The sequence below is a fragment of the Patiria miniata genome, unplaced genomic scaffold (genome assembly GCF_015706575.1).
Source record: "Patiria miniata isolate m_02_andy unplaced genomic scaffold, ASM1570657v1 HiC_scaffold_25, whole genome shotgun sequence".
Classification (NCBI taxonomy): Eukaryota; Metazoa; Echinodermata; class Asteroidea; order Valvatida; family Asterinidae; genus Patiria; species Patiria miniata.
Genome location: NW_024037064.1, coordinates 220,267 through 292,355, shown reverse-complemented (window position 1 = coordinate 292,355; position 72,089 = coordinate 220,267). Strand labels below are relative to the sequence as shown.

Here is a 72,089-nt window from a genome sequence, read left to right as displayed (position 1 = left end):
GTCAAGACGTGGTCCGTTGTGCATGGCACGATAGTCCAGTGTCTTCTTTTCCTTCAGATTCATAACCTGTTATTAAAAACAAGCAAGAATAATTAACATAAGGCCTAAACTTGTTATATAAAGTTAAAAGTTAGAAAAGTTTCAACAAGTTGTAGGTCTACATGTGTACTTTGCAATATAGTTTTGTTATTGCTGTAGCATATTACATGTTAAAGGTAAAATGAATGATTGATAATGACATACTTCCAATGTACTTTGGGCATTTGGAAACTGGGAAAAAAAGTCGGTCTGTCTTTCATGTCTTTACTTAGTTGTAACTCATACAAATTCAATCTTAACTTCAATAACTAGTATCAAACTGTCAATAAAATCATAAATACTTATCTAAGTGTGAACAATTATTTGTTACTTTCTCATCAAGCATCTCTAGATTTTCTATATCATATCCGGTCATGCCGTACACGTGTGCATATATCCAAGCGTCTCCTCTTTGTAAAATGGTATGACCCAAATGGAGAAAGAGCGCACAGCTCACAACGTGGCAAATTTTCTTCAAACAGATGAACAATGTTTCAGTCAAATTTTACATTATTTTGAAGTTAATTTGAGGGCAAAAAAACACACATTTAGTTCTTTGATTATCAAATGGCATATCTGTAGTTTTTTAAAAGCTTACCGTCTGCATAGATGTAGAAAACTGGTCTTACAAAACGAGCGACGGAAGACGTTGGTGATCACAAAACGCGTGTTGAGAAGCGGAATGACGCGATGAATGGAATATTGATCGATAGCTGTCATTGGTTCCTTTTTTCATCTAAGAATATACGGTGGTTTTTCTTGACCAATCAGGACGTATGTTACATCACTGGAAAAAGAATTATCTAAGCTATTCGATTGTTTTTGCCCCGGTGGAATTCGATTCTCCAGTAAGGAAATACGTTCAAAGAACGATAGCGGGCACTGCGAAAAATGTGCGCATCCACAGTAAATCCACGAAAACCGAACAATTTCAAAGCCAATTTTACAGTGGATTTTTTCTAAATTAAAGCAAATGAACACTCTTATAAATTTAAGACTAAAACAAACTTTATAAAACTGTTTTCCCCCGTGAAATTGGCTTCACGGTTATGAAAATACGAATTAAAACGTACAAAAAAGCGCCGTTTTTCAACGAGATGTTGTCAGGAAACGGGACTGCACAGCTGAACGAGCTTAAGTGAACATGACAAATTCATATGTGTACTTCGAGTTGAACTTGCTATACGTAAAAAAATGTCTGGACGCTCAGTAGTGGTGAGCGACCGTTACAACTTTTACCATTTTAGATAACACGGTGTCTGAACATATTGTTACCAACTGCAGACAATACTTTAACTGGTCAACAGCCACCAGACAGCCATTGAACAGCCACAGCTGTTGACAACACCAGCCACTTCCAGTCAATACTTATTAACAATCAACAGCCACACAGTAGCCACAGCTGTTGACAACACCAGCCACTTCCAGTCAATACTTTATCAGGTCAATACAACAATCAACAGCCACACAGTAGCCACAGCTGTTGACAACACCAGCCACTTCCAGTCAATACTTTATAAGGTCAATACAACAATCAACAGACACACAGTAGCCACAGCTGTTTGACAACACCAGCCACATGCAGACAATACTTTATCAGATCAATACAACAATCAACAGCCACACAGTAGCCACAGCTGTTTGACAATGTCTACCACTTGCAGACAATACTTTATCAAGTCAATACAACAATCAACAGCCACACAGTAGCCATAGCTGTTTGACAATACCAGCCACTTGTAGACGATACTTTATCAGGTCAATACAACAATCAACAGCCATTCAGTAGCCACAGCTGTTTGACAATGCCAGCCACTTGCATACAATACTTTATGAGGTTAATACAACAATCAACAGCCACACAGTAGTACAGCCGTTTGACAATACAAGCCACTTGCAGACAATACTTTATCAGGTCAATACAACAATCAACAGCCACACAGTATCCACAGCTGTTTGACAATACCAGCCACTTGCAGGCAATACTTTATCAGGTCAATACAACAATCAACAGCCACACAGTAGCCACAGCTGTTTGACAATGCCTGCCACTTGCAGACAATACTTTATCAGGTCAATACAACAATCAACAGCCACACAGTAGCCACAGCTGTTTGACAATGCCTGCCACTTGCAGACAATACTTTATCAGGTCAATACAACAATCAACAGCCACACAGTAGCCACAGCTGTTTGACAATACCAGCCACTCACCAACTGCTGACAATACTTTTGGCCCCCCCCCAAAAAAATTTCTGCTTCTAATAAGCCTTTTCGGAGTTCCAACTGCGCATTCGTAACCTGTTACAACGCACATTGTTTGTCTCAAATGGCCTTTGACAGTACCCACAATGCACAAACAGCCTTTATGTAAAGTCAGTGGCGCGATGTCAAAGGCCATTTGAGACAAACAATGCACGTTGTCACAGGTTACGAATGCGCAGTTGGAACTCCAAAAAGGCTTATTACACAGCATTTGAAAATAGGGTGGGCAGGGATTTTTTTTTTTGGGGGGGGGGTATTTTGACAGGGATCCTTGTCAAGTCAAAAACAGTCAACAGCAATTCAGCACCGACAGCTATTTAGACAGGGATCATGTTTTAAACAGTCAATACCAGCAACTTACTGACTATGACAGTACTTTAACGAGTCAATAACAGTCAGCAAATATTCATTATTAACAACTGTTCTACGGGTCACAGTTGGTCAAGTCATTCTCATGGCCAGCTACTTAAGCAGTCAAAACGGGTCAATAATGTAGTTCAATGCATAGAATGCCATCGGGTCAAAAACGGTCACTTGACTGATTTTGACCCGAGTAACAGCATGGCTGAGAATGCATGTTTGCATCGGAGGGTTCTAATGGGCCAATTACATAAGTTTATGGATGTTGCATATAAAGGTAAAAGATGAGCTAGTATTTTTTCTCTTTTTTTCACTGCTAGAAAAAGGGTGCTTAGGACAAATTCAGTTTCTAATAGGCTCTTCCAGTTACATTATTAAGGCATTTTACATTGTTGTCAAACGAGAATATCAGTTTTCAAAATGGCTTCAAATTTATGATGTGATTAGGGTAATGTATAAACAGGGAGAGACATTTTGTGACAAATGTCCAGTCTGTATGTACGTTTAAATCCTCCTTATAAAATATCAAATAATTCTTCACAATGACTCTGAGTTTTCTAGGTTTTGACTGATAGCATTCCTCCAGGGTACATCTTCACAATGACTCTGAGTTTTCTAGGTTTTGACTGATAGCATTCCTCCAGGGTACATCTTCACAATGACTCTGAGTTTTCTAGGTTTTAACTGGGTTATCATTATTAAGAAATATCTGAAAGGTAGAGCAAGAGGTGGGAGGGGGGAAGAAATGTTCGAATTAACCCCACAAAGCAGTGCCCCACTACCAGCACTCTTTATTTGTGGGAGAACATAGAAAAGCGCCAGATCACCCATTTTGATTACTTGTTTCGGCTTATTCTTTAGATACATGTAACTAAAAACTAACCTCAAGAATCAGTAATGGGTAGCCCAGCAAGCAGGTCATCCGTTCATCTGTCGGTCCTCCTCCCTGCTTCCGGTTCCTCGGGTTTCTGTTTGATGAGGCTGTCGGAGCCCTGACGATGTCTTGAGGCAGGCTCAACCTCATCTCAGTAGAGCAATTCCCTCATCAGTCAGTGGTCCTCACTTTGCTGAAAGGATTCAAATAAAGAAAGGAAACATTTGAATTATTGAGCTGTATTCGTGCCAGGGCTCAAAAGGGGAAAGAAAACATTGAATTAACTCCACAAAGCAAAGCCCTGCTACCAGAACTCATTTGTGCACGAACATAATAGCAGTGTCAGATCGTCCATTTAAATTTGTTCTTTGACTTGATTGTTCCTGTTAAGAGGAGGCCTATACACAGCCTAAAAGCAGAACAGGAAGGGGACAGACCTCATTTATCCCAGGACAAACCAATAACACCAGTAAATAAAGATGTGCTTCAAACCATGTTACAAGGCCGGCATTAAGTACAAATTCTTAATTCATGGTTTTACAATTGGTTTTTAGGTTTTACAGGCAATCAAAAATTTAGGACATCAACAAATTTAAAATCTGCTCTTCAAAATCCAAAAGTGGTTTCTGAAAAACTAGGGTTAGAACTTAGACAAGGTAGGCTCGCAGGGCCGTTTCAAGACTTCCACTTGATAATTTTTGCGTTAGCTCGATTGGTTTAGTTCCTAAAAGACAGCCTGGTTCATTTTGAATAATTCATCATTTGTCTCATCCTAAACATGGTTCCGTAAACGATGGAATACCAGATTGCAACACAACAGTCAAGTATGCGTCAACCGATGACGCAATACAAATTTTGAAGAAAGTGGGCCCAGGATGTGTGCCATCTAAACTAGATATAAAGTGTTAACCATTTATTCTGCAATAGTCCATATTCTGGATGATTTTCTAATCATTTCAACCAGTGTTGTAGTCGAGGCCACAACCTCCGAGGCCGAGGCCAAGGCCGAGGCCACAACCTCCGAGGCCAAGGCCGAGGCCGAGGCCACAACCGCAAGGCCAAGGCCGAGGCCGAGGCCACCACCTCCGAGGCCAAGGCCGAGGCCACAACCGCAAGGCCAAGGCCGAGGCCTCCACCTCCGAGGCCGAGGCCGAGGCCAGCTGTCAAAACATGTAATAAAATATAAATCACTAAAACAAGGCTAAGATTACGTTGGAGTTTTAACATCTTTTTAGTTGAATTCACTGAGTTTTGGAGTGCCTGGCTTACAAATTTACAGCTTGCAATGGGTTTCCTCTTGTAGGGAGTCCGGCAAATTTTATTTTTTAAAGAAAGAAATCTCAAGTTTTGTATCACTGAAAGCAAATTACACAACAAAATCAATGGCGTTTGAATCAGGCTCATAGGTGTTTGCCCTTTGGAGATACAACAATTTAAATCAAATTTTGAGTTTCTATTCTGTAAGATTTACATTATTTACTTTTAGCATGTTTTATAAATCTTATTTTCAAAACCTATCAAAAATGCTTAATATCATAGGAATCCCCATTAAATAAACAACAGCTTGATTTTTGCATCAGGTTTTTACCACTCATAACCAAAAAGTTACGACCCCCTCCCCCGACCTTCGCACTGTCCAGGCGCGCGCCGAGCAAACACCGCGATGCGACCAGACAATGCCAGACGGCCCGCTATTACGCACGGGCAAAGAATAGTTCCAATCCCGCTCCACTAAACGGGATAAGTGTCCACGCATTATCCCGCTCCAAACAACATGGCAAAACGGAACATGCGTGCATGATATCACTCAGTTCATCAAAATGACCATGAATTCTCGGATCATCCGATTTGAATCCAATGGCTTCGAAGAATTTTAAGATCATGGCAAGAGGTAGGGAGTCCAGAGGTTTTGGCCGTATATCTGTAACCACGCAAAATTAGTCAATTTCAAACCGTGCTTATACATGTAATAAGTATCAACGTGGCTCTAAAATTACAAAAAAAGTATCCTGGTACCACGAGGAATACTGACTCCTATTATTAAAACATTCATTCAGAACTTCGCATTCATTTGGATGGAAAAACGAATTCTGAAATCGCGCTTTCCATATCGACCATTTGCGCCAAACATTACCGTGTGAGCCGGAACTTTCATTTAAATCACCGTGTAAAAATAAAATCTACTTGATAAATCGTAACTGTTTTTATCATATCTTTATGAAAAAAATGGTACGGACTAGTACACTCGATCGTACCCAGAAAGTTCAGACTTTTACTGAAACAGTGGCCTATAAAAAGAAATGATTAAGCTTGCCGCACCTTGCCGCAAATCATTTTTAAAGGTCGGGGTACAGAGGTGAAACGAGAAAATTGTGTACAACACTGCAACCAGACCAGTCTACTACCACATGTTATTGTACGCAGATGGGATTGGTGCCAGACTTATGTAGTCTGGCACGCCGTAACAGTTATAACGCTTGCACGCGCGCACGTGGAAAGCTGAAGCGCAGGCTAGGCGAAGATGCTACGTACGTGAGTACGTTCAATGCAACCATTTCCAGTTCATTCGTGCGTACATTGTATATGCGTTCTTTTCACGGAACCCACTGCGGCAGAATCTCGAGGGTTTGATACGGTAAAAAATTAAAATTAATTAGAATAGAAAACACATCAAAATGGGCGGCCTCGAGCCGGCCTCGACCGATTCGCCGAGGCCGGAAGGCTCCGAGGCCGAGGCCAAGGCCGAGGCCTTGCACCTCCGAGGCCAAGGACGAGGCCAAGGCCATGAAAATCGGCCTAGAGGCCGAGCTCGAGACCTCCAACACTGATAATCACAATGCATTCCTTAATCCTAACAGTCCTGAATTCTCCAATTTCAATATGATTTTGACATTTCATGTATAGTCAGCGTGGTCAGGATTTGCTGGCATGCATCATGCAGGAACATGATGATGGAGGGATGGACATGATGGAGGTCATTCTTTGCAGGCAGGAGCCTGACATTGCTCATTTAATTAATGTTCTTGAAAACTTCTCAAGGAAACTGTGTACTGTATGTTCTAAATGCGTAAACAAAGGATTTGACATGTAGGCCCTACATGTAGGTTACATTGCCAGGGCCGTCATTAGGCTTTTCTTTTTCGCCCCCAGTCATATAATTTGTAGAGTATTTTTTCCATTAATTTCAAATTTGACCTGGGACTAAAATGACTTGAGACTTAGTTGACATTGGACCGACTTTATACATTTGTACCTTGGACCAAGTTGACCTGGAACTGAGTTGGCCATGCTGTCTCAGACGGTCAGACCCTGTCAGTTAGGGACCAAGTCGGTAACAGTCTTGTGGTTGTTGGGTACCGAGTTTACTCCAAACCCATGTAATGCATGCTCTTGTTCTTGTTGTGTAAAAACACAAAAGTCACGTAACTGTACAAGAACTTGAATGTGTACTTGAATTTGCCATCTAGACCTATTGGTTGTCTCTCGGACGCTGTGGAGGAGGTTGGCCTACATTTCTTCTTATGCGGAGTGTACGGCATTCCACCATGACACGCAGATGACGTACCCTGCCCTGACGAAGGATACCTTCAGAAAATTTGACAACTTTCACCGGTGAGCATCTTGATATTATTTTACTTAGAAATTGATCATGGCATGTATGTACATGCATGTACATACATCATGTACATGTACAAGTACATGTTTACATGTCTGTATGTCTGTGCCTATAGAAAAAGATAAAATATGAAACTTTCTTATCTTCTATAGTTTTTAACACTCATATTCAATGCAAGAAAAATCCCAGCAAAGTTGTTTAAGATAAGGCACAGACAAAAATCTTGAAAATAACCTGGCAATAATTTTCAACAGAGACTTTTGAGACGCTTCCTTTTACCTGTCCTTTTCCTTTTTTTTACGTCACATTTAACCTAATGTGCACATGTTCAAATTGACGTCAACACCAGAAAAGGACTGGTGTATTTGCTGCCACCATGCATCTCAAAGTATCCCATTAACTTTGTTCCATTTGTTATATTCTTGTTGTGCTTTCAGGTTTTGAAGAGTTTCTTCCTATTTCTGGATTGAAGATGGCAACGACATGCATGGCCGCGTATAATGGACGAGCTTTGCATTCCTCCGCATCTGATCTGTACTACCCACCCATTGCGATTGAACTCCGTATCAGTTCCTGACCATGCCATGACATGGCCATGTTCATTCAAACATCCCAACCCCCCCACTCTGAACCTTTCTAAATAGTCCATGGTGTGGAGTACATGTACATGTATTTTTAAAGTGATCTGAATTGGGAGTGGTAGGTGTAGTCTGTTCGCTGCCTCCCTGTCCCAGATGCTTGAATAACATAGTTGACGTAAACATTTCATATATAAATGAATATCTGACTGCGGGGGGGGGGGGGGGGGGGGGGGGGGGGGGGGGGGGGGGGGGGGGGGGGGGGGTTGAGAGAATTGAGATAGTTTGGGAATTTAGGAGATAACTGACATCCCCCACAGTGCAACACTTTTAGAGCGCACCCATGCATTTTCGGTTTCACGAACTGACACTGATCTTAATTTTACCAATTAAATCGCTTTTTAATGAAAAATTTGTACATGTATAATCGCACAAGTACACGGATAGATGTATTGCCGCATCATGCTTGGGTGTCAGTTCGTGAAAACAAAAATGTACGGGGTGCGCTCAAAAAGTGCCGCACTGTGGCGGGTGTCAGTTTGTAAAACCCAAAATATCCCGGTTCTGTAAACACGCGCGCGTACAGTGCACACACGGATGCGAGAGTGTCGTTCGTAGTGAAGGTGACAATCTGTACCTGATATCACGACACTTATTGTAACCTACGATGCATCGTTGTATCCCTAGGATGACGCATCCTGTGATTCATTTCACAAAATATGCTGTAAGTGCGACACGTTGTAGTGTATTCAAAGGAAAAAAGGTGACTACATGTACATGTATTCTCGTGTTTTGTATTTATTCAAAGAACAGTAAATAGTCGTCGAAAAGTCAACAAAGAGTCGTCGATTGTACTTGTGAAAACTTTTCTAAAATATTTAACAAAATTGACGATGTATGATGCATTCACACTGGAAAAGAACTTCACAGTGGACTGTGTTTGCATCAAATTGTGAAGTGATGTGCTTTGTAAATCTGGTGCAGGTCATCCAGGTACGTGTACACGTACGTCTGTGAAATTTTAATGCAGCGAAAATTTGAAACCTGAAATTGCCATCACCACCACTCATGAAATAGTGCAGTTGAACTGCAAGCTCCTTTCTCCAACAAAATATTAATAATAAATAAATATAAAAAAAAAGCCTTTACTGTCTTCAGGTGCAAGGGTATGCTTAAATCCATTTGCCCTTTCATAAAGTTGAATTTTTGAATCACTTTCTTGAATCACTTTCTTGAATTCAATAAAACATTACGTAATCATGTAGACGAGACGTGCAATTTTGGGCTCTTCAAAATTTGATATACGATCACAATTTCCAGCTTCTAAACCTGCTCTCAGCTACAAATCGCCGACGATCAGTGTCTGATATCACCTACTGCCTACTTGGATCAGATCGTCATCAGGGACAAAATGCCGAGAGAAAGGGGCAAAATCACCGGTCAGAAATCAAGAGATCTATGTTGGTAAGCCCGTGTCCGCTCCCCAGACTCCTAGCATGCCCATTCTGCAGCCAGCTGAGGAGCCAGTCTCTCCGGGCGTTTCGTCCCAGCGAACGACATCGACCCCCCGGAATGATGATACCGATGAATTCCAACGCTTTGTCAGAAAAGCGCTTACCGATCTCCACCGAGGTCAAGCTGACATCAACAAGCGCATCACCCTGATGGAGAGTAACATCAACGAGTCGATCCAATTCGAAAGCCGGCGATTTTCCGATCTTGAGAAGAAGGTGAAGGAGCTGGAGAAATTGTGCCAACATGTCAGTACAATAGATCAACAGCTGGCTGACCACAATGAAATGCTCAACAAACTCGAACGCAAACAGCAGACGTAACAATGTCAGAGTTATCGGCTTTCCACAAGAAAAAGATGAAGACTGCCTAAGCCTGACCAAGAATCTTCTTCGAGACAAGTTTGATCTGACTGACGCTAAGATCGAACGAGCCCATCATGATGGCCCCAAGATTCCTGGTAAGCCCCAACATCTTCTCTTCAAATTGAACTGCTACCAGGATAAGCTTGCAATCTTGCGGCACCAGCGACAGGCCCTATCAGACGAGACCTACTTCTGCGTAGAGGACCTGACTGGACAAGATCTGCAGGAGAAGCGTAAGTGGAAGGCTGAAGTGAGCAAGGCATACCGGGAAGGTAAAAAGTACCGTTTCTATGCTGGTAAATGGCGTGGTCACGGAGGTGCTCCAGCAGTCTTTTCCCGACAATAACTGCCCCTTCTCAGGCCATTGTATGATTAAACACAATGCAATTTTTTCACTGGTCTGCTTTTGAAGATATATACAATGTATGCATGTTACCGCTCCTGTCACACAATGCATGTTTGTATCTTTAATAACACATTTCGCACATAATTTGGTTATTTGTTTTCCTTGCAGAGTATAGTCGCTTACGTTTTCATTGATCTGTCTATATTTTCATCAGTCCCTTTCTTTTTTTAATTATGTCGTTTTTGCTTGTGACTCATCGGTAATTTGTTTTGGTGTTTGATTGTTGTTGTTTTTTTTTTACCTTGAGGCCTGTGCAGCTGCTTCACACTTACCTGTTCCATTTATCCTGTGGCCTTCGAGTTTACTTTTGTTTACCTTAAGGTTGATTTTAAATATGCTGTTTACTTTTGAGCTTATTGTTTTCGTTGTTTCGTTCATGGCTGGCTTAATTTGTTTCTTTTTCTTTTTGTTCACTTTTACTTAGTTTGGCGCATACTGAGTTTTTTTTTTCCAGCTTATGAGCTCGATTCATTTGCCCACGTTTCCTTATACTACAAAGTGCTTTTCTTTTGTGTTTTCTTGCTATTGCAATCCCTTGTACATTAATGTAATTGTTTCTGTTGTCTATGTGATTCGTTTGTGTATTTTGCTTGAATGTTTAACCAAAATAGTGCTGATGATTTGATTAATGTTAATGAAGATGGTATTTTGGCAGATAATGACAATTTCTCGTATTATGATACTCATGGTTTTAATCAGTTAAGCAACACACCGGGTGATTTTTCTATTTTCTACTTAAACACCAGAAGTCTCTGTAAACATTTTTTTGATGTCCAGCATTACCTTTGCTCCCTTACCTCTTCTTTCTCTGTATATGGCTTCACTGAAACATGGTTTAAAGAAACTCCTCCTGCCTATATTCACATGAACAACTTCCATCTTGTTCACTCATCACGGTGTAACCGAGTAGGGGGAGGAGTTGCCCTTTTTGTCAGTGACTGCCTGAACTTCATCAAAAGAGACGATCTCATGTCCTCTTGTGAGGACTTTGAATGTGTGTTTATTGAGATCCAGCGTGATGGTGCTTGCAATCTTGTCATTGGTAATGTTTACAGAGCTCCTGGCACATCCACAGACAATTTTTTCCATTCATTTGATATTTGCCTTAACAAGATCACGAATGAAAAGAAGCTGTGTTATATAATGGGTGACTTCAATCTTGACTTGACGAATTATTCCACTCATCAGCCTACAGAGGATTTTGTGAATTCTTTTTATGCCTACGGTCTTCGTCCATTGATAGATAAACCTACTCGTATCACACCCCACAGCTCCACTCTTATCGACAATATCCTTACTAATAATAACACCAATATTTCTGCCTCAGGTATACTTTATGCTGATATCTCTGATCACCTTCCCCTTTTCCAGATTACTTCTGACTGTTTCCAAGGTCATCATCCTTCCCCAAGTACTTACATCGCAAGGGACATCTGGAGCGCTACACTCTCAGCTTTTAAAGCTGACATTGAGCACACAGACTGGAGTGAAGTCTACGATTGCACCAATGCGGAGACCGCATATGACGCCTTTCTCAATAGATTTACTGTTCTATACAATCACCATTTCCCACTTGTAACAAAAGTTGTTGGTAAAAGCAAGAAGAATCAGCCATGGATGTCCCGGGGAATACTGAAGTCCTGTAAATTTAAACACAAGCTGTATAAACGCTTCTTGCGTAATCCTACAATGGCAAACGAACAGAGATACAAAAGGTTCCGTAATCGTCTCACTCAAGTTATTAGAATGGCAAAGAAAAACCACTACGCCAGCAGGTTCGCCAATGCAAAGAAGGATGTCGAAAGCACATGGCGTGAGATCAATAATATCTTGGGCAAGAAAAAGAAGGATGATCTTCCTGATAATTTCCTCAATGCTAATCAGTCTATTTCTAATCCTTCCACTATTGCTGACACCTTCAATTCTTACTTTTCTTGTATCGGATCAATGCTGGCTAGCAGGATTCCTTCCACCGATGCTCACTTCACAGATTATCTGCAGGATAGAAATACCTCTTCTTTATTTCTTTCTCCCACCGATCCTTCTGAAATCTCACAAGTTGTTCATGAACTTAAAAATGCCAGTTGTGGGTTTGATGATATCCATTCATCAGTAGTTAAATCCTGCATTCCCTTCATCTCTCATCCTCTTGCGCACATTTTCAACCTGTCTATCCTTACTGGTGTCGTTCCTTCTAATCTAAAGATAGCGAAGGTAACTCCTGTTTTTAAAACTGGTGACCGCCGTGACTTTTCCAATTATCGGCCTATCTCCGTCCTTCCATGCTTCTCAAAAATACTTGAAAAGCTGATCTATAAGCGACTTTCTAACTTTCTCTCCAAACACCAGCTTCTTTATGATCATCAATTCGGCTTTCGGAATAAGTATTCCACTGATATGGTGCTTATCCATCTTGTTGATTACCTCTCTAGCTCTCTCTATGATAAACTACACTCTGTTGGTTTATTCATTGATCTTTCTAAGGCTTTCGATACGATTGACCATTCCATTCTCCTATCAAAGCTTGAGTATTACGGAGTTAGAGGCGTCGCTCTTCAGTGGTTTGTTGATTACCTATCAAATAGGAGACAGTATACTACAGTAAAAAACTGCGATTCTTCTCCCATGACAATCCACTATGGTGTGCCGCAAGGCTCTATCCTTGGCCCTTTGCTGTTTCTTCTATACGTTAATGATCTTCACTGTAGTTCTCCTCTCTTGTCTTTTATCCTTTTTGCCGATGACACTACTATTCTCTTCTCACATTCAAACTTTGCTTCTCTGATCATCATCTTGAATTTCGAGCTTGTTAAAATTTCATCGTGGTTCCAAGCGAACACGCTCTCCCTTAATTCATCTAAGACTAAGTATATGATCTTCAGTAGGTCATCCAACTCCAGTCAACATGAAGCTGTGAGGATAAATGGTGCTGCCATCTGTAAAGTTCATTCCACGAAATTCCTTGGTGTCATTATCGATGATAAACTCTCCTGGTCTCACCACATAGCCTCCGTCTCTAATGTAATAAGCCGCAACACAGGTGTACTCTCCAAGCTCCGCTCATTTTTACCTTCCACCACTTTATTCACGCTATATAACACACTGATCCTTCCCTATCTGAACTACTGTAACATCGTTTGGGCACGCACATCAACAAATAAACTCCATTCTTTAATCAAAGTCCAGAAAAGAGCAATTCGCATATGCACCCTGTCTCTCCCCCGTGACCACACCGCACCTCTGTTCGCCAAATTACGCACACTAACACTCATTGATATTAATAAACTTCAAACAGGTATCCTAATGTATAAATTTACCAATAATCTCCTGCCCTTCACATTCTCATCGTACTTTACCTCTGTTAATAATATTCACCAATATCACACCAGATCTCACAAAAACCTGTATGTACCATTCACTCGCACTTCCTACTCGATGAGTACCCTACGCTTCTATGGACCACGTCTCTGGAATGGACTTGACCCACTTATCAAATCTCAATCCTCTGTAGGCAGATTTAAAAATCATTATAAGACGCATCTGCTCGCCCATTATATTACATAGCTTCTCCGCTTCTCTCAGTTTAATTTGCCTGCTTTTTACCTCTTGCTTTGCTTTTTATTTATCTTGTCATTTCTGCCGCTGCTCCTCTATTGTTCTATACGCTTCCGTTATTATTATTGCACTTTTGTAATGTTTATCACATTTGTTTGTCCTTTTCTCTGATTGTTTGCTTGTGCTTATTTTTTGATTCTAAACGTTCGTCTATCGTGTGAGTTGTTTATGTGTACAGGCATGTTATATGTTATAGGCTTCGGCTTTTTTTAGCATGCCTCCATCAGTATAATTTTTCATTATTTTGTATTATAATCAAATGTTGTGAAAAGATGAAAATAAATGTTCTTGAAATTGAAATTGAAATTGAACTGCAACTACCCTATTTAATTTTTCAGACTTTTCATAGTTTTATCACTTGCCAAACCTGATTTCACTGGTTGAGTTCATGCCTGCATTACATGTGCACTTTATTTACTTGTAAAATATGGCTGTTGTGAAGTTTCATTTTTTTAAATGATATGGATTGGTTGTGAAATAAAGAATGCGTTTATTGCCAAACAAAAACCAATTTGTTATTGTTTTGTTTAAGCTATAGAGCCAATTAATTGTCAGCAACTTCTCCCAGAATATTAAGAGGATAGAGTGTCTCATACTGATGGCAAATTCATGCTTGGTTTTGGATTGTGCTGCTTTAATATGCTGTACTACACTCACTCACTCACTCACTGTACAACACTAAACATTTGTGAATTTCGGATTGTGTGTTTATTTTGTCCAAAGTGAGTGTTTTCATCTAAAGACAGATGGTTCTTTATTTCTATGTAATCTGTTTTGCATTTTACGTATTTTTAAAATTTATTCAATGTCTTGCGATTGTCCGTAAAATGCGATGGTTTTACGTACACATATGTACATGTGTACACGTTGTACGGCGCTTTTGTGTTCACAACACACGCGGCGCTAGGCCAGTTGGTACCCGCGCGCCAGTTTGCATGTATTAGTGGGATACTAGATCATGAACCAGCGATGCAGCAGCCCGAATTCTCAGAGAAGCTTTGGAATTGTAGGCCGACTTTCAACGTCTATATTTTATTTTAAAATGTCGACCCGACCAAGAAAAAGTATGATTTGGCTATTTTCATAACTGAATAATGGTATCAACATAAAGATTTCTTCTGAAAAACTGCGTTTCGCTTTTCTTGAAGGGCTTTTAAAAGTCTTCGATACGCGAATAAATTCATCCCGCATTGCAAAAATGTTGGCGAAAATTCCCCTAAAACACACCTTGGTATATAAATTTATACCCCTTTCTCATTTATTTCCTAAAGAAAACATCATATCCCATCATTGCCTGTCATTTATGATAATAAAACGTATTTCTAAAGTGTCTAATTTTGACATTATTTGGGACGAAACATCCGACGTTTTTCTTCTGTATGTGGACAGCGCCATGTTGTGTGACGTCACCGGCATCATTGGAGTTCACAAATACAGAACTAACGCATTACAGAACCTTTGTGTGTGTGCGCGCTATGCATGTGGAACTGCCGTGGGGGCCAGATTCACAGAATTTTCCTTAATAACTCCTATGAACATCTATGGAAATTAACAGCATGCAAGGTTTGGACCCATTCATGGATTCCCAAATTGCAAACCAAGTACAAATTAGAAGCATGGGAGAGGAGCCAATTCACAGAAATTTTCAAAAATGTGTCGCTTGACACGCAAGAAGGTATGCGAGAAGGTTGTCATTCATTTGTGGCTTCCCAAATTGTAACAACGCATTGGGGGATTTACAAAAATTTCCAAAACTGTGTCACATGACAAATCTTTGGAAATGATCTTCTTTTGTTTTCTTCAAATTGAGAGCATGGCAGAAAGTTGTCAACCATTCGAGGATTCCCCAATTGCAAACTAAGTACCGGTACCAATTGGAACGCATTCGGAAGGTGGCAGATTCACAGAAATTTCCAAAAATGTGTCACTTGACACATCTTTGGAAAGGATCTTATTTTGTTTTCTGCAAATTGACAGCATGCCAGAAGGTTGTCAACCATTCGTGAATTAAGTACAAATTAGAACACATAGGGGAGTAGGAGTGTTCACAGAAATTTCCAAAAATGTGTCACTTGACACATGTTTGGAAACTGATAGCATGCGAGAAGGTTGTCACTCATTTGTAAATCCCCCGAATGCAAACCGAGTACAAATTAGAGCACACGGGGGGATTTAAAGAAATTTCCAAAAATGTGTCGCTCGACACATTTGGGGGGGGGGAAATAAGAACACATGTGTCGCTTGACACATCTTTGGGGGGGGGGGAAATTAGAACACATGGGGGGGGGGCAGATAAACAGAAATTTCCACAAATGTGCCTCTTGACACATGTTTGGAAATTGACATCATGCAAGGTTGTCACTCATTCGTGGATCCCCCAATTGCAAACCAATTACAAATTAGAATGCATGGGGGAAGGGTGGATTTACAGAAATTTCCAAAAATGTGTCACTTGACAAATGTTTGGAAATTGGCAGCATGCGAGAAGGTTGTCACCCATTTGTGCATTCCCCAATAGGGCTTGTAAAATGACGTCATTTCCTACAGACCAGCCGCATGCATCAACATACTGAGCATTCAATTGCATAACGGGCATCAGCCGCGTCGACATTCGAAAAACATTTCAAGCAATAAGCGCACATGTTTGGAACATTTTCAACACTGCGCAATGCATGATATATTGCGTAAAATACGCAGTTGCAGCTCTCCTACACATTTGGACGTCGTTGAGCAAGCCCTATTGCAAACCAAGTACAAATAGCAATGCATGGGGGGGGACCAATTCACAGACATTTCCAAAAATGTGTCACTTGACACATGTTTGGAAATAGTAATAATAATAATAATAATGAACATTTATAAGACGCCGATATCCACCAAGCAAGACGCTCATGGCGCACAATACATACAAAACAATTACAGTATAAATTAAGTTAAATTTGAATAACAGAAATTAGTGACAGGAGTAATAAACATCAACTCATTAAACACAAAAATGTGAGGTAAACATATGAGTTTTCACAGAAGATTTAAATACAGACAATGATGATGACTGGCAAATTTCAAGGGGTAGATTGTTCCAGAGTTTGGGAGCGGCGCTTGAGAAAGACCGGTCTCCCCAAGAGTGGTTGGTGCGGGGAACAGTAAGCTGTAGTGCTCCGGCCGAACGAAGTCTACTTGACGGCTGATATTTCGTGATAATGTCCGTTATGTAGTCCGGTGAAGTTCCTTGTAGTGACTTGAAAGTGAGGAGGATCTTGAAGGCAATGTGATCAGCGATGGGGAGCCAGTGAAGGGACTTAAGACGGGGTGATATGAGTGGTGCGTCTGGATAAGGTGATGAGGCGAGCAGTGGCATTTTGGAGGCATTGAAGTTATTTATCCGGTGGTGTGGCAGGTTATACATGAGTGAATTACAAACATCTAAGCGCGAAGTTATAAATGCATGGACTAGTTGCTCAGTGCCCGTACGATTTAGATACTTCCGAATGAAGACAAGATTACGGAGATGAAATCTGACTGATTTTGACACTGCTGATATCTGATCAATGTGGGACATGTGGGGGTCGAAAGTGACACCTAGGTTGCGACACTTGGTGGAAGGATTGATGTGGCAATCTGCAGTCCTAATGCTGGTGATATTGAACTTGGCGAGTTGTTATTTTGAGCCACACAGGATAAATTCAGACTTGTTGTCATTCAATTTGAGACTGTTTGTCATCATCCATGTCTTGATCTCATCAATGCAAGCCTCAAGATTCTCCAGGGCAGACACAGCATTGGGTTGAGATGGATTGAAGGATTGATACAGCTGTATGTCATCAGCATAGCAGTGATATAGGTTGTGTTTCTGGATGATCTGGTCGAGTGGTAAAATGTAGATGGTGAATAACATGGGACCGCCAACAGATCCTTGAGGAACACCACAGTCAAAGGAGGTAGGGGCAGATAATACTCCATTGAAGTTAACAGACTGTTGCCGGTCTGCAAGGTATGAGTCAAACCACTGCAAGGCTGCATCGTGCACTCCCAAAGAGTGCAAGCGACTGATCAGGATGGCGTGATCTATGGTGTCAAATGCTGATGACAGATCGAGAAGCACAAGCGCCATTACTTTGCCAACATCCATCTGTCGTAGGATGTGGTCGCAGACAGATGAACAAGTAATGTTTCTACACTATGGTTCTGACGATATGGTATAGGGTTCAAGTCACATGATTTGGCTGGGGATTTGAAGATGACAGTGCGAATCTCATCTTGAGAGGCGGAACGGAGACTGGTCATTGTAGTTTGTGTTGGTGGGGTGGGGGTAGAAGTATCTGTATCTGGCACAAGGGGAGGTAGTGCATCACGAATCAAAGAAATCTTGGACGTGAAAAAAACGCTGAAATGGTCAGCCATTACGGCGTGGGGTCCGGGGCCCGCTTAAAATTTTTGGATTTTAGATGCTCTGTGGTGCAATCTAAGCTTTTCTGGGCCATCATTTGAGCCAAAATATTTTGCCAATTTTGTTATTTCTTTTTTCACTTTTGTTGCATTTTGTTTCAGTTCATCACCACCATCATTGATTTGTCACTTATTTGTAATTATAAATACTCCATGGTGATTAATAATAACCATTGTAAAAGCATGAAGAAATAAATAAAACAAGATTATTCTACACAAATATTTGTTTTGCTTCATCCACAACTGAATGGAACATACCATCTTTGGAAGCACCAGACTAATCAGTCTCAATGATGATGTGCTTCTGGTGTTTCACATGGGATACGAGCAATTTCTTTCCACTCAACGTGTAGTTGATAGTGTCGTTGCAAACATTGCAAAAAACCTTGCCAGCGGTTGCTATTTTATCGAAACATTCTTGAAATTCATGCTGATGCCCATCAATAATAACGGAGTCCCGAAATCATTCCAACTGGAACTTTTTTTTCACTTCTTTATCAAGCACTTGCACTGATTTATCTCCGTGCGACAATATCGACTTGTTGGGCGCAGCCATGTTGGAAGCATCCGTACACGACGCGTACACAAACACTCGACGCACATGAAACAACGTGCATAATCCACACGATTGCCCTGTACTGTATGCCGTTGTGCACGCTGAGCAATATTAGTCTGTACACCTGACCAGCGCAACACGTGCATCTTGGGTACTGACACAGGAACTAGACCTAAATAATCACAAACTCGGACCCGAGCGAAAAATCACATGATCGCGCTAACGGCAACGCATGGGCTTCAACCTCGTTCTCGCATTGGTTATTCAATATGTGCGTGCGTATTGATTAACGAAGTAATGGCCGTAAGTAAATTCAGATATTTGGCAAGCAAAACTCATTATGAATAATTAATTAGCACATTCTACCCCCCTATTTTCTCAACAGATTCACACGATTCACGTTGGTGGACTTTTGAACCCCCAAAAACCGGATTTCCGGGAAAAAATGGAGAAATCACATCCCTGAGTACTCGGCAGTACTCGGTACTCAGAAAAAAGTACTCGATTACAACACTGGCAACACTGCATTGGGCTGACAGATGGTTGCCTTCAATCTCAGCGCACAAGAGATTCAAATCAATGCTGTGGAGGATGCGATGGATAACCATGTCTCACAGATACCAATGATATCAAGATGATTTTCAGAAACAAAATCAAGAAGTTCTGTTGTCTTGTTCCGAATTGACCGGGCATTAATCATGCAGAAGGTAGTGTCTAGCTTGAGTTTATGAGGGTTAAGATCTCACAGACAGGTCGCACTAAAAAGCGTCAACACAGCGTCAACACAGCGTCAACACATGACAGAAGCGTCAACACACTGTCAACACATCCAAAACACATTCTGAATTGACCAAAAAAGGTATACTGAATGGCAAAGCATAGAATAAAAGAGAATTTCCATTGGATTGAGTTTCCATTTAGTTGTTAAAAATATAGTATTTTCACGCGAAAAAATGACCTTTAACTTGAGCGGCCGTTGTCCGACATCTTGCTTTCGCACAAAGCTTGGACTACACCATTTCAAGTAGGGGTGTGTAGGTTATGACATTACAACAGAGGGCGCCTTGATGCAGAAGGATGCACTCTGATCTGTGAGAGACTGAGGGACTGAGGTTTATTGAACGATGCTATCACCCTTTAGCATAATGGAATGGTTCGTGCTGCCACTGAGGCAACATGGCAGCCGATCTCGTAGCGGCACGGAGAGCCAATTTTCTTGAACTGAAAATTGCAATTTTCGGACGTTTAACCTATTGATTTTAAGCCAAAATCTTGTTTCTGTCCATACTGTATGGGTTGTGTCAATTTTAATGCATTTTAGATGTGTTGACGCTGTATTGACGCTGTGTTGACGCTGTGTTGACGCTTTGGAGTGTGTTGACGCTGTGTTGACGCTTTTTAGTATGACCGTCACAGACTGATGTGGATAAACCAAGTTTTGTGTGCATTTACATACCGGGCTGGTGAATTTTGATTGAAATAATCAGGGTGATGGGGTCCGTCTTGACTTGATGTGCGATTTCCAATTACAATGGGCATGTCAAAGTTGAAGTAAGTCGCATTAAGTGGCATTGTTGCATTAAGTGGCATTGTTTAATTTAGTGGGAGACAACATTGGTTCATTAGCATATCAAGTGCTGCACTGGTGCTGGAGGAACATCCAATTGTTACCAGCAGAAGGTGTGATCTACTAGTCACAAAAGATACCTGACGTCTTGGCGCGCAGAAAAACTGCCAAAGCCCCAAATGCACAGGAAAGGAAGGAAAAACTCCCATATGAATTTGTTGTGTTCACTTCAGCTCAAACCTCTGTGCGGGCCCGTTTCCAGGCGAGAATCCCGGTAAAATGGCCCCTTTTTTCGATGTTTCGAGTCATAGTTTGATAACCATGCGGTCTTTTTCAATGGGGGTAAACGGTTCTGTACAATTTAACTCTTTCTCTTTCTCATGGTATATGTTATTTTTTTTTATCTTGAAAAAAATCCACGTACTTTTGGCTTTGAAAATGTGAACTTTTCATCATTTTCCTGTGTAAACGCACCGATTGAGCGCCCTCGCGTCAACTCTTTTGACTGTAACTCCTGACTAGAGTATCGAATTGTGTGGGAGTAAACGGAATCGAATAGCTTAGCTCCTCCTCTTTCCTTACATGTAAAACTTGTTATGATTGGTTGAAAAAAACCACCGTACTTTTCACAAAGAAAAAAAGTGGCCAATGACAACTTTCGATCGATAAGGCATCGTTCGAGACTTACATCGATATACCATTGCTTACCACGTGTTTCGTGATCTTGGACTCTGCTCATCACCTGTTTTTCAAGACACGTTTTCTCCAATTCTACTTTAGATAAGACATTTAAAAACTATCCATTTGTAAATCAGTTATCTGGCATTAAAACTGTGGTCTTTTTAGGAGTTAATTTCATTTTAAAATAATGAAATTTTGGATCTGAATACTGTTCACTTCAAGGCAGTTATAGAAATTTGTGATGGAAAGAACATGCACTTGTTTATTGGGCTGTACCATTTTGTTTGTGGGGAGGATATCTATATGCATATACACGTTAGTGTATACGTCAGATTTCTTGAAGAATGCAAAAATGAAATAAGATGTTTATATCAAGTTTGACAAAATCGGACAAGAAGTTGTACTATTAGGCATACTTTCACATCGATATGTGCACAAATCCTATATGTACATTGTCATGTATAGGTTTGTTTTAACCATTTTATGAATGGAATGTGCCGGGCCACATTTTAGGGTTGAACGCACAGCCACACAGAGCCAGCGTTAATGCGATTAAATAGCCCTGGACCTCTGTGTGGTACTCTGCGCGCAAGACTTAAACTGTAAAATTAAGTGAACAAAAGTGGGGGTAACAAATTCATATGTTAAAATGCTCCCAAACCAGATGATGTTACATATATTCTGGCTCTCCATGTTGATCAGTTTGCGCTAAAGTTCAACTTGACATGAAGACATGACTGGAAACACCGCTAAGAAAGAGGAAATCAGTACATTGGTGGAGAGCATGATGAGGAGCCGCCAGTTAGTAGCGCTGCACTCTATAACATTACTCAGATCAATAAAACAATCAACAGCCACACAGTAGCCACAGCTGTTTGACAATGCCAGCCACTTACAGACAATTTATCAGGTCAATACAACAATCAACAGCCACACAGTAGCCACAGCTGTTTGACAATACCAGCCACTTGCAGACAATACTTTATCAGGTCAATACAACAATCAACAGCCACACAGTAGCCACAGCTGTTTGACAATGCCTGCCACTTACAGACAATACTTTATCAGGTCAATACAACACTCAACAGCCACACAGTAGCCACAGCTGTTTGACAATACCAGCCACTTGCAGACAATACTTTATCAGGTCAATACAACAATCAACAGCCACACAGTAGCCACAGCTGTCTGACAATACCAGCCACTTGCAGACAATACTTTATCAGGTCAATACAACAATCAACAGCCACACAGTAGCCACAGCTGTTTGACAATACCAGCCACTTGCAGACAATACTTTATCAGGTCAATACAACACTCAACAGCCACACAGTAGCCACAGCTGTTTGACAATACCAGCCACTTGCAGACAATACTTTATCAGGTCAATACAACAATCAACAGCCACACAGTAGCCACAGCTGTTTGATAATACCAGCCACTTACTAATTGCTGACAATACCAATAGGCCCCCATCCAAAAAGTTCTGCTTCCAATTACATGGCATTTGAAAACAGGGTAATAGGTAAGGTTTTTTTTTTTGGAGGGGGGTATTTTTTGACAGGGATCATGTTTCAGTCAATACCAAACACCAACTGTGGACAGCACTTTGTCAAGTCAGTCCTTCTGATTTGAGGCGTGCGATCACACCCCCACACCACCGCACACCTAAAAGCTTCCCGCGTAGTGTGAACAATTGCATGTCTGAATTTCCCTGGACCACAGATCACACACCTAGAAAATCACACACCTAGAAAAAATACACACCTCGAAAAGTCCAGATGTGCCTTTTTCCACACGCCTGTGATTTTTAAATCAGAAGGACTGTCAAGTCAAAAACAGTCAACAGCAATTTAGCACCCACAGCTGTTTTGACAGGGATCATGTTTCAAACAGTCAATACCAGCAACTTACTGACTATGACAGTACTTTAACGAGACAATAACAGTCAGCAAATATTCATTATCAACAACTGTTCTACGGGTCACAGTTGGTCAAGTCATTCTCATGGCCAGTTACTTAAGCAGTCAAAATGGGTCAATAATGTAGTTCTATGCATAGAATTCCATCGGGTCAAAAAACGGTCACCTGACTGATTTGGACCCGAGTAACAGCATGGCTGAGTATGCATGTTTGCATCGGAGGGTTCTAATGGGCCAATTACATAAGTTTATGGATGTTGCATATAAAGGTAAAAGATGAGCTAGTATTTTTTCTCTTTTTTTCACTGCAAGGAAAAGGGTGCTAAGGACAAATTCAGTTTCTAATAGGCACTTCCAGTTACATTATTAAGCCATTTTACATTGTTGTCAAACGAGAATATCAGTTTTCAAAATGGGTTCAAATTTATGATGTGATTAGGGTAATGTATAAACAGGGAGAGACATTTTGTGACAAATGTCCAGCCTGTATGTACGTTTAAATCCTCATTATAAAATATCAAATAATTCCTCACAATGACTCTGAGTTTTCTAGGTTTTGACTGATAGCATTCCTCCAGGGTACATCTTCACAATGACTCTGAGTTGTCTAGGTTTTGACTGGGTTATCATTATTAAGAAATATCTGAAAGGTAGAGCAAGAGGTGGGGGGGGGGGAGAAATGTTCGAATTAACCCCACAAAGCAGTGCCCCACTACCAGCACTCTTTATTTGTGGGAGAACATAGAAGAGCGCCAGATGACCCATTTTGATTACTTGTTTCTGCTTATTCTTTAGGTACATGTAACTAAAAACTAACCTCAAGAATCAGTAATGGGTAGCCCAGCAAGCAGGTCATCCGTTCATCTGTCGGTCCTCCTCCCTGCTTCCGGTTCCTCGGGTTTCTGTTTGATGAGGCTGTCGGAGCCCTGACGATGTCTTGAGGCAGGCTCAACCTCATCTCAGTAGAGCAATTCCCTCATCAGTCAGTGGTCCTCACTTTGCTGAAAGGATTCAAATAACGAAAGGAAAAATTTGAATTATTGAGCTGTATTCGTGCCAGGGCTCAAAAGGGGAAAGAAAGCATTGAATTAACTCCACAAAGCAAAGCCCTGCTACCAGAACTCATTTGTGCACGAACATAATAACACAGTCAGATCGCCCATTTAAATTTGTTCTGTGACTTGATTGTTCCTGTTAAGAGGAGGCCTATACACAGCCTAAAAGCAGAACAGGAAGGGGACAGACCTCATTTATCCCAGGACAAACCAATAACACCAGTTAATAAAGATGTGCTTCAAACTATGTTACAAGGCTATGATGGCATTAAGTACAAATTCTTAATTCACGGTTTTACAATTGATTTTTAGGTTTTACAGGCAATCAAAAATTTAGGACATCAACAAATTTAAGATCTGCTCTTCAAAATCCAAAAGTGGTTTCTGAAAAACTAGGGTTAGAACTTAGACAAGGTAGGCTCGCAGGGCCGTTTCAAGACTTCCACTTGATAATTTTTGCGTTAGCTCGATTGGTTTAGTTCCTAAAAGACAGCCTGGTTCATTTTGAATAATTCATCATTTGTCTCATCCTAAACATGGTTCCGTAAACGATGGAATACCAGATTGCAACACAACAGTCAAGTATGCGTCAACTGATGACGCAACACAAATGTTGAAGAAAGTGGGCCCAGGATGTGTGCCATCTAAACTAGATATAAAGTGTTAACCATTTATTCTGCAATAGTCCATATTCTGGATGATTTTCTAATCATTTCAACATCTCATCAACAGGGTGTGCAGGATTTGGTCGGATTTCAAACACTGAGTAATAAGCTGGGTATTCCCCTTGCACCAGAGAAAACTGAAGGGCCTACAACCTGGCTAACATTTGCCAGGATCGAACAAGATACAATACAGTGGCAATGGCCGCGCGGTTACCGCTGGACAAATTACAAAAAGCCATTGTTAAAATTATCAAAATCTATTATGTACACCATTTCATACTGACATTTCAAAGACATACACAATCAGTTTTTACTGAAATTTTTCGAAATGAAAAGTATAGCATTTGAGAACGAGTTTAATGCAAACTTTGAATACATATTTTGATAGGAAATCAAGCACTGTATATTTTGCATGCGGGGGGTGTTAAAATACCACCCGAGGAATCATATTTCTTCATATACAGGTCTCTTTTTGTTTCTAAAATAAAACTCACCACAAGAATTCCAAAGAGCATTCACGGTAGTGGTCACAAGGCCGCGGGTTGACGGCTCTGGTCAAGTCCGTAGCTCGGCACCTCGGGTCAAGGCATGGTCGATGACTCGGGCCAGTCCGTAGGACGACACCCCGGCGCAAGGCCGTGGGCCGACGACTCGAGCAAGTCCGTGGGACGACACCCCGGCGAAAGGCCGTGAGCCGATGGACGACTCGGGCCCGTTCCGGGGGCCGGCACCTCGGGAGTTTGCCGTGGGCCGCCGACTCGGGCCAATTCCGTGGGCCGCCACCTCCACGGAGCATGGCCGTTGGCTAAAGACTCAGGCCAATTCCGTCGGTCCGCACCATTGGGTCAAGGCCTTGGGGTCATCAACTCGGGTCAAGTGTTCAAGTGTTCAAGTTGCACAAGGCCGCGGGTTGACGGCTCTGGTCAAGTCCGTAGCTTGGCACCTCGGGTCAAGGCATGGTCGATGACTCGGGCCAGTCCGTGTGACGACAACCGTCAAACCGCCACATACTCGGAGCATGGCCGTGGGCCAAAGACTCAGGCCAATTCCGTGGGTCCGCACCATTGGGTCAAGGCCTTGGGGTCGTCAACTCGGGTCAAGTGTTCAAGTGTTCAAGCGCTCAATCCAATCGAGATCCAGGCCTTAGAGTCTGCTGAAAACACTGCTAATATCAACCTCTCAAGAAGCGTAGTCACGGTGAAGTCCATTCATGAGGTGGGATGACGTTCCACACGGTAAATAAAGTTGTTCACTGTTGAAGAGTGAGAAAAAGATCCATTAATGGGGGGCGGTGTGGATTCAGAATATGTTTGAGTTAAAAGAAGAACGGAACAAACAAAATTCATCTGGAACAAAATTTAAGTCAGTTAACGGCTGCAATGCATATGAACCGGATGCATCAAGAACACGGCAGTTTCACGCATAAAAAAGTACGCCCTCTGTTGGCGAGATGGAGTTAGTGGTAATACCACGTGACAATCTAGCGCGATGTAAATAAACATGACGCGCAGTGATCCCTTTGTTTCGTTGGTGGATTTAAATACCCGCGAAAGATATAAAGATTGATTGGTTTATTAAAATGAATATGCAACAGATTACCAAATAAGGCTCTACAAAACATCAATGAAGCTATGTACGGTCAACAGTTGCCATATAGCGTGCACAAATTCTGATAATGTGTGTTTTTTATGCAGCGTGTGACTTGTGACCTGGTACGATTAAGCGTTTTTGTGCCGTCATTTCCACTTCGAGAAAACATCATTTTTAAAGTAAAATGCAGTTTTGTGACGCATACTTGGTCAATCTATCAATAAATGGGTTATCTAGGTTCACATTGATATGGACGAAAGGTTTGGGTCGACATGCTTTCGTGAGATTTTAGCCAATACTGAGGGTGAATAAAACAGGAATTCGTCAAGTCGCGACGTACGAAGTGTACATGCAGTGTCATGGCGTGACGAGTGGGGACCTTCGTGGCCATGTTTTGGCATGATTTCGAAGATTCAGATGGAAAAGGTAAGCCTACAGATTATGTATTTACTCTGCTCAGAAGATGTAGTTGTTGTAGTTTCTCCTTGTTTTTAGCCTGCGACACAAGGATTTTGTGTACGTACGCCGCGCCATGACAGGAAGTCATTACAGTAATGTCGTACATGAAACAGTCGTAGTGTAGGCGCCTTGAGCTATCCCACAGCACGCACTTTTGGACGACGCAATGACTCGTGTATGTAGAAGACTTTCATCTAAGAAATATTTCTGCCCAGTGTGCCTTGCTAGTTGCAATTACCCAGAAAATCGTATTCGTAATAAATAATCACAATGCATTCCTTAATCCTAACAGTCCTGAATCCTCCAATTTCAATATGATTTTTAGATTTCATGTATAGTCAGCGTGGTCAGGATTTGCTGGCATGCATCATGCTGGAACATGATGATGGAGGAATGGAGGTCATTCTTTGCAGGCAGGAGCCTGACATTGGTCATTTAATTAATGTTCTTGAAAACTTCTCAAGGAAACTGTGTACTGTATGTTCTAAATGCGTAAACAAAGGATTTGACATGTAGGCCCTACATGTAGGTTACATTGCCAGGGCCGTCATTAGGCTTTTCTTTTTCGCCCTCAGTCATATAATTGTAGAGTATTTTTTCCATTAATTTCAAATTTGACCTGGGACTAAAATGACTTGAGACTTAGTTGACATTGGACCGACTTTATACATTTGTACCTGGGACCAAGTTGACCTGGAACTGAGTTGGCCATGCTGTCTCAGACGGTCAGACCCCGTCAGTTAGGGACCAAGTCGGTAACAGTCTTGTGGTTGTTGGGTACCGAGTTTACTTCAAACCCATGTAATGCATGCTCTTGTTCTTGTTGTGTAAAAACACAAAAGTCACGTAACTGTACAAGAACTTGAATGTGTACTTTAATTTGCCATCTAGACCTATTGGTTGTCTCTCGGACGCTGTGGAGGAGGTTGGCCTACATTTCTTCTTATGCGGAGTGTACGGCATTCCACCATGACACGCAGATGACGTACCCTGCCCTGACGAAGGATACCTTCAGAAAATTTGACAACTTTCATCGGTGAGCATCTTGATATTATTTTACTTAGAAATTGATCATGGCATGTATGTACATGCATGTACATACATCATGTACATGTACAAGTACATGTTTACATGTATGTCTGTGCCTATAGAAAAAGATAAAATATGAAACTTTCTTATCTTCTATAGTTTTTAACACTCATATTCAATGCAAGAAAAATCCCAGCAAAGTTGTTTAAGATAAGACACAGACAAAAATCTTGAAAATAACCTGGCATTAATTTTCAACAGAGACTTTTGAGACGTTTCCTTTTACCTGTCCTTTTCATTTTTTTACGTCACACTTAACCTAATGTGCACATGTTCAAATTGACGTCAACACCAGAAAAGGACTGGTGTATTTGCTGCCACCATGCATCTCAAAGTATCCCATTAACTTTGTTGCATTTGTTATATTCTTGTTGTGCTTTCAGGTTTTGAAGAGTTTCTTCCTATTTCTGGATTGAAGATGGCAACGACATGCATGGCCGCGTATAATGGACGAGCTTTGGATTCCTCCGCATCTGATCTGTACTACCCACCCATTGCGATTGAACTCCGTATCAGTTCCTGACCATGCCATGACATGGCCATGTTCATTCAAACAGCCCAACCCCCACTCTGAACCTTTCTAAATAGTCCATGGTGTGGAGTACATGTACATGTATTTTTAGTGTGATCTGAATTGGGAGTGGTAGGTGTAGTCTGTTCGCTGCCTCCCTGTCCCAGATGCTTGAATAACATAGTTGACGTAAACATTTCATATATAAATGAATATCTTACTGCCGGGGGGGGGGGGGGGGGGGGGGGGGGGGGGGGGGGGGGGGGGGGGGGGGGGTGAGAGAATTGAGATAGTTTGGGAATTTAGGAGATAACTGACATCCCCCACAGTGCGACACTTTTAGAGCGCACCCATGCATTTTCGGTTTCACGAACTGACACTGATCTTAATTTTACCAATTAAATCGCTTTTTAATGAAAAATGTGTACATGTATAATCGCACAAGTACACGGATAGATGTATTGCCGCATCATGCTTGGGTGTCAGTTCGTGAAAACAAAAATGTACGGGGTGCGCTCTAAAAGTGCCGCACTGTGGCGGATGTCAGTTCGTAAAACCCAAAATATCCCGGTTCTGTAAACACGCGCGCGTACAGTGCACACACGGATGCGAGAGTGTCGTTCGTAGTGACGGTGACAATCTGTACCTGATTCCACGACTCTTATTGTAACCTACGATGCATCGTTGTATCCCTAGGATGACGCATCCTGTGATTCATTTCACAAAATATGCTGTAAGTGCGACACGTCGTAGTGTATTCAAAGGACAAAAGGTGACTACATGTACATGTACATGTATTTTCATGTTATGTATTTATTCAAAGAACAGTAAATAGTCGTCGAAAAGTCAACAAAGAGTCGTCGATTGTACTTGTGAAAACTTTTCTAAAATATTTAACAAAATTGACGATGTATGATGCATTCACACTGGAAAAGAACTTCACAGTGGACTGTGTTTGCATCAAATTGTGAAGTGATGTGCTTTGTAAATCTGGTGTGAGGGTATGCTTAAATCCATTTGCCCTTTCATAAAGTTGAATTTTTGAATCACTTTCTTGAATCAACTACAACTACCCTATTTAATTTTTCAGACTTTTCATAGTTTTATCACTTGCCAAACCTGATTTCACTGGTTGAGTTCATGCCTGCATTACATGTGCACTTTATTTACTTGTAAAATATGGCTGTTGTGAAGTTTCACTTCTGTAAATGAAACTTTTTTTTTTGAATGATATGGATTGGTTGTGAAATAAAGAATGCGTTTATTGCCAAACAAAAACCTATTTGTTATTGTGTTGTTAAAGCTATAGATCCAATTAATTGTCAGCAACTTCCCCCAGAATATTAAGAGGATAGAGTGTCTCATACTGATGGCAAATTCATGCTTGGTTTTGGATTGTGCTGCTTTCATATGCTGTACAACACTCACTCACTCACTCACTGTACAACACTAAACATTTGTGAATTTCGGATTGTGTGTTTATTTTGTCCACAGTGAGTGTTTTCATCTAAAGACAGATGGTTCTTTATTTCTATGTAATCTGTTTTGCATTTTACGTATTTTTAAATTTTATTCAATGTCTTGCGATTGTCCGTAAAATGCGATGGTTTTACGTACACATATGTACATGTGTACACGTTGTACGGCGCTTTTGTGTTCACAACACACGCGGCGCTAGGCCAGTTGGTACCCGCGCGCCAGTTTGCATGTATTAGTGGGATTCTAGATCATGAACCAGCGATGCAGCAGCCCGAATTCTCAGAGAAGCTTTGGAATTGTAGGCCGACTTTCAACGTCTATATTTTATTTTAAAATGTCGACCCGACCAAGAAAAAGTATGATTTGGCTATTTTCATAACTGAATAATGGTATCAACATAAAGATTTCTTCTGAAAAACTGCGTTTCGCTTTTCTTGAAGGGCTTTTAAAAGTCTTCGATACGCGAATAAATTCATCCCGCATTGCAAAAATGTTGGCGAAAATTCCCCTAAAACACACCTTGGTATATAAATTTATACCCCTTTCTCATTTATTTCCTAAAGAAAACATCATATCACATCATTGCCTGTCATTTATGATAATAAAACGTATTTCTAAAGTGTCTAATTTTGACATTATTTGGGACGAAACATCGACGTTTTTCTTCTGTATGTGGACAGCGCCATGTTGTGTGACGTCACCGGCATCATTGGAGTTCACAAATACAGAACTAACGCATTACAGAACCTTTGTGTGTGTGCGCGCTATGCATATGGAACTGCCGTGGGGGCCAGATTCACAGAATTTTCCTTAATAACTCCTATGAACAACTATGGAAATTAACAGCATGCAAGGTTTGGACCCATTCGTGGATTCCCAAATTGCAAACCAAGTACAAATTAGAAGCATGGGGGAGGAGCCAATTCACAGAAATTTTCAAAAATGTGTCACTTGACACACAAGGTATGCGAGAAGGTTGTCATTCATTTGTGGCTTCCCAAATTGTAACAACGCATTGGGGGATTTACAAAAATTTCCAAAACTGTGTCACATGACAAATCTTTGGAAATGATCTTCTTTTGTTTTCTTCAAATTGAGAGCATGGCAGAAAGTTGTCAATCATTCGAGGATTCCCCAATTGCAAACTAAGTACCGTTACCAATTGGAACGCATTCGGAAGGTGGCAGATTCACAGAAATTTCCAAAAATGTGTCACTTGACACATCTTTGTTTTCTGCAAATTGACAGCATGCCAGAAGGTTGTCAACCATTCGTGAATTAAGTACAAATTAGAACACATAGGGGAATAGGAGTGTTCACAGAAATTTCCAAAAATGTGTCACTTGACACATGTTTGGAAACTGATAGCATGCGAGAAGGTTGTCACTCATTTGTAAATCCCCCGAATGCAAACCGAGTACAAATTAGAGCACACGGGGGGATTTAAAGAAATTTCCAAAAATGTGTCGCTCGACACATTTGGGGGGGGGGGGGAAATAAGAACACATGGGGGGGCGAGAATTAGAACACATGGGGGGGGGGCAGATAAACAGAAATTTCCACAAATGTGCCTCTTGACACATGTTTGGAAATTGACATCATGCAAGGTTGTCACTCATTCGTGGATCCCCCAATTGCAAACCAATTACAAATTAGAATGCATGGGGGAAGGGTGGATTTACAGAAATTTCCAAAAATGTGTCACTTGACAAATGTTTGGAAATTGGCAGCATGCGAGAAGGTTGTCACCCATTTGTGCATTCCCCAATAGGTCTTGTAAAATGACGTCATTTCCTACAGACCAGCCGCATGCATCAACATACTGAGCATTCAATTGCATAACGGGCATCAGCCGCGTCGACATTCGAAAAACATTTCAAGCAATAAGCGCACATGTTTGGAACATTTTCAACACTGCGCAATGCATGATATATTGCGTAAAATACGCAGTTGCAGCTCTCCTACATATTTGGACGTCGTTGAGCAAGCCCTATTGCAAACCAAGTACAAATAGCAATGCATGGGGGGGGGGGACCAATTCACAGACATTTCCAAAAATGTGTCACTTGACACATGTTTGGAAATAGTAATAATAATAATAATAATGAACATTTATAAGACGCCGATATCCGCCAAGCAAGACGCTCATGGCGCACAATACATACAAAACAATTACAGTATAAATTAAGTTCAATTTGAATAACAGAAATTAGTGACAGGAGTAATAAACATCAACTCATTAAACACAAAAACGTGAGGTAAACATATGAGTTTTCACAGAAGATTTAAATACAGACAATGATGATGACTGGCGAATTTCAAGGGGTAGATTGTTCCAGAGTTTGGGAGCGGCGCTTGAGAAAGACCGGTCTCCCCAAGAGTGATTGGTGCAGGGAACAGTAAGCTGTAGTGCTCCGGCCGAACGAAGTCTACTTGACGGCTGATATTTCGTGATAATGTCCGTTATGTAGTCCGGTGAAGTTCCTTGTAGTGACTTGAAAGTGAGGAGGATCTTGAAGGCAATGCGATCAGCGATGGGGAGCCAGTGAAGGGACTTAAGACGGGGGTGATGTGAGTGGTGCGTCTGGATAAGGTGATGAGGCGAGCAGTGGCATTTTGGAGGCGTTGAAGTTATTTATCCGGTGGTGTGGCAGGTTATACATGAGTGAATTACAAACATCTAAGCGCGAAGTTATAAATGCATGGACTAGTTGCTCAGTGCCCGTACGATTTAGATACTTCCGAATGAAGACAAGATTACGGAGATGAAATCTGACTGATTTTGACACTGCTGATATCTGATCAATGTGGGACATGTGGGGGTCGAAAGTGACACCTAGGTTGCAACACTTGGTGGAAGGATTGATGTGGCAATCTCCAGTCCTAATGCTGGTGATATTGAACTTGGCGAGTTGTTATTTTGAGCCACACAGGATAAATTCAGACTTGTTGTCATTCAATTTGAGACTGTTTTGTCATCATCCATGTCTTGATCTCATCAATGCAAGCCTCAAGATTCTCCAGGGCAGACACAGCATTGGGTTGAGATGGATTGAAGGATTGATACAGCTGTATGTCATCAGCATAGCAGTGATATAGGTTGTGTTTCTGGATGATCTGGTCGAGTGGTAAAATGTAGATGGTGAATAACATGGGACCGCCAACAGATCCTTGAGGAACACCACAGTCAAGGGAGGTAGGGCAGATAATACTCCATTGAAGTTAACAGACTGTTGCCAGTCTGCAAGGTATGAGTCAAACCACTGCAAGGCTGCATCGTGCACTCCCAAAGAGTGCAAGCGACTGATCAGGATGGTGTGATCTATGGTGTCAAATGCTGATGACAGATCGAGAAGCACAAGCGCCATTACTTTGCCAACATCCATCTGTCGTAGGATGTGGTCGCGGACAGATGAACAAGTAATGTTTCTACACTATGGTTCTGACGATATGGTATAGGGTTCAAGTCACATGATTTGGCTGGGGATTTGAAGATGACAGTGCAAACCTCATCTTGAGAGGCGGAACAGAGACTGGTCATGCAGTGTCTCATCTTGAGAGGCAGAACGGAGACTGGTCAGTGTAGTTTGTGTTGGCGGGGTGGGGGTAGAAGTATCTGTATCACAAGGAGAGGTAGTGCACCACGAATCAAAGAAATCTTGGACGTGACAAACAGCTGAAATGGTCAGCCATTACAGCGTGGGGTCCGGGGCCCGCTTAAAATGTTTGGATTTTAGATGCTCTGTGGTACAATCTAAGCCTTTCTGGGCCATCATTTGAGCCAAAATATTTTGCCAATTTTGTTATTTCTTTTTCACTTTTGTTGCATTTTGTTTCAGTTCATCACCATCATCATTGATTTGTCACTTATTTGTAATTATAAGTACTCCATGGTGATTAATAATACCCATTGTAAAAGCATGAAGAAATAAATAAAACAAGATTATTCTACACAAATATTTGTTTTGCTTCATCCACAACTGAATGGAACATACCATCTTTGGAAGCACCAGACTAATCAGTCTCAATGATGATGTGCTTCTGGTGTTTCACATGGGATACGAGCAATTTCTTTCCACTCGACGCGTAGTTGATAGTGTCGTTGCAAACATTGCAAAAAACCTTGCCAGCGGTTGCTATTTTATCGAAACATTCTTGAAATTCATGCTGATGCCCATCAATAATAACGGAGTCCCGAAATCATTCCAACCGGAACTTTTGTTTCACTTCTTTATCAAGCACTTGCACTGATTTATCTCCGTGCGACAATATCGACTTGTTGGGCGCAGCCATGTTGGAAGCATCCGTACACGCCGCGTACACAAACACTCGACGCACATGAAACAACGTGCATAATCCACACGATTGCACTGTACTGTATGCCGTTGTGCACGCTGAGCAATATTAGTCTGTACACCTGACCAGCCCAACACGTGCATCTGGGTACCGACACAGGAACTAGACCTAAATAATCACAAACTCGGACCCGAGCGAAAAATCACATGATCGCGCTAACGGCAACGCATGGGCTTCAACCTCGTTCTCGCATTGGTTATTCAATATGTGCGTGCGTATTGATTAACGAAGTAATGGCCGTAAGTAAATTCAGATATTTTGGCAAGCAAAACTCATTATGAATAATTAATTAGCACATTCTACCCCCTATTTTCTCAACAGATTCACACGATTCACGTTGGTGGACTTTTGAACCCCCAAAAACCGGATTTCCGGGAAAAAATGGAGAAATCACATCCCTGAGTACTCGGCAGTACTCGGTACTCAGAAAAAAGTACTCGATTACAACACTGGCAACACTGCATCGGGCTGACAGATGGTTGCCTTCAATCTCAGCGCACAAGAGATTCAAATCAATGCTGCGGAGGATGCGATGGATAACCATGTCTCACAGATACCAATGATATCAAGATGATTTTCAGAAACAAAATCAATAAGTTCTGTTGTCTTGTTCCGAATTGACCGGGCATTAATCATGCAGAAGGTAGTGTCTAGCTTGAGTTTATGAGGGTTTAGATCTCACAGACAGGTCGCACTAAAAAGCGTCAACACAGCGTCAACACAGCGTCAACACATGACAGAAGCGTCAACACACTGTCAACACATCCAAAACACATTCTGAATTGACCAAAAAAGGTATACTGAATGGCAAAGCATAGAATAAAAGAGAATTTCCATTGGATTGAGTTTCCATTTTGTTGTTAAAAATATAGTATTTTCACGCGAAAAAATGACCTTTAACTTGAGCGGCCGTTGTCCGCCATCTTGCTTTCACACAAAGCTTGGACTACACCATTTCAAGTAGGGGTGTGTAGGTTATGACATTACAACAGAGGGCGCCTTGATGCAGAAGGATGCACTCTGATCTGTGAGAGACTGAGGGACTGAGGTTTATTGAACGATGCTATCACCCTTTAGCATAATGGAATGGTTCGTGCTGCCACTGAGGCAACATGGCAGCCGATCTCGTAGCGGCACGGAGAGCCAATTTTCTTGAACTGAAAATTGCAATTTTCAGACGTTTAACCTATTGATTTTAAGCCAAAATCTTGTTTCTGTCCATACTGTATGGGTTGTGTCAATTTTAATGCATTTTAGATGTGTTGACGCTGTATTGACGCTGTGTTGACGCTGTGTTGACGCTTTGGAGTGTGTTGACGCTGTGTTGACGCTTTTTAGTATGACAGTCACAGACTGATGTGGATCAACCAAGTTTTGTGTGCATTTACATACCGGGCTGGTGAATTTTGATTGAAGTATTCAGGGTGATGGGGTCCGTCTTGACTTGATGTGCGATTTCCAATTACAATGGGCATGTCAAAGTTGAAGTAAGTCGCATTAAGTGGCATTGTTGAATTTAGTGGGAGACAACATTGGTTCATTAGCATATCAAGTGCTGCACTGGTGCTGGAGGAACATCCAATTGTTACCAGCAGAAGGTGTGATCTACTAGTCACAAAAGATGCCTGACGTCTTGGTGCGCAGAAAAAACTGCTAAAGCCCCAAATGCACAGGAAAGGAAGGAAAAACTCCCATATGAATTTGTTGTGTTCACTTCAGCTCAAACCTCTGTGCGGGCCCGTTTCCAGGCGAGAATCCCGGTAAAATGGCCCCTTTTTTCGATGTTTCGAGTCATAGTTTGATAACCATGCGGTCTTTTTCAATGGGGGTAAACGGTTCTGTACAATTTAACTCTTTCTCTTTCTCATGGTATATGTTATTTTTTTTTATCTTGAAAAAAATCCACGTACTTTTGGCTTTGAAAATGTGAACTTTTCATCATTTTCCTGTGTAAACGCACCGATTGAGCGCCCTCGCGTCAACTCTTTTGACTGTAACTCCTGACAAGAGTATCGAATTGTGTGGGAGTAAACGGAATCGAATAGCTTAGCTCCTCCTCTTTCCTTACATGTAAAACTTGTTATGATTGGTTGAAAAAAACCACCGTACTTTTCACAAAGAAAAAAAGTGGCCATTGACAACTTTCGATCGATAAGGCATCGCTCGAGACTTACATCGATATACCATTGCTTACCACGTGTTTCGTGATCTTGGACTCTGCTCATCACCTGTTTTTCAAGACACGTTTTCTCCAATTCTACTTTAGATAAGACATTTAAAAACTATCCATTTGTAAATCAGTTATCTGGCATTAAAACTGTGGTCTTTTTAGGAGTTAATTTCATTTTAAAATAATGAAATTTTGGATCTGAATACTGTTCACTTCAAGGCAGTTATAGAAATTTGTGATGGAAAGAACGTGCACTTGTTTATTGGGCTGTACCATTTTGTTTGTGGGGAGGATATCTATATGCATATACACGTTAGTGTATACGTCAGATTTCTTGAAGAATGCAAAAATGAAATAAGATGTTTATATCAAGTTTGACAAAATCGGACAAGAAGTTGTACTATTAGGCATACTTTCACATCGATATGTGCACAAATCCTATATGTACATTGTCATGTATAGGTTTGTTTTAACCATTTTATGAATGGAATGTGCCGGGCCACATTTTAGGGTTGAACGCACAGCCACACAGGGCCAGCGTTAATCCGATTAAATAGCCCTGGACCTCTGTGTGGTACTCTGCACGCAAGATTTAAACTGTAAAATTAAGTGAACAAAAGTGGGGGTAACAAATTCATATGTTAAAATGCTCCCAAACCAGATGATGTTACATATATTCTGGCTCTCCATGTTGATCAGTTTGCGCTAAAGTTCAACTTGACATGAAGACATGACTGGAAACATCGAAAGAGGAAATCAGTACATTGGTGGAGAGCATGATGAGGAGCCGCCAGTTAGTAGCGCTGCACTCTATAACATTACTCAGGTCAATACAACAATCAACAGCCACACAGTAGCCACAGCTGTTTGACAATGCCTGCCACTTGCAGACAATGCTTTATCAGGTCAATACAACAATCAACAGCCACACAGTAGCCACAGCTGTTTGACAATGCCAGCCACTTGCAGACAATACTTTATCAGGACAATCCAACAATCAACAGCCACACAGTAGCCACAGCTGTTTGACAATGCCTGCCACTTGCAGACAATAGGGAGGTTTCGCAAACGAACGGATACGCTTACACTTACGTTTAGCTATCCGTATCCGTTTTTTACTTAGGTGTAGCGAGCGAGATATGCGTGTCTTCTGCACGTTTAGCGGATAGTGAGTGGCGTATGACGTCAAACGTGCAGACGACACGCATATCTCGCTCGCTACACGTCAGTAAAAAACGGATACGGATAGCTAAACGTAAGTGTAAGCGTATCCGTTTGCTTGCGAAACCTCCCTAATACTTTATCAGGACAATCCAACAATCAACAGCCACAAAGTAGCCACAGCTGTTTGACAATGCTGGCCACTTGCAAACAATACTTTATCAGGACAATACAACAATCAACAGCCACACAGTAGCCACAGCTGTTTGACAATGCCGGCCACTTGCAGACAATACTTTATCAGGTCAATACAACAATCAACAGCCACACAGTAGCCACAGCTGTTTGACAATGCTGGCCACTTCCAGACAATATTTTATCAAGTCAATACAACAATCAACAGCCACATAGTAGCCACAGCTGTTTGACAATGCCTGCCACTTGCAGACAATACTTTATCAAGTCAATACAACAATCAACAGCCACATAGTAGCCACAGCTGTTTGACAATGCCTGCCACTTGCAGACAATACTTTATCAAGTCAATACAACAATCAACAGCCACACAGTAGCCACAGCTGTTTGACAATGCCCACTGGCAGACAATACTTTATCAAGTCAATACAACAATTAACAGCCACATAGTAGCCACAGCTGTTTGACAATGCCGGCCACTTCCAGACAATATTTTATCTGGTCAATACAACAATCAACAGCCACACAGTAGCCACAGCTGTTTGACAAATGCCTGCCACTTGCAGACAATACTTTATCAGGTCAATACAACAATTAACAGCCACATAGTAGCCACAGCTGTTTGACAATGCCTGCCACTTGCAGACAATACTTTATCAAGTCAATACAACAATCAACAGCCACACAGTAGCCACAGCTGTTTGACAATGCCGGCCACTTCCAGACAATATTTTATCTGGTCAATACAACAATCAACAGCCACACAGTAGCCACAGCTGTTTGACAAATGCCTGCCACTTGCAGACAATACTTTATCAGGTCAATACAACAATTAACAGCCACATAGTAGCCACAGCTGTTTGACAATGCCTGCCACTTGCAGACAATACTTTATCAAGTCAATACAACAATCAACAGCCACACAGTAGCCACAGCTGTTTGACAATGCCGGCCACTTCCAGACAATATTTTATCAAGTCAATACAACAATCAACAGCCACACAGCACTTAGTCAGCACTACTCCGTCAATCAGTGGAGGTTGATCCATGTCTCAATGGTGTGCTCGATTGATTGCCTGGTCCACTGCTTCGTTACCACCCAAATAACTCCCCAACTAAGAGAACTAACTCAGACTGGTTGATTTCGATCAGCTGTTTTGAGCAAAAATAACAAAACAGGAATAACAGTAATCATAAGGAAATGAAACATTTTCTATCTTTGTGCAGTTCTCTCTTGAAGGCAATAAATTGAATTCTGTTTTTTACATCGTGTTTCTACAGTGGAAGCTACGGCAACAGTTGAAAATCAGTTACAACGAGTTGCAATACGACAGCTGTTTCTTGCAGCGTGTTCTTGAAAGCGTGTTTGGCAATTAAAACGTGTAATTTGTGATTTTTTTAAATTTCATTTCAACCAGCAAACTAGTGTTCAAAATCTAAACAAGGATGCTTAATAACTAACCTGATGAAGTTTTGGCTCTATGAATGCTCTATATTTCAAGAAAAATGAACAAACATAACCACAATATTCTGAATCTCAAATACCAAAGTTGCCGAGTCATATTTTGAATTGCGCCCTCTCATGACACATTCCCCAAATCAGCATTGGGACATGATTCTCATTCAGCCGGTTTCACCCATTTGTGGATGCTCCAATTGAAAACCAAGAACAAACTGAACTGTTATACACTGCCCAGTTAAGTTAGGAATATATGTCTATGTAGAACAAAGGTTCACAAAATTAAATCCCTTCCAGTACAATCAATGAATTTGTTAAAAAAATGTATCTTTAATAGTGTGATAAATTTCAGTAAACATTCTATGTGCGCAAAAAAGTTATTACTGATTTGATGACATCATCATTCAAAAGCGGTTAGTGAATACTAATAAAGTTCGGAGAGGATACATTTTCATTGTGAAGTGAAAATAACGTATGAAAATATGGGAAATATAATTGTTTGTATTAATAACACCTAACTTCCGGTTTGATGACGTCACAGCATTAGAGTTATCCAAACGTGAACATTGTAATGGATATCATTACTTGGACTACAAAGATATGACAGGGATCAAATGATAGAATTAAATTAAAAATATGATCCTTTTCAAATTCTAAAATTAAAGAAAGAAAACTCTATTTGATGTGCCGCTAGGGGGCGCCCTTTCAGATGATGACGTCATCACATTTTTTTGTGTCTGGTATTCCTCACTTTCATAATATGTGTGTAGTAAAATGCTTCCACTTTTGACTTGCATTCGGTTTTTATTGCACTTCCGGTAACAGCGGAAGTGAAGGTCAAGCAGTTTTGTGTCTGAAAGAAATGTTTCTCACGGCATAGTCTACAACCTCACGAAAAAACGTATTTCAAAAGATACAGCGCAAACTATTTTGTCAGAATTTGCCCTGAAATTGCTTGTAACTTGATACTTGATGACGTCATGATGACGTAACAAAATTTAGAACATCTTCGTATAAACATGGTACAACTACAAGTTCACACTAGGTTTCTGGATCATACTGTGACCAAAATGCCCCCAAATCCCACTTTTTACTTAAGTTTTATTACTCTAAGTCTTACATATATCCTCCTAGAGATCTGGCATTTTTGTCTAGAAAATTCCTGTTGTCTTTTCAGGTATTATTTCTAGGTAGTTTTGGGTATTTTCCTGCCGAAATTCTGTGTGTACACTCACGTGTTTGTTTACACATGTCAGCTGTGCTATAAATAGCATGATGGTAAAATCCAACATGGCTGCCATTTGAGCGGCGCTTAAAACGTTTCTGATTGGCTGAAAGTTCTAAAATCATTTCTAGCAAACTGAGACTTCTAAAATGTAATTTATATTATTAGAACGTTTTACTAAATAATTATGTAGCTTCTTTAGATGTGAAGTTGTCTAATTTGAATCAACTTTGAAAGTTGGGCAAGTTTTGATGACTTTTCAGTCAGATTTCGTCTGGTAAGTCACAGCCTCGACTCCATGGGCACATGCGCGTTCCTTCACTAACCCCTGGCCGTGATGTACACATAAATGATGCTGACTGGCTTTTCAGAGCGTACTGCGTGTGCATTTCGAAGATTGATACATTTAATACAAATCTTTGTTAAATAACGCAATGTCCAAACCTTATGTTTGAAAGGATGGATTCTTTAAAAGCACAATTTTAACATTTTAAAGATGGCGTCGGCATGTCAAACAGATAAACTTCTGCCTAATTACTGTATGATGTGCCACATTTTGATACATTTAAATTACACAATTCCAGGGGTTGAGATCGCGCAAGGCATGATGGGAAGCAACATAGCGCAGCAAGATCTCGTACCCATGGGAACAAGGTTGGGCATCACTGAATTTTCTTCGATGAACTTAAAGGGAATATACATCATTTGCTTTTGCTGTAATTTTCAGAAATGAATGGAATTGGGGGGTTTGGAAATATATAGCAAATATAGTTACACTGACCTTTTGAGGTTTTGGGTTCAAAAATGCTATAAAAACCAAGAAAAACAATCATTTTCCTGTAGTCTGGTTCCCTGACTCCATATAAGAAGAAACAGAGCAGTTTACATACATTGGGGAATTGTAAGGTCAGAGAACCAGTCTAGCTGGCTTGTACCCGTTCATAGGTGTGTAATTGATTGCAAACAAGTGTGATGGTCAATTGGGGCCAGTATTGGAAAAAAGCCAGTTTTTTCCAACGCTGGTCGGCCGACCAGCGTTGGAAATTGATACAAGAATACCACTTTTCTTGAAAATGACAGTATACCAGGTGCCATGATTTTACAGGATGCTTTACACTGTCATTCACTAACAGTCCAACAAGGTATTTCAAAATGATTTGGTAGTTTTTTGATGTTTGCAAATGTTGTATTTTTTCTTTAAGGTTTGTTTACATTCATTCACTACTTGTAAAAGTGAGCATTTGGGGGATTCTGTATAATTTATTCACATGTTTACAACAGATTTACTGTAAGGAATGTCTTGAAGATTAATTTAAGCCTTTTTGTGTGATATTTTGCTGTATAATTATGGAGAAATTGAGGGGAAACTATCGCTATGTGAATTTAGTATACTGTGATTTTTACAAAATGGGCGTGGCCTATTTACTATCACGTACTTTTGATTTTCGCGCTGGGCCAATAGGGTATACAGTCAGCTCCCGTTAAAGCGAAAACAACGGGACCGGCCAAAATGTTTGTTGTATCCGAATTTCGTAATATCCGATACAATGTTTCCCGTCCATTGTTCACCTTGAATTGGCCCTATTGTGCACGCTTGAGAACGTACGTAATGTACCCAATGACTTTTTCTGTTTGAAAGCAATTAAGAACATGCTCTCTATGATGTGATTTGTCAAATAAAAAATAATGTTTAAAATGTATCATTGTGTCAAGTGAAAAAAAAATGTTTAATGTACGAAACGAAAATAAAATAAACATTACGAAGATCTGACGTTTCATTGCTTGATCATCGATGAGGAAGAAGTCAACGGTGGATGACCTGGATCACTTCGATGTTCAAAGTAAGTAATCTCCCCAGCACAAATTGTGTCATGGAGAGACATTTAAATTGTATTGTCCTTTCGTCTTGCATATTTCAATGTGACAATGTGATTTCAAGCACATAGCCGAGAGACCTTTGTCATTTACGTTCCAGATTTTCCGGTCCGTCCGGGATCTAAGTAGATTTTACAACTTGGTAGAGCGCCCTCATGAGTCAGTGTCCTAAAGAGTGATGATGTCATAATCTTTCATCGTGATTGGATATTAACGTCTGACGATTTCAACGTCACGCAAGCGGACGAGCTCATTGGCGTGCACTAGTTCATTTATTCATAGCTTTGCATAAGCATAATGTCCAGCGTTGATGGTGATCAGTTTCGTATCGTCCCAGCAGGTTTCCTTTTTTAAAAGTTACGAAATAGCTTAACGTATTTTGTGCTGGTGCTCAAATGAATAAGTTTTTTAATAATACAACTTTGGTTATAATTTAATAAATAATTTAAGAAAATATTTTTTTGGGAGTGGGGGAGTAATTTACGGGAGGTCGTGAATAATTTTGAATGAAACTACATTTTGGAGAATTTTGGGATAGTCTAAGATTGTTTATTTTATTATGGATTTGAAATGGGGTGCTTTGTAAATTTTGTTAACCTTACATTTTTTTTAAATCAAATCAAATCTGTGCCGGGGAGGGAGAGGGTAAATTATGTTTTATTTAATTTCCAATTTTTTATAAGGGGTTCTATTTGGGGGAGGGGGATTATTTTTATTTGCTCCGGGTAATAGGGTGGGGGTTCATTATTTTTATTTGAGTCGGGATTCAAATCCCTTTGTTGAAAATGTGGTTGCTCTGAAAAGAGCCGTTTGGTTTGATTTATCTGGAAGGTGATGTTACACCTTGAAGAAGTCCGTTATCTTCCGCTGTGACATCTTGTCTTGCTGCCTACTGGAGAGGTACTGCAGGATTGCAGCAGGGTGATCATAGACATCGTCGTCCATGTCGGGCTGGCTCTAGAACCTGGTGCATTAGGCTCAGGCAGTCGGTGACATTTCTTGGCCGTTGTTCCTCCGTTGGCGGCTCCATTCACGAAGGTCACGTCTTGGATGAATGTCACAATGGCGATGTGCAAGTGGTGCGGGTGACTGGCACTCGTCATCGGAACCCTTTGATGATGGGCCTTTGTTGTTAACCGGCAGAATTAGGTACAAATTGGGAAAGCCCATTCACAAAGGTCGAAGTACGTCTTTGATTAATGGCACAATGGCGATGTGCAAGTGGCTCGGGTGACTGGCACGCGTCTTTGCAACACTGCGATGACAGGCCTAACCACAGCGCGGGATTAACTTGACTGTGCGCCGGCAAACCGATTAGCACCTCCATCTGAATACATCTACGTCGGCAACATGAAACTACTCACACAAGACGGACACCTGCTGATTACTAATACATTGTACTGCTTTCAAATTGAACGAAAAAAGCCGTGAGCCAGGATTACCTTTCGTTATAAATGGGTCGCTAACAATGCATTTTTACGCAACCGGGTCGCCAAAACCTTTCGCTTTAACAGGAATTTCGTACTGTCCGTTTTCGTCTTAACCGAAATTTTCCCCATAGACATGTGCACAATTTTGCCGGGACCGAAGGTATTCGTTTGTAATAACCAGAATTTCGTTCTAGCCGTTTTCGCTATAACTGGAGCCGACTGTAAATAGGGCAGATTTTGTTCATTCTGGGTACGGTTCTTTGATGGGTGTTGGTCTACTGCTAGCTGCGAACTCTACTGCTGATCTCTAACTGTATTTACACATAGTGCTTTGGCCAGTTTGGGGAGCTGAGATACTTAGAGAATGTGTCATCTTTACAACTTGAGTTGGGGGAGCCAACTTGATGAAATTGGGGAGCTGAGCTGAGTTGGGCAGCAAAGTTTTGGGGAGCAAAGTTTTGGGGAGAAAAACTTTGGGGAGCCAGAGTCGGAGAGCGGATATCTAGACAGTTAGTAACTGTGATTTACATCAGTTGTAGCTGATATCTTTAATTATTAAGACTCTGACAGGAGTCAGGGGATCTTGAGATCAGGCTGGAGTCAGGCTGCTGAGTCGGATTTCAACGAGGAATATCAAGAGAGGCCTGGGGCCTATTAGATTTTATTGCCCGACCACTCAATTAGAACACATTTGAGGGGGGGGGGGGGGGAATCACAGAAATTAAAAAAAAAGGAATCACTTGACACATGTTTGGAAATTGATAGAATGCGAAAAGGTTGTCACCCATTTGTGCATTCCCAAGTTGCAAACCAAGTGCAATTAGAGTGCATGGGGAGGGGGGATTTACAGAAATTTCCAAAAATGTGTCACATGACACATCTTTGGAAATGATCTTTTCTTTTCTTCAAATTGACAGCATGTCAGAAAGTTGTCAACCATTCGTGGATAACAAACTTAATACAAAAATAAGAACATATGGGGGGATTTACAGAAACTTCCATTGACACATTGGGGAAGGGGGCCAGATTCACAGAATTTTCCTTAATAACTCCTATGAACATCTATGGAAATTAACAGCATGCAAGGTTTGGACCCATTCGTGGATTCCCAAATTGCAAACCAAGTACAAATTAGAAGCAAGGGGGAGGAGCCAATTCACAGAAATTTTCAAAAATGTGTCACTTGACACACAAGAAGGTATGCGAGAAGGTTGTCATTCATTTGTGGCTTCCCAAATTGTAACAACGCATTGGGGGATTTACAAAAATTTCCAAAACTGTGTCACATGACAAATCTTTGGAAATGATCTTCTTTTGTTTTCTTCCAATTGAGAGCATGGCAGAAAGTTGTCAACCATTCGAGGATTCCCCAATTGCAAACTAAAGTACATATTGGAACGCATTCGGGAGGTGGCAGATTCACAGAAATTTCCAAAAATGTGTCACTTGACACATCTTTGGAAAGGATCTTATTTTGTTTTCTGCAAATTGACAGCATGCCAGAAGGTTGTCAACCATTCGTGAATTAAGTACAAATTAGAACACATAGGGGAGTAGGAGGATTCAAAGAAATTTCCAAAAATGTGTCACTTGACACACGTTTGGAAACTGATAGCATGCGACAAGGTTGTCACTCATTTGTAAATCCCCCGAATGCAAACCGAGTACAAATTAGAGCACATGGGGGGATTTAAAGAAAAATGTGTCGCTCGACACATTTGGGGGGGAGGGGGGGATTAGAACACATAGGGGGGAAGGGGGGGGGGGCAGATAAACAGAAATTTCCACAAATGTGCCTCTTGACACATGTTTGGAAATTGACATCATGCAAGGTTGTCACTCATTCGTGGATCCCCCAATTGCAAACCAATTACCAATTAGAATGCATGGGGGAAGGGCAGATTTACAGAAATTTCCAAAAATGTGTCACTTGACAAACGTTTGGAAATTGTCACCCATTTGTGCATTCCCCAATAGGTCTTGTAAAATGACATCATTTCCTAGAGACCAGCCGCGTGCATCAACATACTGAGCATCCAATTGCATAACGGGCATCGGCCGCGTCGACATTCGAAAAACATTTCAAGCAATAAGCGCACATGTTTGGAACATTTTCAACACTGCGCAATGCATGATATATTGCGTAAAATACGCAGTTGCAGCTCTCCTACAGATTTGGACGTCATTGAGCAAGCCCTATTGCAAACCAAGTACAAATAGCAATGCATGGGGGGAGGACCAATTCACAGACATTTCCAAAAATGTGTCACTTGACACATGTTTGGAAATAATAATAATAATAATAATAATAATAATGAACATTTATAAGGCGCCGATATCCGCCAAGCAAGACGCTCATGGCGCACAATACATACAAAACAATTACAGTATAAATTAAGTTAAATTTCAATAACAGAAATTAGTGACAGAAGTAATAAACATCAACTCATTTAACACAAAAATGTGAGGTAAACATATGAGTTTTCACAGAAGATTTAAATACAGACAATGATGATGACTGGCGAATTTTTCAAGGGGTAGATTGTTCCAGAGTTTGGGAGCGGCGCTTGAGAAAGACCGGTCTCCCCAAGAGTGATTGGTGCAGGGAACAGTAAGCTGTAGCACTCCGGCCGAACGAAAACTACGTGACGGTTGATATTTCGTGATAATGTCCGTTATTTAGTCCGGTGAAGTTCCTTGTAGTGACTTGAAAGCGAGGAGGATCTTGAAGGCAATGCGATCAGCGATGGGGAGCCAGTGAAGGGACTTAAGACGGGGGTGATATGAGTGGTGCGTCTGGATAAGGTGATGAGGCAAACAGTGGCATTTTGGAGGCGTTGAAGTTTGTTATCCGGTGGTGTGGCAGGTTATACATGAGTGAATTACAAACATCTAAGCGCGAAGTTATAAATGCATGGACAAGTTGCTCAGTGGCCGTACGATTTAGATACTTCCGAATGAAGACAAGATTACGGAGATGAAATCTGACTGATTTTGACACTGCTGATATCTGATCAATGTGGGACATGTGGGGGTCGAAAGTGACACCTAGGTTGCGAAACTTGGTGGAAGGATAGATATGGCAATCTCCAGTCCTAATGCTGTTGATATTGAACTTGGCGAGTTGTTGTTTTGAGCCACACAGGATAAATTCAGACTTGTTGTCATTCAATTTGAGACTGTTTGTCATCATCCATGTCTTGATCTCATCAATGCAAGCCTCGAGATTCTCCGGGGCAGACACAGCATTGGTTTGAGATGGATTGAAGGATTGATACAGCTGTATGTCATCAGCATAGCAGTGATATTGAAGGTTGTGTTTCTGGATGATCTGGTCGAGTGGTAAAATGTAGATGGTGAATAACATGGGACTGCCAACAGATCCCTGAGGAACACCACAGTCAATGGAGGTAGGGGCAGATAATACTCTATTGAAGTTAACAGACTGTTGCCGGTCTGCAAGGTATGAGTCAAACCACTGCAAGGCTGCATCGTGCACTCCCAAAGAGTGCAAGCGACTGATCAGGATGGCGTGATCTATGGTGTCAAATGCTGATGACAGATCGAGAAGCACAAGCGCCATTACTTTGCCAACATCCATCTGTCGTAGGATGTGGTCGCAGACAGATGAACAAGTAATGTTTCTACACTACGGTTCTGACGATATGGTATAGGGTCCAAGTCACATGATTTGGCTGGGGATTTGAAGATGACAGTGCGAATCTCATCTTGAGAGGTGGAACGGAGACTGGTCAGTCTAGTTTGTGTTGGTGGGTACGTGGGGGTAGAAGTATCTGTATCTGGCACAAGGGGAGGTAGTGCATCACGAATCAAAGAAATCTTGGACGTGAAAAGCAGCTGAAATGGTCAGCCAGTGACTTGTCAGAATCGTACTTGTGGTAAAGAAGATTCCTTATTCCTATGGAGAATCTTGTTGGCGACACGAAACAGTTGTTTTTGATCACCGGAACACTTGGAGACTATTTCTGAGTAATGGGTTCTTTTGGCCTTACGGATCAGCGAGATCACATGCTGGCATTGTTGGTGATGTAGTTGGTGGTCAATCTCGAGTGAGGATGCATGCCACCTGTGCTCAAGCTGTCTTCGTCTGTGCTTAGCTTGGAACACCTCATCAGTGTACCAACTGGTGTCGGGCCGAAAAGAAATGACGGAACTCGTACTCAGGCAGCAAAGTACTCGTATTCGAATAGCAGTTCATAGCAGTTTCAGTTCAACACCATCATCATTGATTTGTCACTTATTTTTTATTATAAATACTCCATGGTGATTAATAATAACCATTGTAAAAGCATGAAGAAATAAATAAAACAAGATTATTCTACACAAATATTTGTTTTGCTTCATCCACAACTGAATGGAACATACCATCTTTGGAAGCACCAGACTAATCAGTCTCAATGATGATGTGCTTCGGGTGTTTCACATGGGATACAAGCAATTTCTTTCCACTCGACGTGTAGTTGATAGTGTCGTTGCAAACATTGCAAAAAACCTTGCCAGCGGTTGCTATTTTATCGAAACAGTCTTGAAATTCATGCTGATGCCCATCAATAATAACGGAGTCCCGAAACCATTCCCACCGGAACTTATTTTTCACTTCTTTATCAAGCACTTGCACTGATTTATCTCCGTGCGACAATATCGACTTTTTGGGCGCAGCCATGTTGGAAGCATCCGTACACGCCGCGTACACAAACACTTGACGCACATGAAACAACGTGCATAATCCACACGATTGCACTGTACTGTATGCCGTTGTGCACGCTGAGCAATATTAGTCTGTACACCTGACCAGCGCAACACGTGCATCTGGGTACCGACACAGGAACTAGACCTAAATAATCACAACCTCGGACCCGAGCGAAAAATCACATGATCGCGCTAACGGCAACGCATGGTCTTCAACCTCGTTCTCGCATTGGTTATTCAATATGTGCGTGCATATCGATCAACGAAGTAATGTCCGTAAGTAAATTCGGATATTTCGGCAAGCAAAACTCATTATGAATAATTAATTAGCACATTCTACCCCCCTATTTTCTCAACGGATTCACATGATTCACGTTGGTGGACTTTTGAACCCCAAATAACGGAGAGATCACATCCCTGAGTACTCGACAGTACTCGGTACTCAGAAAAAAGTACTCGACTACAACACTGGCAACACTGCATCGGGCTGACAGATGGTTGCCTTCAATCTCAGCGCACAAGAGAATCAAATCAATGCTGTGGAGATTGCGATGGATAACCATGTCTCACAGATACCACTGGTGCTGGAGGAACATCCAATTGTTACCAGCAGAAGGTGTGATCTACTAGTCACAAAAGATACCTGACGTCTTGGTGCACAGAAAAAACTGCTAAAGCCCCAAATGCACAGGAAAGAAAGGAAAAACTCCCATAAAATGCTCCCAAACCAGATGATGTTACATATATTCTGGCTCACCATGTTGTTCAGTATGCTCTAAAGTTCAACTTGACATGAAGACATGACTGGAAACACCGCTAAGAAAGAGGAAATCAGTACATTGGTGGAGAGCATGATGAGGAGCCGCCAGTTAGTAGCGCTGCACTCTATAACATTACTCAGGTCAATACAACAATCAACAGCCACACAGTAGCCACAGCTGTTTGACAATGCCTGCCACTTGCAGACAATACTTTATCAGGTCAATACAACAATCAACAGCCACACAGTAGCCACAGCTGTTTGACAATGCCAGCCACTTGCAGACAATACTTTATCAGGTCAATACAACAATCAACAGCCGCACAGTAGCCACAGCTGTTTGACAATGCCTGCCACTTGCAGACAATACTTTATCAGGTCAATACAACAATCAACAGCCACACAGTAGCCACAGCTGTTTGACAATACCAGCCACTTGCAGACAATACTTTATCAGGTCAATACAACAATCAACAGCCACACAGTAGCCACAGCTGTTTGACAATGCCTGCCACTTGCAGACAATACTTTATCAGGTCAATACAACAATCAACAGCCACACAGTAGCCACAGCTGTTTGACAATACCAGCCACTTACCAACTTTGATCCAAACAAAACTGTCATTGACGCAAGAGGGCGCAATTTTGTTTCTTTATAATTAATATTCATTAAAAAGTGACGTGTCCCAGAAACCAAAACTTTTTCTTAAGTCGAACCTGGTTTGTGACAGTCATCAAATCCTTGGATACAAAAAGAGAGGCCAATCATCACCAAGCAACTACAGACCAGTTTTCCTCACGTGGGTAGCCTGCAAATTACTGGAACATATCTTTAATCACTTGTGTGAAACCCAACTCATAAACACCATGGAAGAAATCCATCGACACCTAGATCAAAATAACAAAGCTCAGATAGATGTGCAGGTGCTTGACTTCAGCAAAGCATTCGACACTGTAGCCCATGAGAGATTACTTCATAAAATAGAACACTACGGGATTAGAGGTAACACCTTGACATAGATCCGAACATGGTTAACCAACAGAACCAAACAAGTAGTTGTAGATGGAGAAACATCAGACCCTACATCAGGAGTCCCCCAGGGCACCGTACTAGGTCCTTTGATGTTTCTACTCTACATCAATGACATTGGTGACTACATTAGCAAAGACACCATAATCAAGTTATTTGCTGATGACTGCCTACTATTCCGACGCATTGCTAACTTCAATGACCAACAACAACTCCAAAAAGATCTGGATAGCCTTGTGAGCTGGTCTCATCAATGGCAGATGTCATTTAAGCCACAGAAATGTCCCACCCTACATATGACAAGAAGCAAAAATCATCATGATAATATCTACAGATTGATGAATGCCAACCTTTCTGTTGTACCCAACCATCCATACCTTGGAGTTGAAATTCAAAAAGATTTGTCATGGTCTCTTCACATCAATCAAATAGCAAGCAGAGCTAATACAACACTTGGTTTTCTGAGCCTATGCCTCCAACACCGCAGAACAGTCAGCAGGGTCACTAAGCTTTACCGCTCCATCCATGAAGAAATTGCCCTTGACATCCCTTATTACATCACCCCAGTAGAACGACCACAAAGAAATAGACATAATCAGCCCTACGCTTCCTTGCAATGCCGCACACAAGCGTACCACAAAAGTTTGTTCCCAAAGACGATTGAAGACTGAAACGAGCTCCCAAATGATATTATTTATCAAACATCATCGTCCCAATGTAAGATATCCCTAGGAAAACATCTTGCATCACAACCTTAATTTCACGCTTGCACGGCACCGGCGTGAAGTCAAACTGCATGATGATGCCTAGCGGCGATATCCAGTCAACTTTCTGAAATTCTGTCATCACATTCTTAAATTTGTTAAAAAGTGTAATGTCACAATTCAACCATCCTTTTTTACCAGACTACCTCTCCAACTGAATTGACATTGCATGACTGGACATGGCGTCGCGTTATCGTCACCTGGGGGTACAAAGACTCAGGGTCAATAGAACAGAAATCAAGCAGAGGATATGAACCAAAAACTGTTCAATTCATTCAAGGATAACTAAGGCTACACCATGGAACAAAAGAGGAATCAAACCAAGGTCAAAGCCTATGCAGAACATAAACTTGCTACTTACTTTCTCATCAATGGTGTCAATCTTAGTCAGCACTACTCCGTCAATCAGTGGAGGTTGATCCATGTCTCATTGGTGTGCTCGATTGATTGCCTGGTCCATTGCTTCGTTACCAACCAAATAACTCCCCAACTAAGAGAACTAACTCAGACTGGTTATTTTCAATCAGCTGTTGGAGCAAAAATAACAAAACAGGAATAACAGTTAATCATAAGGAAATGAAACATTTTCTATCTTTGTGCAGTTCTCTCTTGAAGGCAATAAATTGAATTCTGTTTTTTACATCGTGTTTCTACAGTGGAAGCTACGGCAACAGTTGAAAATCAGTTACAACGAGTTGCAATACGACAGCTGTTTCTTGCAGCGTGTTCTTGAAAGCGTGTTTGGCAATTAAAACGTGTAATTTGTGATTTTTTTTTAAAATTTCATTTCAACCAGCAAACTAGTGCTCAAAATCTAAACAAGGATGCTTAATAACTAACCTGATGAAGTTTTGGCTCTATAAATGCTCTATATTTCGAGAAAAACTGAACAAACATAACCACAATATTCTGAATCTCAAATGCCAAAGTTGCCGAGTCATATTTTGAATTGCGCCCTCCCATGACACATTCCCCAAATCAGCATTTGGGACATGATTCTCATTCAGCCGGTTTCACATATTTGTGGATGCTCCAATTGAAAACCAAGAAGAAACTGAACTGTTATACACTGCCCAGTTAAGTTAGGAATATATGTCTATGTAGAACAAAGATTCACGAAATTAATTCCCTTCCAATACAATCAATGATTATGTTAAAAAATGTATCTTTAATAGTGTGATAAATTTCAGTAAACATTCTATGTGCGCAAAAAAGTTATACTGATAAAGTTCGGAGAGGATGCATTTTCATTGTGAAGTGAAAATAACGTATGAAAATATGGGAAATATAATTGTTTGTAATAATAACACCTAACTTCCGGTTTGATGACGTCACAGCATTAGAGTTATCCAAACGTGAACATTGTAATGGATATCATTACTTGGACTACGAAGATATGACAGGGATCAAACGATAGAATTAAATTAAAAATATGATCCTTTTCAAATTCTAAAATTAAAGAAAGAAAACTCTATTTGATGTGCCGCTAGGGGGCGCCCTTTCGGATGATGACGTCATCACACTTTTTTTGTGTCTGGTATTCCTCACTTTCATAATATGTGTGTAGTAAAATGCTTCCACTTTTGACTTGCATTCGGTTTTTATTGCACTTCCGGTAACAGCGGAAGTGAAGGTCAAGCGGTTTCGTATCTGGAACAAGAAATGTTTCTCACGGCATAGTCTACAACCTCACGAAAAAACGAACACGATACTCTATGTAGTTCAAAAGATACAGCGCAAACTATTTTGTCAAAATTTGCCCTAAAATTGCTTGTAACTTGATACTTGATGACGTCATGATGACATAACAAAATTTAGAACATCTTCGTAACATGGTACAAGTAGCGACTCCACATTACCGACAGTCTTCGTACCTCACACCTGTCACCATGTAAATACGCTTTCCAAATCCACCACCATCCATTCATCTGATGCATAAACAGGATTTTTCTTTGAATTTTATAAGTGATTAAACTCTCAAATTTCCAGATTTGGTTTAATTTTTATCTGAAGTTTGTCATAAATAGTATAATTTTTGTCAGGTTTAAGAGCAAGTAGGGCCGGTCAAAAAAATATTGGCGGCCGCCATCTTGCTTTTTGGGTCTCGCGCGATCTTGAAAACTCTCAATATTATTCATTGAAAACATCATCACAGGGAATTGTGGGAAACTGATGACGTAGGTAGTCAATATGGCAGCATCTTCGATGTGTCTGACTGCCGTGGCCGGTCAGAGGTGAAGAAAAAATCGCCCAAAATCTTTGCCATCTCGCACAAAAAACACAAAATACGTGAACATTTTGGTCCATAATATCTGAAAGGAGGGGTACCGGAGTAATAAGGAGGTATAGTTAGGTTATTTAGGGTTTGTTCTTGATGAAATAAACTGCCGTTTTTCGTTAGTGCACTGCCGTTTGCTGCGCAATTTTGGGGTTTAAATACGGTACCCTGTAACGAACAATTGTCCATACCTACCTTGCATGCGTGTATTGCATTGTGGACTCTTCCATTTGTATATTACGGGGGTGTTTCTTTATTCTGACAAGAAGAGGATTTGGAACTTAGAGTTTATAAATAGATATTGCTTATTTTGATGAATAAAATGTATTTACATTAATAAATTTTTGTATTATGTTGTTCCACTCTGTTGAAACCCATGGTTTTCACTTTCATTGAATTTGCAATGGAATACAAGTACAAGTTGTAAAAAGGGGAGAAAAACATAGTGGATCGGAGAAAAAGTAGTGCGCCTGTTTGACAATGGAATTTAATTTAACAGTTAACATGTAATTAGTGGTAATGAGTATAATTTGGGACCTATAAGCTACTTAACCCAATTTATAGCCAAAAATACAACATGTACCTGATTTATTTATTTTTTTTATCATAAAATAAAGTAAATTATTGACCGCCACCTGTGACCGGAAGATTTTGGAATCTACGAATAATTAATGTGTTAATTTGCATATAAACCATTAAATTAAAAACACAACACTCCAAAAATATAGACATCAAGGTTTAATGCCAAATTTATTGCCGAAATACACAACATGTACTTGATTTCGTTGAAATATATAATAAAATACAACAAATTAATGACCAACACCTGCGACAGGAAGATTTTGAATCTATGAATATTTAATGAGCTCTAATTTGCATACCAACCGTTAATTTAAAAATCCCGTCACTCCAAATGATAGAGGACATCATAAGCTTCAAAATGAGTGGTAGTGTGCCATGGGTTTGTAATACAATAGTTTTTTTTCTGGCATCACTAGTACAAGTTCACACTAGGTTTCTGGATCATACTGTGACGAAAATGCCCCCAAATCCCACTTTTTACTTTAGTTTTATTACTCTAAATCTTACCTATATCCTCCTAGAGATCTGGCATTTTTGTCTAGAAAATTCCTGTTGTCTTTACAGGTATTATTTCTAGGTAGTTTTGAGTATTTTCCTGCCGAAATTCTGTATGTACACTCACGTGTTTGTTTACACATGTCAGCTGAGCTATAAATAGCGTGATGGTAAAATCCAACATGGCTGCCATTTGAGCAGCGCTTAAAACGTTTCTGATTGGCTGAAAGTTCTAAAATTATTTCTAGCAAACTGAGACTTCTAAAAAGTAATTTATATTATTAGAACGTTTTACTAAATAATTATGTAGCTTCTTTAGATGTGAAGTTGTCTAATTTGAATCAACTTTGAAAGTTGGGCAAGTTTTGATGACTTTTCTGTCAGATTTCGTCTGGTAAGTCACAGCCTCGACTCCATGGGCGCGTGTGCGTTCCTTCACTAACCCCTGGCTGTGATGTACACATAAACGATGCTGACTGGCTATTCAGAGCGTACTGCGCATGCATTTCGAAGATTGATACATTTAATACAAATCTTTGCTAAATAACGCAATGTCCAAACCTTATGTTTGAAAGGATGGATTCTTTAAAATCACAATTTTTAACATTTTAAAGATGGCGTCGGCACGTCAAACGGATAAACTTTTGCCTAATTACCGTATAATGTGCCATATTTTGATACATTTAAATTACACAATTACAGGGGTTAAGATCGTGCAAGGCATGATGGGAAGCAACATGGCGCAGAAAGATCTCGTACCCATGGGAACAAGGTTGGGTAAGTCAGTGACTGTCTCATGATTATTCATATCTGTGACATCACTGAATTTTCTTCAATGAACTTAAAGGGAATATACATCATTTGCTTTTGCTGTAATTTTCAGAAATGAATGGAATTGGGGGGTTTGGAAATATATAGCAAATATAGTTACACTGACCTTTTAAGGTTTTGGGTTCACAAATGCTATAAAAACCAAGAAAAACAATCGTTTTCCTGTAGTCTGGTTCCCTGACTCCATATAAGAAGAAACAGAGCAGTTTACATACATTGGGGAATTGTAAGGTCAGGGAACCAGTCTAGCTGGCTCGTACCCGTTCAAGGGTTTGTAATCGGTTGCAAACAAGTGTGATGGTCAATTGGGGCCAGTATTTGGAAAAAAAACAGTTGTTTCCAACGCTGGTCGGCCGACCAGCGTTGGAAATTGATACAAGAATACCACTTTTCTTGAAAATGACAGTATACCAGGTGCCATGATTTTACAGGATACTTTACACTGTCATTTACTAACAGTCCAGCAAGGTATTTCAAAATGATTTGGTAGTTTTATTTTTTGATGTTTGCAAATGTTGTATTTTCCCTTTAAGGTTTGTTTACATTCATTCACTACTTGTAAAAGTGAGCATTTGGGGGATTCTGTGTAATTTATTCACATGTTTACAACAGATTTACTGTAAGGAATGTCTTGAAGATTAATTTAAGCCTTTTTGTGTGATATTTTGCTGTATAATTTTGGAGAAATTGAGGGGAAACTATAGCTATGTGAATTCAGTATACTGTGATTTTTGCAAAATGGGCGTGGCCTATTTACTAGCGCGTACTTTTGATTTTCGCGCTGGGCCAATAGGGTATAAATAGGGCAGATTTTGTTCATTCTGGGTACGGTTCTTTGATGGGTGTTGGTCTACTGCTAGCTGCGAACTCTACTGCTGATCTCTAACTGTATTTACACATAGTGCTTTGGCCAGTTTGGGGAGCTGAGATACTTAGAGAATGTGTCATCTTTACAACTTGAGTTGGGGGAGCCAACTTGATGAAATTGGGGAGCTGAGCTGAGCTGGGCAGCAAAGTTTTGGGGAGAAAAACTTTGGGGAGCCAGAGTCGGAGAGCGGATATCTAGACAGTTAGTAACTGTGATTTACATCAGTTGTAGCTGATATCTTTAATTATTAAGACTCTGACAGGAGTTAGGGGATCTTGAGATCAGGCTGGAGTCAGGCTGCTGAGTCGGATTTCATCGAGGAATATCAAGAGAGGTCTGGGGCCTATTAGATTTTATTGCCCGACCACTCAATTAGAACACATTTGAGGGGGGGGGGACACAGAAATTTAAAAAAATGACGTCATCAAGTATCAAATTTGACACATGTTTGGAAATTGATAGAATGCGAAAAGGTTGTCACCCATTTGTGCATTCCCAAGTTGCAAACCAAGTGCAATTAGAGTGCATGGGGAGGGGGGATTTACAGAAATTTCCAAAAATGTGTCACATGACACATCTTTGGAAATGATCTTTTCTTTTCTTCAAATTTACATCATGTCAGAAAGTTGTCAACCATTCGTGGATAACAAACTAAATACAAAAATTAGAACATATGGGGGATATTTACAGAAATTTCCATTGACACAATGGGGAAGGGGGCCAGATTCACAGAATTTTCCTTAATAACTCCTATGAACATCTATGGAAATTAACAGCATGCAAGGTTTGGACCCATTCATGGATTCCCAAATTGCAAACCAAGTACAAATTAGAAGCATGGGGGAGGAGCCAATTCACAGACATTTTCTAAAATGTGTCACTTGACACGCAAGAAGGTATGTGAGAAGGTTGTCATTCATTTGTGGCTTCCCAAATTGTAACAATGCATTGGGGGATTTACAAAAATTTCCAAAACTGTGTCACATGACAAATCTTTGGAAATGATCTTCTTTTGTTTTCTTCCAATTGAGAGCATGGCAGAAAGTTGTCAACCATTCGAGGATTCCCCAATTGCAAACTAAGTACAAATTGGAACGCATTCGGGAGGTGGCAGATTCACAGAAATTTCCAAAAAGGTGTCACTTGACACATCTTTGGAAAGGATCTTATTTTGTTTTCTGCAAATTGACAGCATGCCAGAAGGTTGTCAACCATTTGTGAATTAAGTACAAATTAGAACACATAGAGGAGTAGGAGGATTCACAGAAATTTCCAGAAATGTGTCACTTGACACACGTTTGGAAACTGATAGCATGCGACAAGGTTGTCACTCATTTGTAAATCCCCCGAATGCAAACCAAGTACAAATTAGAGCACATGGGGGGATTTACAGAAATTTCCAAAAATGTGTCGCTTGACATATTATTTTTTTGGGGGGGGGAATTAGAACACATGGGGGGGGGGGCAGATAAACAGAAATGTCCACAAATGTGCCTCTTGACACGTTTGGAAATTGACATCATGCAAGGTTGTCACTCATTCGTGGATCCCCCAATTGCAACCAATTACAAATTAGAATGCATGGGGGAAGGGCGGTTTCACAGAAATTTCCAGAAATGTGTCACTTGACAAACGTTTGGAAATTGGCAGCATGTGAGAAGGTTGTCACCCATTTGTACATTCCCCAATAGGTCTTGTAAAATGACATCATTTCCTACAGACCAGCCGCATGCATCAACATACTGAGCATCCAATTGCATAATGCGTATCGGCTGCCTCAAAATTCGAAAAACATTTCAAGCAATAAGCGCACATGTTTGGAACATTTTCAACACTGCGCAATGCATGATATATTGCATAAAATATGCAGTAATAAACATCAACTTATTTAAAACACAAAAACGTGAGGTAAACATATGAGTTTTCACAGAAGATTTAAATACAGACAATGATGGTGACTGGCGAATTTCAAGGGGTAGATTGTTCCAGAGTTTGGGAGCGGCGCTTGAGAAAGACCGGTCTCCCCAAGAGTGATTGGTGCGGGAAACAGTAAGCTGTAGCGCTCCGGCCGAACGAAGTCTACTTGATGGCTGATATTTCGAGATAATGTCTGTTATATAGTCCGGTGAAGTTCCTTGTAGTGACTTGAAAGCGAGAAGGAGGATCTTGAAGGCAATGCGATCGGCGATGGGGAGCCAGTGAAGGGACTTTAAGACGGGGGTGATATGAGTGGTGCGTCTGGATAAGGTGATGAGGCGAGCAGTGGCATTTTGGAGGCATTGAAGTTTGTTGATTTGGTGTTGTGGCAGGTTATACATGAGGGAATTACAAAAATCTAAGCGCGAAGTTATAAATGCATGGACGAGTTGCTCAGTGGCCGTACGATTTAGATACTTCCGAATGAAGCCAAGATTACGGAGATGAAATCTGACTGATTTTGACACTGTTGATATCTGATCAATGTGGGACATGTGGGGGTCGAAAGTGACACCTAGGTTGCGACACTTACTGGAAGGGTGGATGTGGCAATCTCCAGTCCTAATGCTGGTGATATTGAACTTGGCGAGTTGTTGTTTTGAGCCATACAGGATAAATTCAGACTTGTTGTCATTCAATTTGAGACTGTTTGTCATCATCCATGTCTTGATCTCATCAATGCAAGCCTCAAGATTCTCCAGGGCAGACACAGCATTGGGTTGAGATGGATTGAAGGATTGATACAGCTGTATGTCATCAGCTGCCATAGTGAGCTACTGCCTAGCGAGTCGCGTACAGTTGGGGTATATTGACAGAGGTCGTTCCTTTCCCCCCTGACCGTCTCGGCTAGCTTGGGGAGCTAGTAAGCTAGAAGTGGACGTTTTGTTGGGTATATCGACAGAGGTCGTTCCCTGCCCCTCGGCCGTCCTAGGCTATCTTGGTAGTGCGGCAATCAACGAGATAGCGGTGAGACCTTTGTGGGTAATCAGCCACTGGCCGTTCCCTTCCCTCGGCCATCTTGCCTGGCGTGTAAAGAGAAAGTTGGTGGGGTATATGCTCTCACCCTTTAGCATAATGGAATGGTTCGTGCTGCCACTGAGGCAACATGGCAGCCGATCTCGGAGCGGCATGGAGAGCCAATTTTCTTGAACTGAAAATTGCAATTTTCAGACGTTTAACCTATTGATTTTAAGCCAAAATCTTGTTTCTTTCCATACTGTATGGGTTACATACTGCTTTTGTCACTTTTAATGCATTTTGGATGTGTTGACGATGTGTTGACGCTATGTTGAAGCTTTAGTATGACAGTCACAGACTGATGTGGATAAACCAAGTTTTGTGTGCATTTACATACCGGGCTGGTGAATTTTGATTGAAGTAATCAGGGTGATGGGGTCCGTCTTGACTTGATGTGCGATTTCCAATTACAATGGGTATGTCAAAGTTGAAGTAAGTCGATCGGCGCCTACGTATCCCAGCCTTGCATCCACAACGAGTGCGCCAAAAACAACAGGTTTTTGGCTGGTGGATAGATTGGACATGTTCTGGGTCCAATATCACTGCAGATTTCAGCAGCAAGAGGACATGGACGGCAAAGATCGGGTCCATTATTGAAGGAGGCCCAACGGTGTATTGGCGAATATCTGCCTCGCTGGGATGAAGCAGGAGCCATTGAGGAGTCCATTGGCAGATGCAGTGGCATTGTTGAATTAAATGGGAGACAACATTGGTTCATTAGCATATCAAGTGCTGCACTGGTGCTGGAGGAACATCCAATTGTTACCAGCAGAAGGTGTGATCTACTAGTCACAAAAGATACCTGACGTCTTGGTGCGCAGAAAAACTGCTAGAGCCCCAAATGCACAGGAAAGAAAGGAAAAACTCCCTTAAAATGCTCCCAAACCAGATGTTACATATATTCTGGCTCACCATGTTGATCAGTTTGTGCTAAAGTTCAACTTGACATGAAGAAATGACTGGAAACACCGCTAAGAAAGAGGAAATCAGTACATTGGTGGAGAGCATGACAAGGAGCAGCCAGTTAGTAGCGCTGCACTCTATAACATTACTCAGGTCAATACAACAATCAACAGCCACACAGTAGCCACAGCTGTTTGACAATGCCAGCCACTTGCAGACAATACTTTATCTGGTCAATACAACAGTAAACAGCCACACAGTAGCCACAGCTGTTTGACAATACCAGCCACTTACAGACAATACTTTATCAGGTCAATACAACAATCAACAGCCACACAGTAGCCACAGCTGTTTGACAATGCCAGCCAGTTGCAGACAATACTTTATCTGGTCAATACAACAATCAACAGCCACACAGTAGCCACAGCTGTTTTACAATGCCTGCCACTTGCAGACAATACTCTATCAGGTCAATACAACAATTAACAGCCACACAGTAGCCACAGCTGTTTGACAATGCCTGCCACTTGCAGACAATACTTTATATGGTCAATACAACAATCAACAGCCACACAGTAGCCACAGCTGTTTGACAATGCCTGCCACTTGCAGACAATACTTTATATGGTCAATACAACAATCAACAGCCACACAGTAGCCACAGCTGTTTGACAATGCCTGCCACTTGCATACAATACTTTATATGGTCAATACAACAATCAACAGCCACACAGTAGCCACAGCTGTTTGATAATACCAGCCACTTACCAATTGCTGACAATACCAATAGGCCCCCACCCAAAAAGTTCTGCTTCCAATTTCATGGCATTTGAAAACAGGGTAAAAGGTAGGGGTTTTTTGGGGAGCGGGGGGGGGGGGGATTTTTTGACAGGGATCATGTTTCAGTCAATACCAAACACCAACTGTGGACAGCACTTTGTCAAGTCAGTCCTTCTGATTTGAGGCGTGCGATCACACCCCCACACCATCGCACACCTAAAAGCTTCCCGCGAAGTGTGAACAATTGCATGCCTGAATTTCCCTGGACTACAGATCACACACCTAGAAAATCACACTCCTAGAAAAAATACACACCTAGAAAAGTCCATTGTGTGCCTTTTTCCACACGCCTGTGATTTTCAAATCAGAAGGACTGTCAAGTCAAAAACAGTCAACAGCAATTTAGCACCCACAGCTGTTTTGACAGGAATCATGTTTCAAACAGTCAATACCAGCAACTTACTGACTATGACAGTACTTTAACGAGTCAATAACAGTCAGCAAATATTCATTATCAACAACTGTTGTACGGGTCACAGTTGGTCAAGTCATTCTCATGGCCAGTTACTTAAGCAGTCAAAACGGGTCAATAATTTAGTTCTATGCATAGAATTCCATCGGGTCAAAAAACGGTCACTTGACTGATTATGACCCAAGTAACAGCATGGCTGAGTATGCATGTTTGCATCGGAGGGTTCTAATGGGCCAAGTACATAAGTTTATGGATGTTGCATATAAAGGTAAAAGATGCTTAGGACAAATTCAGTTTCTAATAGGCACTTCCAGTTACAATATTAAGGCATTTTACATTGTTGTCAAACGAGAATGTCAGTTTTCAAAATGGCTTCAAATTTTATGATGTGATTAGGGTAATGTATAAACAGGGAGAGACATTTTGTGACAATTGTCCAGTCTGTATATATGTTTAAATCCTCATTATAAAATATCAACTAATTCTTCACGATGACTCTGAGTTTTCTAGGTTTTGACTGATAGCATTCCTCCAGGGTACATCTTCACAATGACTCCGAGTTTTCTAGGTTTTGACTGGGTTATCATTATTAAGAAATATCTGAAAGGTAGAGCAAGAGGTGGGGGGGGGGGGAAGAAATGTTCGAATTAACCCCACAAAGCAGTGTCCCACTACCAGCACTCTTTATTTGTGGGAGAACATAGAAGAGCGCCAGATCACCCAGTTTGATTACTTGTTTCTGCTTATTCTTTGGGCCAAAAAAAAAAGTCTCCAGTTTCTGGTATGCGCGCGCGTCGCCGTAGCCATGCGCGTCGGCAAAATGAAAAAGTTTTTTTTTCAATGAAAGATGATGTCTCAAAACCGCCAAACTCACTGGTTTGACTGGAATTCTGCTGCTGCACAATTTTAACGTGTTTGTAGTTGGGGTTATGGTTGAGAATAAGCTTTATGTGGCCTCTCTGGACTCCCAATCCCATATAGGCCTATTTGTACTAACTTTAGTCGGGCACCATTTGCAGTCATCAGCCGACATTTGAAGCAAAAAAATCAGGTAAAAAAAAAAAAAGCCTCGTCGCCGGACCACTTTTGGGCAAGCTCCATACCAGAAACCGGAGACTTTTTTTTTTGGCCTGAGGTACATGTAACTAAAAACTAACCTCAAGATTCAGTAATGGGTAGCCCAGCAAGCAGGTCATCCGTTCATCTGTCGGTCCTCCTCCCTGCTTCCGGTTCCTCGGGTTTCTGTTTGATGAGGCTGTCGGAGCCCTGACAATGTCTTGAGGCAGGCTCATCCTCATCTCAGTAGAGCAATTCCCTCATCAGTCAGTGGTCCTCACTTTGCTGAAAGGATTCAAATTACGAAAGGAAACATTTGAATTATTGAGCTGTATTCGTGCCAGGGCTCGAAAGGGGAAAGAAAACATTGAATTAACTCCACAAAGCAAAGCCCTGCTACCAAAACTCATTTGTGCACAAACATAATAACAGAGTCAGATGGCCCATTTAACTTTGTTCTGTGACTTGATTGTTCCTGTTAAGAGGAGGCCTATACACAGCCTAAAAGCAGAACAGCCAAACAGTAGCCACAGCTGTTTGACAATGCCTGCCACTTGCAGACAATACTTTATCAGGTCAATACAACAATCAACAGCCACACAGTAGCCACAGCTGTTTGATAATACCAGCCACTTACCAATTGCTGACAATACCAATAGGCTCCCACCCAAAAAGTTCTGCTTCCAATTACATGGCATTTGAAAACAGGGTAATAGGTAGGGGTTTGTTTTGGAGGGGGGGGGGGGATTTTTTGACAGGGATCATGTTTCAGTCAATACCAAACACCAACTGTGGACACATGGGCGTCGCCAGGATTTTTTCTAGAGGGGGGCAAAAAATTTTTTTGCCAAAAAATGCTTGTATTTCTCAACACATTCTCGATTTATCAGTTTTAGAGGGGGGCAGGGACATTTTGCCCCCCCCCCCCCAACTCATTAAATTTACACCACTTTGTCTTCGCGCCTCTTTTTCTTTTTTCTTTTTTTCTTCTTTTTTTTTTTTTTTTTTTTTTTTTGCTTTTCCAGGGGGGGGCAAGTGCCCCCCCTTGCCCCCCCCTCGCGACGCCCATGTGTGGACAGCACTTTGTCAAGTCAGTCCTTCTGATTTGAGGCGTGCGATCACACCCCCACACCATCGCACACCTAAAAGCTTCCCGCGAAGTGTGAACAATTGCATGCCTGAATTTCTCTGGACCACATGTAACCAGGTCGGGTTTCAGTACTTACTTTTACCCGACAGGTTCCTTACTCCAGCATTCATTTCATAACTTTTGTAACTTCGTGTTTGTGTCATTTTACATGTGAGCAGCCATTGCGATCATGCTTTTTGCCTAGCGCCCTCTTGCGGCCAACTAAACTTTTTTTTACAGCGCGCACCGCCTAGAATTTTGCTCAACTATGCGATGGGCGTAGCGAGCATGCGAATTTAGCATTCCACCGCGCTTTGTTTAAGAGGAATAGCTGACATTCCGGGCGTTTCGGTATAGTTTTCTTGAAGGGCTAGCTGCGAAATAACTTTGATTTCGATCCAACACCTTGTTGCGTTCAGACCATCTTTTACGAGCTCTTGTACTTTCCACGTATATCTACAAATTTTGAGAGAGGCTCCCTATACTGCAGTAGAATATTTTCATCTATTTTCACTGCTGATCGTCGATTTTCACATCGGACACGGAGTAGGCATGAACGTAGACCATCCCAAGTGATACCATCCTTGGAGTGACAGTTCACCACCCTATTTTACCTATTTGAGTGCTGTTTTTATATAGGCCTACCCAACAAAGTGCTGTTTTTATATACCCAACAAAGTTCCGTTTTTATATACTCACCAAATTTCCTAATATAATTCTTTTTGTAAATGCTGTACCTGATCATTTGTATATATATTGTCTCTATTTGTACTATAAATAAAACATTTCATATTTTTGAGACAACAGAAAACTTCGCTCTACCCAAATCATTTTTTTAGTGGAACCCCTCGGTTGAAAGGAGAGTGCCACATTTTAAACTAATAAATTCCACTCTCCCCGGTTACACACAGATCACACACCTAGAAAATCACACACCTAGAAAAAATACACACCTAGAAAAGTCCAGGTGTGCCTTTTTCCCACACGCCTGTGATTTTCAAATCAGAAGGACTGGCAAGTCAAAAACAGTCAACAGCAATTTAGCACCCACAGCTGTTTTGACAGGGATCATGTTTCAAACAGTCAATACCAGCAACTTACTGACTATGACAGTACTTTAACGAGACAATAACAGTCAGCAAATATTCATTATCAACAACTGTTCTACGGGTCACAGTTGGTCAAGTCATTCTCATGGCCAGTTACTTAAGCAGTCAAAACAGGTCAATAATGTAGTTCTATGCATAGAATTCCATCGGGTCAAAAAACGGTCACTTGACTGATTTTGACCCGAGTAACAGCATGGCTGAGTATGCATGTTTGCATCGGAGGGTTCTAATGGGCCAATTACATAAGTTTATGGATGTTGCTCTTACAACCTAAACAACAAGAGGAGTTAAAAGTACAATGTAGAACAATTTGTCACGATATAAAAAAACATACCTTATTAAAGTTGAGTCACCTGCGCGACGGCCCCTTTTAATTAAAAGCGACCCCACAAAATTGTATTGGTTTGGATGGAAAAAATATTATGATACCGAATTCAAAACAAAAAAATGAAGGGGGCCTAGTATAAGCATGGAGGAAGGAACACATGGTATAAGCCTTTTCAGCAAGTGATTTTTTTCTGGTATTATCCAAAAGAAAACATGGCGGTTTAACGCCAGTTTTTGTATAATAAAATTACGTACGTGTTCGATCCGACGGTTTCGATCGAAATAATTAGAGAGGCACAAGTACGGAGAAATACATGTACCTCCAAACATTGAACAGAGGCAAAACGAGCAAATTGTGGCTGACAACAGTCGCGAGAGTTGCAACCAGACTGATAGCCTACTACCGCATGTATTTTTGTACAGGGATGGCATTTGGTGTGGAGTGGGATCGGCCGTTGCCAGACTTGTTTGACACGTGGTAATGTGCACGTATTATCCCTGTTGCTGTGTTGTGCAGGGGCTAGGAGCAGGATCTGACCGTGCCAAACACGTAACGAGCGGTGGGCTGAGCTCTGTGGCTTTGTCTGGCCGCATCGCGGTGTTTTCTCCGCGCGTCTTGACAGAATAACGGTCCGGGAATAAAATCAAAACTTTGTTGTTATGATTGCTAAAAACCTGCCTTGAAAACAACTAATTGTTTATAAGATGGTTTAAACCTGACTTGAATATCAACTTATTGAATATTAAAAGGGATTCCTTTGACATCAAACATTCTGTTTTATAGGTATTGAAAATTTGTTTAAGGCCCAGTAAATATTGAAAATTTGTTTGGCCCATATATAAATATGTATTGACATTTCCTTGTCGATTTCTGAGTAGGTACTCAAGAAGCTACCATTTACTTGACGGTACGGGGAGATCATCACAAGTTACCACGTCACGGCAATGATATGAAATGTTGTTCAAAAATATTTAGACGTCATTAAGAGACCCTTCAGTATCCACTATAATAATTATTTGTAATTAATCCATGTGGAGTAATGAAAAATAATGTCTATGCACAAGAGCAGAAAACCACTTATTGGTGTAGACCTATTGCACATTTTTAGGAGTACACCATTATCTAGTGCAGACAAAAGAGCACGAGTAGAACTTAAAATCACCCAGTATCATCATGGAAGACATTTCGGTAAAAACTGACTCATGAATGTTTACGAGGGCCTTCACTGCACGTCACTGGTTTCCTTGACAATTATGTTGCTATATGATGGAAGTGTTGAGAAATCCGCATGAATTTCAACCGTGATGAGTTTTGGGCGGTCCTAGCTGTGCCGCTTTTATGACTTATCAGCCACGTCGACTGAAACAGTTTTGCTTGGATGTTGGCATCGGGTCTTCTCATTGGTGGTAGAATTTCGTAGCCATGACGATATACATGTTTGTCTTGTTTCCCACGCTCTGTTTGGCAATGAGCCAACCCTTTCCAGCAAAGGCCAGGAAAGATTGGAGTTGTCAACGGCTGTTTACTGTGCTGGCGTAAGAGTGGGGCTGGGAGTTCATTATGGCAGGCAGCTATACGTACCGGTGTGGGTATGGCCCGGCCAGGGAATAAAATCAGTGCAATGTTCATTTCTCGAAAATAATTACCCCGAACTTAGTTCATTACATTTTGCATTTGAATTAGAGGTTGTTTACATGCCTCCTTTTTGAAATCGTTTTATTGTTATACAATCATAAATACTTATTTTTTATACTTAATTAAAAAAAATATCGCTAAATCAGTCAGAGTGACCATGGTGACGTGACTATAATATTATGTCCAATAATTTTATTATTCTATCCAACCGCACTCTTCTACTCAAAATCAGTCCGTATTTAATCCAAAAAGATTCATCCAGTTATAAAACACTTTAGGTTATGATTTCATACGATTCTGTTAAATAATATTACTGTCTCGTCAATAAACATGATAAAACCGCCGTGAAAACTGCTTGTTGAACGTGTCTTGCAAAGCGGTGGAGCATGTGGTCTAGAAGGCTAGGAGTCAACTTCCATCGGATCCTCACTCACTAGTCGAATACCAAAGTGTCAGGGCCATCAGGATTCGAATTAAATGTGCAACTTGGAGAAAGAAATTCCATTTGTCCAAGGTGTTGAAGCTGTACCACTACTTGCAGTAGTACGACGCAGTAAAATGTCCCCTTTTAGTGTCACTAAACTTGAGTGCACGAAATCTGTGCGTCAGGTCCTTCTGTGTCTTGCATGTGCGGTTCCGGTTGGATGTGTCGTCGATGCGTCGTGTTACCAGGATCACAGCCACTTGAATTAGTACACAATTGTATTTGGGAGCTGACTGTTTGCGTTGCGTGCTGGGGGAAATCCCCGCCAGCAAAACGGCTGTTTCATGTATTCTTTTCTTAAAACATTTTACTCCTTGGCCTTTTTATATGTACGTCAAATAAATAAGAATTTAAACGCAAACTTAATAGACCCTCACAATTCTTTCCTAGCGTTAAGCAGTGATTTATTTCCCGGAATGTTGCCCATCTCAATTTGTGTTTAAATTTCCAAATGGTAATTCTTATAGAAGCATAAAACTTCTCAATTCTTCAGAATTTCGCAGCAAAATTACGTGACACATTGTTTTATAATGAAGTGGAGAACTTCGGAAACATTGATTTGCATTGAAATACAGCAATCTGGGAGTAAAATGCAGTGAAATACTTTGTTAGAATGACACCAAAAAACGCTGTTATCCCGGCAGTTATCTTATACGCAGTGAATATGTTCCATGTACCATCGGCTTTTGTTACGATCTTCGTAAGAAAACTCGGTTTAAAGCCTAAAGGTTTCGGTGAAATTAATGTTCATATACTGACAGTTCAAATTCTCGCCATGAAATAAATTATTATATTAATTACAAAAACCTTTCTGGAAATGATTGCAGATGACAAATTCGCTTCGATGTTCGCTTCGCTATTATATTCACTTGTATTTAAAAGGCCGGTTCCTGCTCACACAATCATAATGAACAATTTTGTTTGATGGATCGTCTTTCTGCGTTGTTGAGATAACAAAAGCGCACGGCTGGTCCTGCTCATTAAAGTCGCCGTGCTTGAGTGAACACACCCGTCCAGTCTGCAGATTCCCGCCCTCCTTGACAACTGCAGACTGATCGTCCGGAACGCAGATAGAACGGGAAATAACGGGCATTCATTATCGAGATGGGGCCTTAGGTACATGTAACTTAAAACTAACCTCAAGAATCAGTAATGGGTAGCCCAGCAAGCAGGTCATCCGTTCATCTGTCGGTCCTCCTCCCTGCTTCTGGTTCCTCGGGTTTCTGTTTGATGAGGCTGTCGGAGCCCTGACAATATCTTGAGGCAGGCTCATCCTCATCTCAGTAGAGCAATTCCCTCATCAGTCAGTGGTCCTCACTTTGCTGAAAGGATTCAAATAACGAAAGGAAACATTTGAATTATTGAGCTGTATTCGTGCCAGGGCTCGAAAGGGGAAAGAAAACATTGAATTAACTCCACAAAGCAAAGCCCTGCTACCAGGAGTCATTTGTGCACGAACATAATAACAGAGTCAGATCGCCCATTTAAATTTGTTCTGTGACTTGATTGTTCCTGTTAAGAGGAGGCCTATACACAGCCTAAAAGCAGAACAGGAAGGGGACAGACCTCATTTATCCCAGGACAAACCAATAACACCAGTAAATAAAGATGTGCTTCAAACTATGTTACAAGGCTATGATGGCATTAAGTACAAATTCTTAATTCATGGTTTTACAATTTGTTTTTAGGTTTTACAGGCAATCAAAAAATTAGGACATCAACAAATTTAAAATCTGCTCTTCAAAATCCAAAAGTGGTTTCTGAAAAACTAGGGTCAGAACTTAGACAAGGTAGGCTCGCAGGGCCGTTCCAAGACTTGCCACTTGATAATTTTTGCGCTAGCTCGATTGGTTTAGTTCCTAAAAAACAGCCTGGTTCATTTTGAATAATTCATCATTTGTCTCATCCTAAACATGGTTCCATAAACGATGGAATACCAGATTGCAACACAACAGTCAAGTATGCGTCAACCGATGACGCAATACAAATTTTGAAGTAAGTGGGCCCAGGATGTGTGCCATCTAAACTAGATATAAAGTGTTAACCATTTATTCTGGAATAGTCCATATTCTGGATGATTTTCTAATCATTTCAACCAGTGTTGTAAACAAGGCCACAACCTCCGAGGCCGAGGCCAAGGCCACAACCTCCGAGGCCAAGGCGGAGGCCGAGGCCGAGGCCACAACCGCAAGGCCAAGGCCGAGGCCACCACCTCCGAGGCCAAGGCCAAGGCCGAGGCCAGCTGTCAAAACATGTAATAAAATATAAATCACTAAAACAAGGCTAAGATTACGTTGGAGTTTTAACATCTTTTTAGTTGAATTCACTGAGTTTTGGAGTAGGTATAAGTGGGGGATACCAGACTTTGCCATAGGTCTGGGGGTAGTACAGGGCCAATGGGGAGAAGGGCAGGTACCAGACTTTATCCCTCCCCCTGATCCCTCCCAATGATCTCCCTCTCCCTCCCAATGATCTCTCTCCCAAATATATCTCTCAATGTCTCAGTCTCAGCCCCAAGCCAAAACCGGGGACTAATATCTCTCGTCTTGAAGATCTCTCTCACCAGCCGGTGAGTCTGATTGCTTATAAATATAAAAGTCTGACCTCTTAAAAAAATTTAAAAAAATTATATTGATATATATATAAATGATGGATATGATTAAGCCAATCGTTAAGGGATTTTCTAGATGGAATAAAGCCACGCTGCGCGATTACGTCCAGCGATATAATGTACCGTACGATCAAAATGTTGCTCTTACGCATAAAGTCTACATCAACGGGATAAAAAAATACGAAGCTCAATTTAGAAACTTGAGGAAAAAGAAGCTACATGAGCTCAAACAGATTGTAGACGATTATGATCTAGAATATAACCCGTCGGGTTATAAGGGTCGATTTTTGAAAAAAGATTTACTCTCGGCGATTCAAAACTCTAGGCAACCCGAGTATTTTCAAGAGGCTGAGTTTAGAGCGACGAGGAGATTTAGAAATAACTTTAGAAACTGGGAACTGATTCCTAGACTTTTTAACGACGATTTAGTCTAGTTTTTTGATACGCACAAAGATCAAATTGTAAATAAAATCAAGTCAGAATTGAGAGAGCTGAGAGGTTTAAAAATGGAGCTCACAATCAAAATAAAATACGAAAAAACCAAACCCGATGGTACGATCGAAACTACACATTTTACCGATCAGAGAGTCGTTTTAAATCAAAGTCAAATAAAACAGGTTTTAAAAGAAGACATCGACCAGATATTTAAAAAGGATGAAAGGTATACGAATCAAGGATCGGGTTGGGTTTTAAAAAAGATAATGGCGTTGTATATCAACATCAACAGGTTTAACCCCGTGAGAGGTAGTTCTTATATTGACCTACCAAAATGTATCAAACAGAAAACGGCGATGATAAACATTAAAAACAAAGACGACGAGTGTTTGAGATGGTGTTTGAGAGCCGCTCTTGGCTTGTATACGGATAAAGTAAAAAATAACATAAAAAACGATCCTAAATATAAAATTCATAAAGAAGAACCTGTTGTATACACCAAAGACGACGGACTCAAATTTAAAGGCGTAGATTTTCCAACACCGATCGACCAGATACCAAAGATAGAAAGACAAAATAATTTAACGATAAACGTATACGGTTATGAGGAGGAAATATATCCGTTATACGTGTCTAAAAACTATAAACCAGAGTCACGACCTATCGATCTGTTTTTGCTTTCTGAGGGCGACAAGCATCACTACTGCTGGATAAATAATTTTTCGAGATTGATTTACAACGTTACAAAACATAAAAGTAAGAAATATTTTTGTCGAAGGTGCCTGTGTCATTATAGAACGCAAGTAAAATTAGATAGACACATGACCGATTGTAACGGTATAGATACACATCCGTCAAAGATTGTATTTCCTACCGCTAAGCGAAAATATGTAAATAACGAGTGGATAGTCGACGAAAACGATGTGCCAATATTAGAATTTAAAAACTACAGGTTTAAACAAAAAGCACCATTTGTAGTTTACGCCGACTTTGAATCGATATTAGAAAAAAACTCGGACGATAAAAAGAACAACACGCAAAAGACAAACATTCACAAAGCTAGCGGTTATTCGTTGGTAGTAGTTAGATGCGACGGCACCAATGCGTATCAAGAGACTTATAGAGGTAAAGATGCCGCATCAACGTTTGTACATAAAATGTTAAAAATACAAAGCGACATAAATTGCATATTTAAAAAACCCCAACCCATGAAATTTAATGAGCGAGCTAAAGAACATCATGATACAACAAACACGTGTTGGATTTGCGAGAAACCAATTTATCCCAATTACTCGAGCAACTGTCAGTGCCAGAAACCCAAAAAACCAAAAACAGAAAAACAAATAAAAGAACATCAGTACGAAAACAAAAATGGATTTACAGAGTCTAAATGCCTCGAATGCAAAAAGAAAATCAACAAATTTAGAAAGGTGAGAGATCACTGCCACGTCACGGGTAGATATAGAGGTACCGCGCACGCCTACTGCAATCTAAAATTACAAGTTAAACCAGGTTTTACCCCCATACCAGTCGTCTTTCACAATCTGCAAAATTACGACGCTCACTTGATCATGCAGAGTATTTCAGAGTACGATGAAAAGGAAATACAAGTTATCGCTAGAAATTCAGAAAAGTATATTTCCTTTTCGATCGGAAATATGCGATTTATAGACTCGTTTAATTTTATGGCGTCTTCGTTGGATAGATTATCTAAAGCTTGTCCGAGAGAGTCGTTTAAACTACTCAGAGAACATTTTAATCGTCAAAATATCGACTCGTTGTTACAAAAAGGAGTTTATCCGTATGAATACATGGACTCGTTTAACAGATTTCAAGAGACCAGCCTACCCCCCATCGAACAATTTTACAGCAGACTAAAAGACGAAAATATATCGCGAGAGGACTACGACAGAGCTAAACTGACGTGGAACGAGTTTAAAGTTAAAAACATGGGGGAATATCACGATTTGTACGTCACTACCGACACGTTATTACTGGCATGCGTATTTGAAAACTTTAGGAAAACGTGTATTACAAACTACGCGTTAGATCCGGCTAATTACTATACAGCACCAGGATTGTCTTGGGATGCCTTGTTAAAACACTCGGAAGTTAAACTCGAACTATTGCAAGACGTAGACAAACATTTATTTTTTGAAAAGGCAAAAAGAGGTGGTATCTCGAGCGTGGGTGGTATGAGATACCACAAAGCCAATAACAAATACCTACCCGACCATAATCCAAACGAGCCGTCGAGTTACATCACCTACCTCGA

General features: G+C 40.9%; 1 long non-coding RNA gene across 2 annotated transcripts; it reads right to left on the bottom strand.

Moving 5' to 3' along the window:
• Positions 1 to 25,774: 25,774 nt before the first annotated feature.
• Positions 25,775 to 67,948, bottom strand: LOC119733227. 2 transcript variants are annotated; one of them, XR_005271718.1, is made up of 3 exons: positions 67,907 to 67,948; positions 51,186 to 51,351; positions 25,775 to 25,813 (listed from the first exon to the last, which is right to left on the bottom strand). It is a non-coding gene; the product is annotated as an uncharacterized LOC119733227 (long non-coding RNA). The 2 variants fall into 2 exon arrangements; XR_005271719.1 differs by lacking the exon at positions 25,775 to 25,813 and adding an exon at positions 38,602 to 38,723.
• Positions 67,949 to 72,089: the final 4,141 nt, after the last annotated feature.